At 35.6% G+C, this 72,089-nt stretch overlaps 2 protein-coding genes and 2 pseudogenes across 2 annotated transcripts; 2 read left to right on the forward strand and 2 right to left on the reverse strand.

Moving 5' to 3' along the window:
- Positions 1-15,341: 15,341 nt before the first annotated feature.
- LOC136785723 (uncharacterized) lies at positions 15,342-18,066 on the forward strand (annotated as a pseudogene).
- A 3,134-nt stretch (positions 18,067-21,200) lies between these two features.
- On the forward strand, positions 21,201-22,396 carry LOC136785731 (uncharacterized; annotated as a pseudogene).
- Positions 22,397-29,327: 6,931 nt separating this feature from the next.
- Positions 29,328-32,096, reverse strand: LOC136785739 (uncharacterized). Its single transcript, XM_066746981.1, has one exon. It carries the CDS (start codon positions 32,094-32,096, stop codon positions 29,328-29,330), a length of 2,769 nt encoding a protein of 922 aa, XP_066603078.1.
- A 30-nt stretch (positions 32,097-32,126) lies between these two features.
- Positions 32,127-34,652, reverse strand: LOC136785746 (uncharacterized). Its single transcript, XM_066746994.1, has one exon. It carries the CDS (start codon positions 34,650-34,652, stop codon positions 32,127-32,129), a length of 2,526 nt encoding a protein of 841 aa, XP_066603091.1.
- Between the last annotated feature and the right edge of the window lie 37,437 nt (positions 34,653-72,089).

The following is a 72,089-nucleotide window of genomic DNA, read 5'->3' on the forward strand; positions in this document are numbered from 1 at the left end:
TTTCTGTCTATAAAAAAATAGTTTGCTTAATTATTAAAGCATATAGTTTCTTTTAATCGGAATAGTATAGTTTTATTGAAAGCTATTATATAGTATTTCATACTATTTGCATTTAAAGAAAATAACATTCACTTACAAAAATTAGTAAATGATTCATTCAACCGTTTTATATAAAGAGTTAGCCAGATAAAATGGCTCAAACCGTGGATATAAAATGATGTTTAACATCGTAATTATAAGAGATAGCAATTTTTGTTATAAGACCTTTTTGAACGCAAAACAAAAGACGCGTCAGAAAGGTCTTGTAGAAAAAATTGCTATCTCTTATAATTACGAAATTAAACATCATTTTATGTCCATGGCCTGAGCCATTTCGTCCAGCTAACCCTGTATAATATGTTCCATTATTTTAGAAATTAAAGTAACTACCCCTTATATAATATTCACAACTACATTTTCATAGTTCTTCCACATAATATATTCAATGGTTTAAATAAAAATAATATAATTAAAAGTCTTTGTATAGTTAAGTTTACTATAATATATTAACGCGCTAACCTAAAAAGTTAATAGTTGAGGAAAGATAGTGTCCTTAAATTATAGTTTCACTTAATAAACTCTCAGTTTTATTTTATATTATTTTATTGCTTTTTCTTTATTTTAACTTTACATGAGTTCCTTTCTTCTTTCAACGCCATTAAGGAGAGTATAAAACGAACTAAAGTATATTGCGAAGAAAACGAGAAGATACAAGTGTGCGCATGCGTGCTAAGCCAATCTGTGGGCCATCTTGCGACTATCTATCAAACTAAATCTTACATTCCCCTTCAAGATGGTTCACAGATTAATCATCACAAACAATTAACCAAACAAAATCAATTTAACAATTTTCTAACAAATTTTTCAAATTTAAAACGTTCCAAAGACTTAGTAAAAACGTCCGCCGTTTGTTCCTCAGTAGGACAATATTTTATATCTATAATATTTTTCTTATATAAATCATGAATATAATGATATTTAACTTCTATGTGTTTGGAACGTTTATTTACAATTCCATTTTTGATTAAACTAATTGCACTTTGATTGTCCATATACAAGACTATTTTAAAATCTTTTCCAATTAGTGATTTTAACAACATTCTTAAATTTAACGCCTCTTTACAGCATTCTGTCGCAGCTATGAATTCTGCTTCGGTTGAAGATAATGCTACTATCGATTGTTTTTTGGAGTTCCATCCTATTAAATTTCCGAAGCAATAAATGGCGAAACCTGTGGTGGTTTTCCTAGTCTCTAAATCTCCGGCAAAATCTGCATCGCAATAAGCATGTATTTCACTTACGTTTAAATTGTTAGCAGTATATATTAACCCTAATCCTTTTGTGCCATTGAGATATTTAAAAATCCTTTTGATAGCATCAACAGTTTTGCTTGTATGTTTGTCAACGAATCTACTTTCCTTGCTTACAGCATACGTTATATCTGGTCTAGTTTTGTAACTAATATATAGGGGACTTCCAATTGCTTCTCTTACTAGGTAGTTTTCATTAGTTTTATAATTCAACACATCATTATCAATGATTGATGGAGTGGATACTGTTTTGCATGAATTCATATTAAATTGATTCAAAATTCTTTCTATATATGCAGATTGTGTCAGCATTATTGTGTCTCCTAAGTCTATAATTTCAACTCCTAAGAATGATTCTGGTTTTCTATTAACAGTCATCTTAAATCTATTCTTTAAAGCACTTACAAAATTTTCCATTTCTTCTTTGTTTGATCCCAGTAGTATCGCATCATCTACATATAGGGCTATGATAAGACTGGAATATCATTTTTAATAAATATGCAATTTTCTATTTGTAGGTGCTCAAAATTGTTCTTTATCATGAAATCTGTGAAACATTCATTCCATTTATATGAAGATTGTTTCAATCCTTAGAGTGATTTTTTAAGTTTACAGATTTAATTATCTTCTTCAAATCCTTTAGGTAAATACATGTATATTTCTTCTATATTTCCATATAAAGATGCTGTTTTGACATCTAGTGTATACATGTGGAGGTTTTTTATAATCTTTATATTCAGAAGTAATCTTATTGCATTAGTGCTTACTACTGGACTGTAACTATCTATATAATCAACACTATATTTCTACTCACATCCTCTCACAACTAATCGTGCCTTATATGTTCCATCATTTTTTAATTTAAATACCCACTTTTTTCTTAAAGGTTTTTCAGGGATATTCTTATTTTCTATTATCTCCCACGTTTAATTATCCTTTCCCAGGCAGCAAAGTATCGTCATAATGACGTTATAAAAACGCCACTTTAATGACCTAAGTGACGTCATTTTTGTATCTAATTAACGCTTTCATGACGTTTTTCTGACTTTATAAGTCAAGACAAAAGACGTCATGCGTATAACAGATATTTGACGTTATTTTTACATCCATTTCGAGACTTGTATAAAGTTTAAAATACGTCTTTTTGACTTTGATAACGTTTAAAAGACGTTTTTATGACGTTCAATATGAATATTCATCTATAGGATATGTATATTAGTTTAAAGCTAGTAGAAAATATAATTCTCTGTGAGGTGTCATATGTTTTATTAACGCTCAAATATATGTATATTTCTGACGTTGGTGTGAAAAATAGGCTTCTGTAATTTGAACTTTCAGTAAAATAAAATTAAAAAACTAGGTTAAATGAATGAGAAAATTTATTACAATCAAATATTTTTTAAAGTTTTCTCTATACGCTTAACTAAAATATATAATGATTACAATATTATTATGAGGTAGCATGAAGAAGTGGAAAACATACAAAACTATTTGATAGTCTATTAGAAGGCATTAGAAGACATTTACTATTTATATCTGATAGATACCAGATTTTCAACTCTGTTAAGTCTTTTACTATGAATATATTAAGAATACTCGACTCGATTGGATAATTATAGAAGTTATTGTATGCCATAAACTCTCTGCCGAGTATTACCGTATTATTATTTGAAGTGACAATAATATTTTCAATTTGAACAACTGTGTTAATCGTAGAAATAAAAAAACAATCTGAAGATTTATACATTTTTATGCAATAAGATACTTTTTCATATACCAATTTCTTAAATTGTTTGAAAATATCAAGTCTGTTCAAAGTAGAGCCAGCTACATGTTCAAAATAATGAATATTACCTCGATTGTTTAAAGAATCAACAGTTATAATAAATTGATTTTGTTCACTTAATCTACGATAAACCTGTGCCAATGGGTTTGTTGGAGATTTAACTAGACGTTGTAATTGACCAAGAAAGTATTCGAAAGGAAAACAGGAAAACTCATCGAGAGGTCCATAATTTTTAACGTCTTCGTGTAAATGACATAACATATGAACATTATAAACCAGAAATTCTTTACCATATATCTTTTTCGAGTGAGTAACAAATATATTCAAAAGATAGCCTGCAAAGTCAGCTCCAAACTTTAATATGTGCTTTTTTGATAAAAGAATTGTAATTGCACAGTGCAATAAAAGAAAATGTTCATATACTGATGTATCTAATTGATCTTCCAATATAACAGGACCAAGATATATTAAGAAAGTTCTTAATTCAGTTGCCTTCCAATAAGACAATTCTGATAATTGCCTTGGCCTTCTATTAAACTCTAAGGGGATGTATTGCCTTGCCTGTAATATCTTATCAGAAATGATTTTAACTATATTACTATGTAAACGAATAGTTAATTTTCCTGATATCCAATTTTCTAACAGCTTTTTCATAACACCAATACAAACGCAATGCATGTAGTCAATAGGAAACAACGAAACCATGCCTATGTTTAATCGTAATAGGGGAGAATCACTTATGTGATGTTCTGCATCAGATTTTAAACTAAATGAGTTATCAGTTCTTCGCACTGCTTTCGTTCCTAAAAATACAACCCTTCCATGGTATTCACCTACTTCTTCGCACTTGTCACACGCTGAATAACCACTAAGAGTTTTAACACATTTGATGTATGCCCTTGCAGGGGCGTCACATACAAAACTGTGCACTTTAATTTCGAAAATACTACCATTAAATGAATAACCGTTATTTAAAATATCATAAAGTTCAACTAAGAAATTATTTAAAAAATCTTCAAGAGGTTTTGGCTTAGATGTTCCAAAAAATAAGGTAACTATAAATGGAGACGAATCTTTTAAATTTTTAACTAAACATAATATAGGCCAAAATTGCAATTTGTTACTATTGAACAAAGGTAACCCATCTATATTAAAAGAAAGATGCAACATTTTGTTACTTAAATTTGAAATTTGTATACGAGTTAATACATTATTTAACCCTGTTTTTAAACCTATATGTTTATAATTTCCATTTTCCATTCTTGTTTCTTCTGTATTCGTAGAAGTTTTAAGTAAAGTGCGACAGTCTAAAGGTAAATTTTTGTGATAAGGCGATAGGATATGGAGCAAGTCAGTTACAGCAACTTGTGCTACTTTATGCTTGACACTTGCCCAATAAGCTAAAGATGAATGTAAATCAATCTTATTGTGTAAATCTCGTCGTCCTCCGAATTAAGCAAATTGGGCAAAATTGCATTTTCGGTAAGTGAAGTAATTAGCGGTATATCAGGCTATACATCACTTTGTGTTAATTTATTTTTGTCCAAATGACTAGGTAATTGACTAGTTTCTTCCTCATTAACTGATAAATGTTCATATACAGTAGGTGCAGAATATGAGATAGATCCTGAAGCAGTACTCTCATTATCGATTTCATTTACGAATTGTTTAACTGCACTTGCCTTTCTCCTATGCAATTGTCTTTTACCTACTATAGATTTCTTCCGCAACATACTTATTACACATTAGTAGTTTCTGCTTTCTTAATCTTATTTAATCTTTGTGGTGCATGCTTTAGCCATACTTTTATAGCATCTTCGATTTGTTGATTAGTGGATTGAGGATTCCCAGTTTTAACTGAAGCTAGAATTAAATTAAGTAAAAGTTACGTTTTAACAATGCAATTAAAATTAATTACTCTATTTTTATGCGATGAGAACTGACAAATTGTTGGACCCATTTACTTACATATGATAAGTTTCGATAACTTTAAGAAGTGAAAATCTCGTTTATTGCGGCCGTAAAAACTAAAAGTGGAAGCTAGATCATCTGTTAATAATTTTCGCAAAATGCGATTTGTTCGAGCTGTTATACTGCTTCTTCCCAAAGATGTAAGATAAGAACTCTGAAAAGTAAAATAGGATAAACTCCAGTCGACTACATTAACTGATTTCCTTTCTTATTGCGATCATTTAAAAAATTATTATCTTGCAACTAATTCTCTTCTATTTATGCTGAATGATGAAGGAAAAAAAACCTAGCATACATTCTATAATAATTTACCACTGAAATGAAATCTTCTTCAATTGACAAAACTTCTTCCACCTGTAAAATTTCTTCCATACTATTCAAAGGTACTTTGAAAGGTAATTTATTTGTCAATATAGGTAACAATAGAGACCTTTGAGTTCCATTATTATCTTTTATATAGCTAAATACATTCAAAATTTGCTCGTTTTGAATCTCAATTTTGACCATTTTTTCTAATATTTTTGGCAGTACTACAAAAAAATAAGAACACGTTTACCACTAAATATAAACAATTTCTATATATACTAAATTATATATACCTTGCTTGTTGCATCCACAACTGTTAGACGTTGATGTTTCTATAGCGACTTTTGGATTTATAACTGAAATACAATTATCATTTGTACCGTTTACATTAGCAACATATTTAGATTGAGTTGTTTTTCTTGTGATTTCTGTATTTTCCTGAATATTATCTACAAATAAAATTTATTTTTATAGTACCATTACATACATATGTAAACTAAACTATGCTATTACAATAAACTATTGTAATTTTATACAATCTAAAAAAGGTATATGTAGTATGCTAACATAGACGTTTCATGAGATTGCATTTAATTTTTGGTGGTCTTTCAAATTTTGAAGGAGCCTCATCATCACTACTACTGTCCAATATGCGTTTTGATCGTTTTCTTATCCTTTTAATTTCACTATCTGTATTTAAGTCACTTGTTAATTCTGCAGCTTTTAATTTTTGTCTAGCCTTGTCATAATCATCTAAAAATATGTAAATAAATATTAATATATAGAATATTAAATTAAATTTAATTTTTATTTAAAGTAATTTTAAACTTTATAGTAAATAAATAAGAATAAAGTATAGATTGGACTGGTGAATGAGTATTCAGTATTTAAGAGTACGCAAGCTTAATATTTGAGAATCAGTAACAAATTTGTACTAATATTAATTATGAAAGATCATTACGATACGTCAATTAAATATTTTGATAGTTAAAAATAACCAGAATATGTTATATATATATTTAAATACTAAGCATATATAGTTTTAGTAAATGTATGTGCTCTTTTCTACCAGTTTAATCAGAATATTTCAATAAAACACTAAAATAACCTTCTAAATCTTACATACCAGTTTCATAAAAAATTTTCCCTATTCCATACACAATCCATTCTTTACCAATACTCTGACTTGTTGCACGTACAAATTTATTGTATTGTATGGTCTTTTATGGGAGGCCAAAAAACTTCCTTTTTTCTAGGAGTTAACCATTTAGAATTAACTAATGCCAGTCCGCCTCCGTCTTTTTCAGAGAATTCTACAACAGCAAACATCTACATACATATATAACATAAGATGAAAATTAATTATTATATTGAAAATGATAAGTCTGTCTATTATATTGCATTGAATTAAAATTTACCTATTTTGATTTATATGTACTTCCACAGTTCAATAGCGCACCTGTTCATACAATTCCCACTGTTCCCTTATAGTCGCAACCAGTCGTAACAACTCAAGAAAGAATTAATATGGCGGCGGGGGTAGTGTAATCTGGTGTGTGATCCCTACTGATCATTTGAGGTTAATTCTGAAATAGTCTAACAAAAAGTGTTCTTAGAATTTACTTACCGAAAGCTATCGACTGTAACATATATATGTCTGCATTTACAAAAAGAAATTGATCTCAATGACGTCAAACACGAAATATGTATATATATGTAAACACATAATATTGGATAATTCGGCCAATAAACTATGAACGCCCTAATAAGTAACGGGAGATTAAAAAGCCGACTAACAATTTACGTCATTTTTATGACGTCTTTTTTCAGCATAATCATGGAACGTCAAATATCTGTCATTTAAGGGACAAATGACGTACATGACGCATATTGTTCTGAAAGTGACGTTATTTAGACGTCACTCTGCTACCTGGGTTTAAGGATTGCATTTCCTCATCTATGGCTTTTTTCCAATTTAACTTGTCCGGTCCCGTGATAGCCTCCTCGAATGTCACAAATACAAATTCATTCAAATGATTAGGATACTTCTTCATTCGTTGAGATCTTCTTGGGGTATTTTCTTGTTCTCGTGTTGCTAATTCTTCTTCTATTATGTCTTCATAGATTGAGTCTTCCGATTCTTGATCCAATTGCTCCTCTTTTTGTGTATTTCCCAAGCCATTACTTGTTTCATCCTCCTGTTACTTTGAATCCAAATCAAGTGCTATCGGTTCACATTTTTCAATCATTTCATTACTAGAATCTTCATTAAATATCACATCTCTGGATAGTGTTATCCCACAAAAAACAGACTTCGCCTGTAAAAAAAGGCGGCAAGTACATAAACCATTTAGCATAAATAATATAGTAAAATTATCCAATTAAAAATAGTAGTGAAATCCAAATATTAGGCAAGTGTATTTTTTCACCTTAGCAAAAGGTAAATTTTTGAAAAAAAAAAGGAACAACAAAGTTACTTGCCGGACCCGTAATGTCCATGCACAGTGGGAAATTGAATCGTGTATGAGATTCAGCTATAGCGTAGTACAGCAAATTTCATGCTAAAATACAGAGTGAAGTTAGCCGAACCACAGACGATTCTATTTCTCACTGTGAATGGACATTACGGGTCCGGCAAGTAACTTTGTTGTTCCTTTTTTTTTTTTTCAAAAATTTAACTTTTGCTAAGGTGAAAAAATACACTTGCCTAATATTTGGATTTCACTACTTTTTTTAATTGGATAATTTTACTATATTATTTATGTACTTGCCGCCTTTTTTTACAGGCGAAGTCTGTTTTTTGTGGGATTTCATAACGTTTTGTAAGAGTATAATATTAAAAAATTAAATAATTCTTTTAATTTTTCTACAGAATTTAAAGAAATTTTCCACATTTCTCATTTTTTGAAACAGCAGCGCTTAACTAATAAAATAATATATATTAATATTGAAAAAATATCACAGTCAACACATTGAATTTATTGATATTTGTAATGCATTCTGCATAAATGAACTTCATAATTAATGCCCCGGCTACTTGTTTAATGTTTTCAGTTTCACTATAATAAAAGTTTGATTAAATTTTTCATAATCAATAAACCTACTTTCAACATATAAAAATAATTAAGTAAGATGTATGTTTTAATTAATTTACATTTTCTGTTTATCAACATTTGACTTTTACCACCATCTGACCTTGCTAGACTTCACTAGTTTCATCAACTACTTGAGTTGATACTGGGGCAAGACTGTACAAGCAATTCGCAAAACTTTGAATAAGCTACAATCAAGCATATATTCAATGCTGACATTGTCGTTTTGCATACCACGTTTTTTTTAGCACGAATTACTCTCACATTTATGCTGCTAATTCTTGACAATGGTGACATAGGAGATACATTGGCGAGTCGTCCTTATAACATTTCCTGTGCCAGAGTCCTCAAATGTTCGTTTCGCTAATTTCTATACACTGTTGAAACTGGTCGGATTTCTGGTGCTGCAAAATGGAGTGGAAACCATTACTTTTTGGACTAAGTTTCAATTGAGAATAAACGTGCATTTTTTCATCCATACCAATGACCAGTATACTGCCTTTGGCCTAGAATACTAGCATAGGTGACAGAGGAAAACAATCAACAGTTATTAACTCAATTTTACAGAATTTCATCCATCGAGTCTCATCCTTAAATTATGGCTGAGCAATGGATGACGTTTTTCTGAATATTGGCTTATTCTTACTTTGCCAATCTTTCAATGCTTGCATCTCTGCCTGTTTCTAGTACCAGAATGCAGGAGTGAAAAGCCCAATTGTTGATTCAACTCCAATAGTCAGTATGTGTGCGAACCTTCCTCCTTTGATTTTTAATTCAATTGTACCAAATGTATTTAAGTCAAAGCACAAGTATTACTATTTTCTATAATACACTTGCACAGTGACTGTAAAATACTAAATGATAACATCTGAGTAAACCTAAAATCAAATTCATCATTTAAAAATCTCAATTCTTCAAAGAAAATAATATTTTAAAGAAACATGAATCATTCCATTTGTTAATCAACATTTGACTTTTTACCAACATCTGACTTTGCGAAACTTCAGTAACTCCATCAGCTGCTTGGGGTGATACAGGGGCATGACTGGACAAGCAATTCTCAAAGCTTTAAATAAACTACAATCAAGCATATAATTAAAGCTGACATTGTCGTTTTGCATACCACATTTCTTTTTAGCACCAATTACTGTCACATTTATGCTGCTAATTCTTGACAAAGGTATAACCTATCGGACAGTTGAAACCCACATCAGTTTAAAGAGAAGAAACAACTAAAACTGTATTTTGTTAATGATTTCAATACCTGGAAGTTTAGCATATGGTTTTCAAATACTTTAACAATTTCTTGCAATTAATATACTCTTGATAATCACCGATGCACATAAATGTTGAAAGTATACTTCTCCTTGGCACAGTGTTGAAAATATATAAATATTAATCTTACTTCATCCAGTCAACTCTATTCACCCCCAGTATGATAACCTATCGGACAGTTAAAATCCACATCAATTTAAAGAAAAGAAACAGTTAAATAAATATTTTGTTAATGATTTCAATACTTGGAAGTTTAGCATATGGTTTTCAAATACCTTAACAATTTCTTGCAATTTATATATACTCTGGATAATCACCGATGCACATAAATGTTGACAGTATACTTCTTCTTGGCAGTGTTAAAAATATATAAATATTAATCTTACTTCATCCAGTCAGCTCTATCCTCAGCAACTCAATCCACGTAGTTTCATCCTCAGCAATCAAGGGACACGGTGTATATTATATTTTAATCTTTCACTCCACACAGCTCGACCCTTAGCAGTCAGATAACAAACACATCACTATTTAATCTGCAATAAAATCACACAAAGTACCAGAAAATATATTACATTTTATATCATAAAATTCATTTTTATACTTATCTAATCTGTTGATTCCTTTATGTAATTAAAAATCCTTTTAATGAGTATAACCTCATCAAATTTAAATAAGAACAGCCTAATCATGTTTTTTCATTTATTTATTTCATAATTAGGTTCAAATTGTTTTAAGGTTAATACTGTCAATCTTGCAGCTTAACCCATTAACGTCCAAAATGTCAAAATTTCTTGCACGTTTTCAAAGTGATTTTTTCCTATGTAATTGGCGTTGAAAAAATTCTTGAACCACATATTCTGATGTAAAATTGCATGCTCTTTCAGAATCCGTTGCCAGAATCATGATAAAACTCACAGGAAAAGAGATATGCTCGATTAAAACATAAAAAACACCTAAATTTTCGAAAAAAAAAAAATTTTAGGATTTTTTTTCGAAGTGTGACGGTGAAGATATCACCTTGCGACCGTGATCAAAGGTGATCATGGGAGTTGAAGTTTAACAGGGAATTTTTTTGTTGACCTTGAACCATCGATTCTTTACAAAATGGCGGAAAAAACGAATTTTTTTTTTCAATCTTCATCAACCTTTTTCTCGAAATCTATGGTCTTTAGAAAAAAATTCATAAAAACAAAAATGCCTTAGAATCGCTCGAGGAACATTCTCAAATTTTTTCAGAATTTTTTGAGACAATTTTTGATTTTCCGGGAAACTTGTGAAATGGAATTTTCAAAAATGTCTCCAAAAATTCTGAAAAAATTTTAGGATGTTTCTCGAGTGCTTCTAAGACATTTTTGTTCTTATGAATTTTTTTCTAAAGTCCATAGATTTCGAGAAAAAAATTGATAAAGTTGAAAAAATAAAAATTCGTTTCGGCCGCTATGTTCTAAAAACCTATTGGTAAAAAACGATTTCTGTGCAAATTTTAGGAAGATTTTTTTACTCTTAGCGTTACCCAGAGACTAAGGCGTGGACGTGGTAAAATTCTGTCTCCTTTGGGGTGCTTTTTTCCCGTGAGTCCCCTTGCCTCTCATGTCTCGGGGTGCTTGTTTTCCGTGAGTCCCCTTGCCTCTCACTTATTCATACTTTTAGGTGTGCTTTTTTAGCCAACATTTATTGCAAATATTTAAATTACATGTTTTGCAGAAAATTCTTGTTCTTATTGGACAGTTTCCATTCGAACAAATCCTCAATTTGTCACTATTAGATCGTCCATGTGCTTTACTTTTGCGACTACTTTTTTGTAAGTAGTATTTGGCAATCGAAATAGTGAACTCTTTTATTCCAACTTTTTTCTTTCCATCGTTAGCAGCATTGAAAATTACAAGAGAATTAGTAATAGACGCCTGTATAAGTCTCATAAAAACTACCCATGTCCATTTTTTTGATCGTATACTTGGGAGTATGTCATTGCAATGTCCGTCATGCAGGTCAACACCTCCCATGAATTTGTTATATAGGTGAAAAGCTTGCGGAAAAGGTATTTCAATTTTAGATTTAGCCTCTGCGCTGTATCTTTTTGAAATAGATAGAGGATTGACACCTGCTGCAGTTGAAGCTATTGAGACGGGCTTCGAATCCATGATAGTAATGAAATTCATGCCACTGTTTACGTCGTGCTTCACCACATATGTCCCTCTTGGAGTTTTCTTATCAAGCACATTTTTTTCGTTGACTCGATTATCTCTGATAGTACCAGTGCATTTCAAACGCAATTTCTTCAAATGTAATACCAAATCCATGTTCGTGAAGAAGTTGTCAAAGTACAGATGAAATTGAGAAATTTTGTTATAACTTATTATTTGAAAAAATGGTTGTAATAAATATAATACTACTCGTGAACCTAAAGCACATTTAGATAACTTATCTCCAATTTGAGAATTCTTGCCGCAATAAAGATCCAAATTCAGTAGATAGCCGTCCGAAGTACACAAGCCCCAAAATTTCAAACCAAATCTTATCGGTTTTCCTCGAATAAATTGTTTCAAAACAGTTTTTGCATAGGATTTGGCCATCATCTCATCAACGGATAGAGCAGTTCTCCATATTCCGAATTTCATGATGTTATTTTGAAAAAGTTTCAGTAGAGAACGAACGCGCCATCCTCGATCATTTGAATCTTTGTCTTTGTTTTTTGAAAACTTCAATTTAGATTTTGTGATTTCAAATTGTTGGCGAGACATTGCAGAAGAAACTACTTCATTAGATAAATACGGATCAGATGACCAGTAATCTCTCTGTGATTTTCTGGGATTGAATGTAGAAAAAATAACTATTCCAATAAAAGTATCAAGATCTTTCAATTTCAGATCATAACCATTGTCTTTACACGCATCAATAATATATTTTTTCATTTCAATAGAAAAAAAGGTTTCAAACAATTGAAAAGGTTCGCTCCTACGTATTTTCTTTTTTTGCGATTCGGACAATAATACTTTATCTTCACAAGAATCAGGGTGTAACTTTTCACCCTCAATCCAAGTGAATTCATGACCTTTTTCAAGTTTATCTTGTTTTTCAGAATAATTTGCACGAGCTTTATTGTAAGTGATATTGGGTATTTCATGTTCGCAATCTGAATCAAAATCGGAACCAGAATCATCGGAACCTGAATAGTCAGGATCCGGAATCAATACGTTGCGTTCTGAATCACTATCTGAAGAATCTGATTCATATTCAGAAGATCTTACACGTTTCCGCGACATAATGTATGAAATTAATGATTTCGTTTATTTATCACTCATCCGTATGTACAAAAATACGAAAGAAGAGAACAAAGAAAGACGAATATTCATGAATACATGAGACCAAAAATTACGCTTATCTGCCGAAATGAAATGGAAATAAAGGATGAAATTTTTGTCGGAATCTATAAGTCTTTGAAAAAAGAATGAAAATAAGTTAGAATCATTCGAGCAATATTGTAAAATTTTTTCCGAGTTTTCGTAGACAGAACGTTTTTTTACCAATAGGTTTTCAAAACATCGGCCGAAACGAATTTTTATTTTTTCAACTTTATCAATTTTTTTATCGAAATCTATGGACTGTAGAAAAATATTCATAAGAACAAAAATGTCTTAGAAGCACTCGAGAAACATCCTAAAATTTTTTCAGAATTTTTGGAGACATTTTTGAAAATTCCATTTCACAAGTTTCCCGGAAAATCAAAAATTGTCTCAAAAAATTCTGAAAAAATTTGAGAATGTTCCTCGAGCGATTCTAAGGCATTTTTGTTTTTATGAATTTTTTTCTAAAGACCATAGATTTCGAGAAAAAAGTTGATGAAGATTGAAAAAAAAAATTCGTTTTTTCCGCCATTTTGTAAAGAAGCGATGGTTCAAGGTCAACAAAAAAATTCCCTGTTAAACTTCAACTCCCATGATCACCTTTGATCACGGTCGCAAGGTGATATCTTCACCGTAACACTTCGAAAAAAAATCCTAAAATTTTTTTTTTTCGAAAATTTAGGTGTTTTTTATGTTTCAATCGAGCATATCTCTTTTCCTGTGAGTTTTATCATGATTCTGGCAACGGATTCTGAAAGAGCATGCAATTTTACGTCAGAATATGTGGTTCAAAAATTTTTTCAACGCCAATTACATAGGAAAAAATCACTTTGAAAACGTGCAAGAAATTTTGACATTTTGGACGTTAATGGGTTAATAAAACCCTTTGTAGGAACTGTTATATGAACAATTTAGGTAACTCAAATTCTGTTTGTGGATGTTTGGTTTAATATATTATAGTCCAGGAGCCAGCGACAGTGTTTGGTCAATTATTTCTTCCCGGCTAACAATTCGTAAAATGATTAATTTATTTGTGCATTGAAGCCTGGAGATCTTCAGCTGCGGCAACGTGGGTGGATTGAGCGGCAGTAGCCTCCCACGCACATAAAAAGAAAATATATTTTTAATTATATCCTCTCGGTTGAAACTTTGCGAAATAATAGTTTTTACTGTAATATTTTGAAAAAAAAAATATCAGCTGGCTATTACGTGGTGGATTATACGTCAGCTGCGCATACGAACATGTAAAGAAAAACATAATTTTCAGCAGCTTCCTCTCGGTCGAAAATTTGGCAGTTTATAATTCATATGATACTCTAAATAGAAAAACATATCAGCTGGCTGTAAATCGGGGGAAAGATTGTCAGCTGATGCAGTGAGATTGTGGCACAGAAGGATAATGAATGGGCCGCTTGCTTCTTTAATGCACCAGCTGAAGGATTTTCCCTCGGCATAAAAACGGTCGAATGTTTTATTATTTGAAGTATTATATTAACTATTAATTGACCAATTTTTAACCGAGAAGAAAGAACGTACTCAAAGTTATTTAGCACAACGCTCCTTGAACGTGAAGAAATAATAAAGTATTTTGCTATATTAAAATTAATAAAGAAATGAATATATATTCAAACATACATATATACAGGGTGTTTCACGTAAGGCGCCCCAGCTCGAAATGAGGACTCAGAGCGCATGGTGGGGGCAGATGCATCTAATTGGCCGCGGAGGGAGAGAGAAGGATTAACGTGGAGAAGGATAGAGCTATTCTTTACTAGACGATACGCCTAGCGTATTGCTGCCCCTCCCTTCCCCGCTCACATCAGTCATCTTTGGTCAACTCTTATCCTCTTTCTCGTACTCTCTCTCCAACCGCGGCCAATAAGATGCATCTGCCCCCACCATGCGCTCTAAGTCCTCTTTTCGAGCTGGGGCGCCTTACGTGAAACACCCTGTAGATAAACTTATTTACAAAAATTTTATGGCAAGGACCCCAGGACGAAGAAAATTTTAAGACCTCTGTGTTATACAAACTAAGTGACAGCTGCGCGCCTGCCCTTTTTCTCTATACCTGTTCTGTATGGGGCCAGCCTTTTCTCTCTGTAACCTTATAGATGTTTTGAAATATATAGTCAGTCGTAACGGATCTTTCAAACGGTTCGCAAGGAACATTTGAGAATAGTCCGTGGAACTACGTTAGCCTAAGTCGAGAAATTGAAAAATGTCCAACGTGAAACCGTTTTGTGTATTTTGCCATAAATCTACTGCAAAATTAAAGTCTTTCGAAAAGCCGAATTTGAGCAAATGCAATGAAATATTAATAATAAGAAAAACTAATAATTTACCTGGTAAAGAAGTAGTATTGCCTGTTGAACCAAACACTTTTCAACTTTACCACAGTGATTGCTACGATCGCTTTACAGCTTTACCGCCAAAATATAGAAAAGCGACATCAATAAGAGAATCGTCCTCTTTGACAGCAGTATCGTCCTCGTCTACACTAGCAGAGTATGTTGAAAATATTAACGACCCAAATAAGTCTTCAACCTGTCAGAATATTGATCCTGGTCTGAATCTCGACCCTGAATCAGTCGATAGTTCAGATGTTGCTGCCGAAGTTGAAAGTGTAGATACCACTGAAAATGAAAATGTTATATGTTTCTTTTGTAAAAAAGAAAGAAAAAAGTAGAAAGGCCGAAATGAAAAACTGTCATTATTTTTAATAAGTGGACTCGAATCAGTTAAGCATGTTGCAAGAGAAACAGATGACCTCAAGATGGTACAAAATATAAATGAAATATTACACGATGAAGAATATTTCAATCACAAAAGTTGCAAGAATGCTTTTATAACTTCTCGTAAATCGGATTGTCAAAAAATAAAAAAAAAATCGGAGTGGCATTTTGCTAGAGATATCCGAGCAGCAGCTTATGATTTTGTTGAAAATTTTGTTTCGACTAATATTATCAAGAACGAGCAATCATATTTCTTCAATTTTTTAAATGATATGTTCATTAATTATTTAGAAAGTAATGGTAAAGATGTTACGAACTATACTTTAAAGCCGTATCATTTAAGAGAAAGATTGTTGAAAAAATTCACGAAAAAAATTAATATTATAAATTTGAAAGGCAAGTCTATTGTGAAACCATACAGGGGCATTAAGGTACAGAATGAAATAGAGAAATATAATATTTTAGATACTGCTGCACGTATCCTTAATGAAGAAATTAATAAGATTCAGCTAAATAAATTACGAATGAACATACACTGCCGGTCAAAAGTTTAAAACCACTTGAGAAATTTGGCTGCAAAACAGTTGCTTCTTTAAACGCGCATAGCTTGATAAAGAAGAAAGATAAAAGAAAATTCGAAACACCATTGGAAAGGTGATGAAATTCTGCATACGATGGAATTAGATTCATTTCCTAGAAGCTGATAATTACAGAATTGCAATTAAATAAAAATGCTGCTAAATTAAAAAATTTTAATTTTTCGTTATGTCAATTCAACCTGCTGCAGCACTTGTAATAATTATGGTAACTATGTGAAAATTTGGTGAGATAAAGCTCAAAGTTTTAGCTTTAATTTGAGCCATCAAACGTAACGATATTCATCGTATTTCCTTATTTTCATAACGTTTTTCTGAGTAATGTCGAGAAAAATTTTAGACCGAAAAACAACTGCCCAAGCATTTAAGACAATTTCAGATCGAAGAATCCGTCGGTATTAACGACTTATTCTACTTATTCCATATTGCACTTTTATTCAATTAAAAGAAATATGATAATTGTAAAGCTTCGAATTAATAAAATAGATTTGGTTAATTATTACTCTACATTTTTTTATTTAATTTAAAATTGAATAGTGCTTTGTGTTAATTGAATAAAAGTGCAATATGGAATAAGTAGAATAAGTCGTTAATACCGACGGATTCTTCGATCTGAAATTGTCTTAAATGCTTGGGCAGTTGTTTTTCGGTCTAAAATTTTTCTCGACATTACTCAGAAAAACGTTATGAAAATAAGGAAATACGATGAATATCGTTACGTTTGATGGCTCAAATTAAAGCTAAAACTTTGAGCTTTATCTCACCAAAGTTTCACATAGTTACCATAATTATTACAAGTGCTGCAGCAGGTTGAATTGACATAACGAAAAATTAAAATTTTTTAATTTAGCAGCATTTTTATTTAATTGCAATTCTGTAATTATCAGCTTCTAGGAAATGAATCTAATTCCATCGTATGCAGAATTTCATCACCTTTCCAATGGTGTTTCGAATTTTCTTTTATCTTTCTTCTTTATCAAGCTATGCGCGTTTAAAGAAGCAACTGTTTTGCAGCCAAATTTCTCAAGTGGTCTTAAACTTTTGACCGGCAGTGTACAAACAAAACACTTAATTGACGGTGAATGTGAAGTTCCTGAAACGTTAATTACATTTTATGAAAAATTAATTTCAGGCGTTAATTACCGTCGAAGACGACATAAAAAAACAAAAAGATTATCTTTATCTTTCTCAGAAGATCTGATTTATGCTGTGTTCGATTGGTCGAATAAAATGTTCCAAGCATAATAATCTTGGCATATCTTTGAAGAGTTTAACGAATACTCAAGAAGCTGTTAATATTATTAATAGATATGGGCATTGCTGCAGTTACAATATTTTGGAAGGATTTGAGACTGAGGCAACCTTTACTTCTTGCGAACGCTCCGATGTTTGCCCGGATGGTATCGTACGATCACCGAATTTGTGCACTGGAATTGCATTCGACAACTACGACCACTTTGTCGATACGAAAACGGGTAAAGACACACTTCATGACACTGTTGGCATAATTTTACAGATTGACAACGAATCAAATCTTGGAACCAACAATATGTACAATCCGGAAAGACAAGATGACGTTACAAGCGAGGAACCTACCAATAGTGAAAATACTTGAAGAAACCGTTCATACTATCAACTCTAACGTCTCGGAATCGCAAGCAAAAAAACATAGGCGGAGTTTCGATATAATTACTCATGAACTGCAGCCATATACGAAACGACCACGACTTATTGAAAGTATGCTGCCACTTAACTAACCATTGCGTTCAAACCTTCCGAATTTAGAATCAGTACAACACATTGATTTTGCGTGGATGCTTTCGCACTTTTTGAGGAATGCAGGTACTCCGATGTGGGTTGGTTTCAATAGTTTGTTTTATGAAGATAAATCTCCGAAACAAATTCTTTGTTATTTGACAACAATAAATGCTTCACCAACAAATAAAGCTGTCGTGGTAGAAACCATGGAGCAAAGTAAAAAAGTAGCTGATGAGTGTGATGAGTGTGGAAAAGATTACATAGAAGTAACATACGATCTTGCAATTGCAAAAATTGCTATACAGATCCAATCTACAGATAAAGGGAAGTTTGATAAATTATTCATTGACCTTGGATCATTCCATATTATGCTGGCGTATTTTAAGGCAATGGGAAAATTTATTGACAACTGCGGTTTAATGAATGTCATGGTAAATGCAGAGTTACTTGCTAATGGATCAGTGAATGGTTTTATTGCTAGCAAACATTTTAACAGGTGCAAGCGTTTACATCCATTGGTTGCGTTAGGGTTTAAAATATTACATTTTCACGAATTTGTTGAACAGCATAATATTAATATAAGCAACGAAATAAGAAGCTACTTGATAAACTTTGTAAAAAGAAAAACTTCTGAACCAGCATTCGAGCAGGTTGATTTGATACATTTATTTAAAAAAGATGAAGATTTCAAAAAAGAAACATTAGATTGCAAACACGGTAAGACAGCACAGTACTACATGTTGTATGCAAATATGGCAGATTATTATTTATTGCTGAATAGGAGTATCCGCACAGGCAATTTCGACATGTTTACATTAGTTTTACCAAAAATAACTAATTTAGTTTTTGTCTTTAATCAACCCAATTATTCGCGGTATTTAGTCAAATATCATGATAATTTACTAAAAGTAAATGAGACACATCCAAGATTACGTTTGCAATTCAAAAAGGAGTCTTTTGGCATTAAAAGAACAATAAAATCTTTTTCTAAACAACCAATAGATCTCACTCTCGAGCAGACGCTGATGCTGCGAATAAGCTAACTGGAATTTCGCACATAACCAGTTCAATATCAGCTAGACAGCGATGGTGTCGAAGCCATACGATACGATCGACAATTATTAGCCATACACTAGAGAAAACGGGGTTGACAAAGAAGCAAGATGTAATAGCAGAACTTCAAAAAAGCCGTATAAAAAGAGACACGGCACAGCTTCAGACATTTATTGATGGAGTAAAGAGCAACTGTGCGAAACAATGTCCCAAGAGAGTTCCAAACCTGTGGTCAGAAGGGAAGGTCTTATTCTAGAATAAAATTCAAAGCAAAGGTAATAGGCAAAATGAGTTTTTTATTTAAATAAATAAAAATATACAAAATTTACAATATATATTTACAAGAACCGCTAGACTAAAATTATCGACTTTCTAGGGAATTTGTTCTCGTCAATTTCTAGGGAATTTCGGTAGACGAAGATTCCCAAGAACCCCAGAAACCAGAATTCCCTAGAAAGACACGCGGACTTAGAGACTCCCGGACTGGACAATTTTCCCTGGGATACTCCCCAGTAAAATCCCCAGCCTCGGGAGGAAGCGGATGTGGAGAAGTGGTTTTAGGGAAGGGGAAGTCCCCTTACCCCTCAGCCTCCTACCCCCAGAGCTATAGTGGCTCCGAGCCACCCCAATCCCTAGGGTGAATTCTACCCCTCCCGCTACCCGACTCTTTCGAGAGTCCTGGACTTGAGGGTCGAAACACTGGGTCCGAGGTAGTCCTCGGAGGCAGGGTGGAGGGGAAGGAGAGGGTTTAATTCCTCCCGGGAAGTCCCCGGAGAAATCTCCCTTAGGAGGGAGGATATTGCCGCAGAGGGGTAGTCCCCTTTTGGTAGGCGGTGGGTGGTTGGGTGATACTTACCAAAGTAGTCGACCCGTAGAGTTCGCCGGTGGAGGCGCTCGTTTGATGGCCTGGTGGAGGCGTCAAAAAATGCCGTGGAGGCGGTGATGCCGAAAGGCGCAAAAAGTGCTGCTGTTGCTGATTAAGCGGTCGAGCAAGGCTGAGGTGCGATGGCTCCTTATCAAGGACCCATCTATATAATTCCGTGGCACGAAACTTGCCAGCGAGAGAGCTGCTCGTGGCGCTGGCCACCTAGTGGTCAGGCGCGCAAGCCGTGCCGCGGCCGCGACGCGCCAGGGCCTGTAGACGCGCAAGCGCGCCGCGGTGCGAGATAGAGAGAGACAGATGGAGCGGCTACACGCTGTTGGTCTAGCTGTCCCCTGTGAACGCAATAGAGACAGGGAGATATAGCAAATATGTGGAATCTACTTCTCATCATTTTAGCTCCTCCCGATCTCGAACAGCAACATTAATCCGTTTTCAAATGATTTGAATAAAGAATGTTTGTACAACATTTCCGCAGGCGAGGCAGCTCCCGAACATGTAACAAATTTTCTGCTTAATGTTGAAGAAACGGGAAACAAAAAACGAGAAAATTTTATTCAAGCGTGCGTAGATAACCCAAACAGATTTGAACAACCTATTTCGCAGTCAAAGTATTATACTTTTACTGATATTGTTGGCAAGAAAAAAGTCTCGATTGCCGGAAAGGAAACAGAGCTGCGAATGCAGCGTGACTTATTTGGTCAGCTGCTTTATATATCGCTTGAAAAAGAAATCAACATAGAGAAGATTCTTACGTATCCATTAACGCCAGTACCACTATGTGTCATTTAGACGGTTCAATCTGCAAAACTGACAAATCGGCGCTAATGAAATTATTAGCAATAAAAGTGAAATCTGAGCCGTCTCAAATCACGGATGTCATGATTTACGATGGATTTTTTTTGTTACATTTAATGAAAGATGTGCTAAGTAACTTTGGTAATATTTCGAAAAAGATGCTGCAAACAATATGTATGAATACAGCAAAAACCATTGTAATTGCCTTTGATCGATACATTTTTCCATCAATCAAAGATAGTGAACGCAAGCTTCGAGGTATGGAACAAGCATACTTCCGTATCGATGGTCCTGACCAAGTGCGAAAAAAAGACCACGATTGAATTAAAAAATATTAATTTTAAAGAAGCGCTTGTAACATTTTTTATTGACAATTGGGCGGAAGATTACATGGCACCGTATATTGGTAATAAAGTAATATTTTTAAATTCAGACGTATAAGTACGTTGTCAGCGATGGAAATGTTACAAGAACTATGGAGGAAGCACTCACATGCTCTGCTCATGAAGAAGCAGACACTAAAATGGTTTTTCATGTTTGTCAATTGGACTTCGATGCAAATGTAACGATTCGTTGTTCCGATACGAACGTGTTAATTATAATGCTAGCTAATATGAATAAACTTCTAAGTAATCTGCAAATATTTATGGAAGTTGGTGTTGGAAACCACCAACGTTTTATTAATGTCTCCAAATTGTATGAAACTCTAGAAAGTAATGTGAGTGCAGCACTACCAGCTTTTCACACGATCACAGGATGTGATTTTAATCCGGCTTTTTTTAGAAAAGGCAAAAAACGTCCGTTTTCTGTCATGAGTAATTGAGATGACTTTATCGAAAGCTTCATCAAGATGTCGACGCAATCCGACAACAAGGAAGATATTTTCCCCAAAATTCAAGAGTTCGTCTGTAATATTTATGGCTTTAAACAATTAAAAAGCATTGATGATGCAAGGGTAGCATTGTTTCAAAAGACGTATAAACTGCTCGATAACGATGATGTTTTCCGCTTACCTAAAAAAAGCATTGACGGCTCAGCTATACCGCCATGTAAAGCAGAATTATACCAACAATTTTGAAGAGCATGTTTCAACGGAGAAATTTGGTCGCACGCTCACCTAAAAGTTCCAACCGACAAATGTCCTTTAGACTATGGCTGGGTAGAAGTTGAGGGAAGTATGACTTTACTTGGTTCACTGGAAGCCAACTACCAACAACTATTACTGAAATTACAATTCAGCCCGAAGAAGGTAAATAATTTTATTAATTTCAATTATATCGCTTACATTATGCTCATATTTATGTACTTACCCTTTTATTTTTATTATCTTTGTACAGATAATGATAATATTGATGAGGAGCAAATGGTACCAGATATTTTCGAGAGCGACTCAGAAAATGATTCAGACGAAGATGACGAGAGTGCCACAAGCCAAAGTGAAGATGAAAGCTCATAAAAATTGTAATAAATAAAAATATTTTTAAAAACATATCACTTCATCAGCTGACAATCTATTCCCCGATTTACAGCCAGCTGATATGTTTTTCTATTTAGAGTATCATATGAATTATAAACTGCCAAATTTTCGACCGAGAGGAAGCCGCTGAAAATTATGTTTTTCTTTACATGTTCGTATGCGCAGAGCTGACGTATAATCCACCACGTTATGGCCAGCTGATAGTTTTTTTTTCAAAATATTACAGTAAAAACTATTATTTCACAAAGTTTCAACCGAGAGGATATAATTAAAAATATATTTTCTTTTTACATGCGTGGGAGGCTACTGCCGCTCAATCCACCCACGGTGCCGCAGCTGAAGTTCTCCAGGCTTCAAGGCAAAAATAACTTAATCATTTTACGAATTTTCGGTTGAGAAGATTTTCGTCGCAAAAATCTGTCGCTGGCTCCCGGACTATTTTGTATACTTTATAATATTCAAATATTTGTATGAATTGTAATAATTTTTATTTAATACATAATTAAATATTAATTAAACATTTTCATATATATTACGAATGTTTTCTGGAACCCTTTCTATAATAAAATCAGAACTTATGCGTTAAAAAGTTTAATTTCCTATTTTTAGGTGGTTAAAGTTGCTTTATGGCAACTCTTAAATCAAGTTCTTCAGTAATTTGAAATATTAATTAATATATTGAATTTTAGAATGATTTCACTTTTGTTTAACAGAAAGATATTTGAAAAATTTTTAATTTTGCTGCCAGTATGCATCATACATAATTAATTAAAAATTACAAAAATTATAAGTTCATATTAGTAAAATTAGTCCGAATGATACTGTGTTTGGTATCATTTCATCGTTGAAATATCAAAAATATACCTATAATAATTTAAAAGATATTTGATTAGAAGTTAAAAATTTTATATTTATATTAATAATTCGGGTAACAGGTATATAACGTCTTTCCGAGTTTTATGGATTTATTATCATAGCTTTATTGCACGGATCCCAATGCTAGAACAGGTAGCCGCGTAGTATGGAGACCCTAGCCGCTGCAAGAAGTCGAAACTCTTTAAGGACGTTCTCCGGTTGCAGTTGTGCTCAACTTGAGAATTACTTTCAGAAGTTTGTTAACATTGGTTAGCATACATGCTGGATGATTATATGATTGAGAACCACTTGTGCGCAACAGTTCTAAACTTTTCTATCCGCGCGGCTTTACGCAAGCTGGCAACACTGCACTCCAACCAAGCAATGCTTGTATAAATGAGTACGTCTTATATTATTTATTGAGTATTTTATAATTCGTATTGTTTATATTTAAATAACATTACTGATAAACTCATAATATTTTTTAACGTTCTCTACCTTTATCTATAAATCACAGCAATAGCAACGATGTGACGTTGCAGTGATACCAACCTCTCGATGACTGCGACTAAACGAAAATTAATCTTGATATCAGTGTCTTTAAACAACTATTTCTCAAAAACAAATACCGCCTGCTATACCAAACTTTTTTGCTACGCGTTACTAATAATAAGAGGAATCTTATACTAACTTTTTAAAATACATTCTAAGAAAACACTATTTATTATTCATTAAAAGTGTGCGTTAAGATAGCTCAGCATATGCATTCCATGTGAAAATTCAGTACTCTGAAGCTTCGTATCTGAAAATTTAGTACCGCAAGGGGTAATGAAAATTTCATCAGTGGATGAAACACGTTTAATTCAACGTATACTCAAAGTTTTAAGCAATTTCTAATAAAATAATTTTGCCGGAGAACGTGCTTTAGTTTAGCATGAAATATTTCCAATCAATATTCTAGTAGTATAAGCAAAGGCTTTGATGCTGGCAGTTAAGGGTTGAATTAAAAAATAAATATTTGTATTATTTTTAACATTACAATTTTAATTTCAGCACGGTTTTCTCCAGAAGACAAGTATTCTAGAGAAAGAATCACTTTAAAAAGAAGATTTGGCTTATTATTGACCCAACAACCAGCCATGGAGTATTAATGTTTAGTTTTAATAGTAATATTGTTGGAATTTTGGATAAATAAACGTCATAGAAAAAATATTGCATAATGATGGTTATTTAATCTCTTTGGTGTTTTATATATCTGTAATTAGGGTTGTGTGTGTGCCATTCATAATCCCGGGCATATTATATACATTGAAATAAAAAGGCTAATATTAATAAAAACAGTACGATAGATACACAACAGAATTTATTAAATATTTAATAAAATTATACATACCCCTATTAAATTTCATTAAAATTTGCTTGAAACAAAATATTATTCGCAAAAAAAAGGACGGGATGGCAAACCTATCTGAATAGACTTGGTTCAGGTAAGTAAAATTGAATTATTAAACAATGTAAATTGTGTAACACCAGTGATTTATTGTGCATTTAGAGTTTGTCACTCAAACTGCTTCAAGGGGTACTACTCATCTAACTCGTAAACAGGTCATATACAAAAATAGGGCGCTACCGAATATTAATGCACCTACAGGGTGTTTCTCTAACGGGGGCATATAGGATATTCTTGTTACTTGATTGTAGCACTTGGAATGATGAAATCTGAGAACGCTGATTGGTAAATATTGTGTAATACCAGCCTAACCCATTAACGCCCAATCGACCAAATCTGGATTTTTACTTAGAGTCGAGGTTTCTTAGTAAACCTATGATATTATGTTGTATATTAGAGTAAAAATATGTCTTTTATATGATTTTAAGGTCATTTTGGAAGTTCAACCCTTACAAGAAGCAGCAGCAAAGGTCGAAGTTCCAAAAATAAGAAAAATGGCATTGTTTCACTCATTTTTATATAATCAACCTTTGCTGCTCCTTCTTGTAAGGGTTGAACTTCCAAAATGACCTTAAACTCGTAAAGAGGGCATGTTTTTACCCTAATAAATAACTTAATATCATAGTTTTACTAAGAAATCCTGACTCTATAAGTAAAAGTCCAGATTTGCTCAATTGGGCGTGTTAATGGATTAAAATGGGCCGTTACCAATAGTTGGATATGAATAATGAGACCCATCCGCCATTTTGGTGTGTAGAAGTGTTTACATGATAATCATAGCAGAAAGAAATGTAAAATGGCAAAATGTCAAAAAGGTGACGCTACTAAATTAAAAGCTAATAATAATGAATGAAAAGTAAGAATATTCGTAGTTTCCATTCATTATTTTCAATTTTTACTTTAATAATCTTACTTTCTTGACATTTCTCCATTTTACGGTAGGTAGGTACCAGATTGTTCGAAAACATTTGTAGAAGTGTGTCGACAATCTATAAGATTAGTGAATGTAGCCGAAATCTAGTGGAATTTAGCAACAGTGTCGTAACGAATTTATTGTAGTATTTATTTTGAAATCATGGTCTGTGGAGAAACGGATAACTGAATAATCTTTAAAATAACGTCAAACTGAAGAAGCAGAAAAAAGACTACATAGCAAATGTAATTAAGAAAAAATACAGATCTTAAATTAAAAAAAGTGTTTGAATAATTTAAAGAGTTTACATATTTAAATTCCTAGTTTTTGCTTTTTGGAAATATATTTTATACCAATATGATTTATAGGTATTTAGATGATAATAAACATGTGATGTTACTGTCTATCCCGAAGGATAGAGTAGAAGGGGAGGGAGGAGTGATCCCTCACCGATCGCGTTCGCGCCCCAATACGCGACTTCCTATAAGACACGGACGCCTTCGATGTGATATTAATTATACACAAATATTTATTTTAACAGAGGAGGTTCTAACCTTCGTACGCGAATTTAGGGGATAAGGTGCTAATAATGATACGTATCCAAATTCGATGCTATTCTATTTATTATCAATTTTGTACCCAATATAGTACAATACTCTATATAACACGACCTAATTACGCTAACGCGAAGTCCCTAATATGGGCGCGGCCTAAGTTGTGCGAACGCGGTTGAAGTCCCCATGACGTAGTAGCTAGTCTCGCGCTCTCGAGCCACTAGTCGGCGTTCGCGACGGAATCTTGTGGTATTAAATAAAATCGTGTATTCACAAATGGGTTTTTTATGGTTTTTATTCATGTACCATGGTATCACCGTCAATACAACAGTTCTAGGTCTTCTCGATGCTCGTAAATATATAGGTTGCACCTCGATGCTAAATCGCCTTCATAACTCTAGCATCTAGATCCTTATCAAGTCAACCGGAAAAAGATGAGGTCTCTCGTCCTGAACGGAAGTTCCAGGCTTAGTTCAAAAGTCCTGTTATTTAATGCTTTTTTGAATTTCGCGCCTCGCGAGAGCGCATGTTTCGAGTTTGTCCCGCTACGCGGCGTCAGGGCCGCAAACCCGTGCACAAGTGTGTGTTGGAGCAGTGTCAGAGTTGCCACAATCTTGTGGGGTCAAGTGCTATTGGGAGCAAGGTTGCTAAGTCCGCCATCTTGAATAGTACTACGCTTTATAGTAAGTGAATTTTGATATAAGGAATGCAGACTGCACAAAGTATACTGCCAGCGGAAATACGTCAGTCGCCATCTTAAATGCAGAACGTAATATATCAATAATTATATACATTATATTCACAGCCTGTCACCGTGAACGGCGTGAACAAAGACAAATGTTAGTATACTGAAAAATAAAGTGTAATAAAGAAATTAGGAGTAGTGACAGCTTTGATCTATCTGACAGCTGAGGTACTTATGGTATAAGTGAATAAATAAAATAAAAATGCTTTTCCTAAATTGATTTTTAATTTTTATAAAATGGTCAAATGTAGCCATTAATTAATTAGATTTGGTAATAAATACAAAAAATGAGTTTTATTATAACAAATGAGTTGAGGTAAAATAAACTCAATGTTTTTATATTAATCTGTTAACAAATGCACTTTTTTCATTTATTATTGAGTCCAATAAGTTAATGGTTATTAAAAAAAAAATTCCTTGTAATGAAAAAAAAAAACAGAAAAAATTTTAAACTTCACCGAGACTCGAACCCGAGCCCACTGCATGACAAACGTAAACCTTACCGCCTGCGCTGCAGCACTCGCTTGCTATACAGTTTTGGCCATAAATCTTGCGTCGTGGTGAAGGGAAGCAGGAATCAGAGGGGCGAGGGGATTTCTAGGGAGTTTCTCCGAAGCTGTCAAATGGCGCGATTAACCCTCAATTTTTTATCATCAACAAAAATAATATTTTCGGAAAACGATTGTGGAAAAGAAGGAAGGATTTTAATAAATAACAGAGAAGAAAAAATATATCAGATGAGTATAAATTAATAAAAAAATGAGAATTATTGTGAATTTTTAAGAAAATATACTTTGTGGTTATTTTATTTTTGTTACAGGTGAAATCCTGTTATGATGACTTTCAATTAAGGAAAAAAGTAATTATAGACCAATAAATGAAAAAGAGTATTAATACATGAAACACTTCTCTGAATAGCCAAGTCATTTGAATAATTTTGACTTAATGTTGTAATAGTGAATGTGGAAGCGATTAGTGCATATACAACAAACTCTTATTGTAAATTTAATAATCTTGTATGACAATGTTTTAATTGTTATTATTTTAAATTAAAGCTTGTTTAGTTAATATATTATTTTTATTCCATTCCTTTCTCAAAATTCTATACATACATGGTAATTACCTATTCTTGAAGTAGTCATATATTCGTTAAATTACTTACAAAATTATAACTGTTTTATATTTTTAAAGAATAGCTGTTTGTTGCAATGATTTTTATTATTCAATGTGAGACAAATTCTATTGGGTTTAGGCAAATGTCTCATTGATCCGCTACATCCTTCCATATCTTATGTAACATTTATTTGCCTCGATTGCACTATTTTCTTCTAGTCTTTAACATATAACAATAATTCTCCAATCATTTTTACACATACGCAGATCTTATAATACTACTGACCTGCAATTATTTTTGTAATAGTTGAAATGATTGTTAAACCATTAATTTTTTTAATTTGAATAATGGACATTGGAATGATGGTATTTAATCTTAACATATGTTTGGCATTATTTCTGCAAGATATTTCTTATAATATTTTGGAAGATAAAGTTCTTTAAGAGGTATGTGTATACTGCTGAGTTCATCTTGTTTTCAGCTTCAAATAGTTTTCCAACTACACGCTTGGGTATCCACTTTGTATATAAAATACTTATTTCGTTACTCCTATTATGAAGTTGTTAGGATTGATAGAAAGATATATTAACCTTTGGAAAATGATATATTATATATCTAGTAACTGGATAAATTAAGGTTTTAGAACAGATAAATTTCACAAACAAATAGGACTAACAAAAGATGTATTATATATTGAGGAAGGATATCCAAATGTGAATTATTTGAAACTAAAAGTGTTTTATTATTGACTACAGTGATAGGAATTTTAATTGAAAGATAATCACTTATGGGAATTGACAAAATCAGGTTTATTTCCCGTTTACAAATGAGCCTAAAAAAACCTCGCTGTTAGAGGAAAAAAGCTTTGTAATTACAAAATTGGACGAAGAATAACTCACCAAATATTGTTTGTAATTTATAACAATTATAAGTATGGGGATCAGTCCCATTTATTCCGACTCACCAGAGTTCAGCTCCCGGAGAGTCTTACAAATAATCTCTCTTGAGTTCAGCTCTTTGAGATATAACACCTTTATATTTAATCTTATACAAAAGAAGGTTAACATATGTCCTTTTTTAGAACGATCGTCTACCCGCTCAGACTCTCTATTAACGAATGCCCCGTCTCACCACTCCCTCCACGAGTTTAACTCACGCCGCCGACCGTCGACCGATCTCATTGGCTTACACTAAGCGCGGGCCTTTCAAACTACTTTCCCTCGAACATACCGCCCGCCTTCTTAGGAAGTGATGACGAAGAATGCTTGTCCGGATGAAACTAGTCTACTGGGAAGGGAAGGTTAAGAGGACACAATCTTGAGATATGCCTCTTAAAGGTCGATGCAGCAGTTTTAACGGTGACCACACGAATTAGTCCATCTGGTCCTGGATGTACATCTGTGATACGACCAAGTGGCCAATGTGATGGCGGAAAACGGTCATCCTTCATAACCACCAATTGTCCCATAGCAAAGTTAGCAGTGATTCCTCTCCACTTGCTTCGTTCTTGAAGAGTTTGTAAATATTCAGTTGACCATCGCTGCCAAAAGTGATCTCGGATTCGCTGCAGGAGTTGGAATCGGTTTAATCTATTTTCAGAAATAGAGGTCAAATCTCCAGATGGTATAACTCCTAATGGTCCATTTATTAAAAAATGACCTGGCGTTAAAGCATGCAGATCATCAATAGAATCACTCAACGCACATAAAGGACGTGAGTTGAGACATGATTCAATTTCCACCAAAATTGTAGAAAGCTCCTCAAAAGTTAATGTAGTCTCACCAACAACTCGACGCAGGTGAATCTTGGTGGATTTTACTCCTGCTTCCCAAATGCCACCGCAATGAGGAGCATGTGGTGGAATGAATACCCATTCAGTTCCCTCATTTGCTAATACTGCAGCTACTTGTTGGTAAAATTTGGAGGCCTGATCAAACAATTCCCTTAGCTCTCTGGCAGCACCTTGGAAGGTCGTACCGTTGTCGCTGTACATCTTTCGGCAGATTCCCCGTCGTCCCACGAAGCGACGAAAAGCAGACAGGAACGAATCCGTGGTTAAATCACTTACAACTTCTAAGTGAATAGCGCGTGTGACCATACAGACAAATAGCGCAATATATCCCTTGTACGATTTATGACCTCTTCCCTTAGTCGTACGCAATTGTAAAGGACCCGCATAGTCGATCCCCGACACTTCAAAAGGTCGACTAGTAGCAGTTACGCGATCGGATGGTAAATCTCCCATTAATTGATGAGCAAGCTTTGGCTTTGTTCTTTGACATGTAATACAGAATCTTAATTCTCGCTTAATCAAAATATTATTACCTAAGATCCATACGTGTTGCAATAACCTAGCTTTGGTTAAAGTAAAACCTCCATGTAAACAAGATACATGAGCATAATGTATAAACAATCTGCTAACTGCGGAGTCTCTAGGTAAAATGGGAGGATGCTTAGAGTCTCGATTCAAGCTGGAATGGCACAATCTTCCACCTACTCGTAATAACCCATCAATTGAACAAATGAAAGGATTAAGCTTTCTTAAAGGACTATTTCTATCTAATGTCGTGGGATTCGTAGAGTTTGATAATATTTTAATTTTATTAGCAAAATAAACTTGTTGAACAATGCGTATTATAACTACTTTAGCACCTACAATTTCTGTGCTTGTTAAAAATAATTTATTCATTGCTTGACCGCTCCTTCGCAATCGAAGGTTCTTTAAAGGTCGAAGGCAAAAAGCTATGACGCGTATCAGCCGTGTCAAGCTGGAGAATCGTCTCAGAAACTCTGGTTCTCCTTCTACACTTCGTTTTTGTGTACTATGAACACGTACAGGCGGTGTAGGCCAGAGATCAGGTGACTCTTTAATCCAAGTGGGTCCATACCACCACAACTTTGATTTTGCTAATTCCGAAGGAGTCGCTCCCCGAGAAGCCAGATCAGCTGGATTTTCGGAAGTTTTTACATATTTCCACTCAGCTGAGGGCAGCTCAGTCTGAATATATGAAACTCTATTAGCCACATAAGTTTTCCAATTACAAGGATGCTTACGTAGCCATGAAAGTACAACCTGGCTATCAGACCAGGCTACAACAGGTACATCGCGTAATCTACTGTTTTTTTTAATATAGCATAAAAGTCTCACCAACAATGCTGCCCCATTTAATTCCAAGTTTGGAATACTAACTGTTTTGATAGGGCTAACCTTGGTCTTGGAGATCAACAAACTAATGTTTACACCTCCCAAGTCATTGAGAGCTCTCAAATAAATTACCGCACCATAGGCTCGTTTCGATGCATCTGCAAAACCATGCAATTCTAACTTGGAGGTTGGCAATACTCCTAACCATCTCGGTATGGAGATAGCACCCAGATCTTTCAATGAATCACAATAATTTATCCATCTCTGATTAACATCAGGAGGTAAAACATCATCCAGGTTGCATTTTAAGATCCATAAATCTTGTAACAATATCTTAGCAATAATTGCTATTGGTGAAATCCACCCTAGTGGGTCGAAAAGTCGTGCCACCCCTGACATAATAGATCGCATTGTGATTACTTCATTCAACGGATTGAGTTGAATTTTGAAGAAAAAGGAATCTTCCCTAGGTTGCCAACTTATCCCCAAAGTTTTTACTGTATCATCAATTGATACTAACTTATGATCAATACCTTGTTTGTCAAAATAGTCAGGAAGCAAAGTAGGCTCATTGGCTGCCCATTTATCTAGCATAATGCCCGCAGTGCGCAATAATTCACATAACTCGTCTCTTTTATCTTTTGCGATTGACAAATCGTGAGATCCAACGAAAAGATCATCAACATAAATATTATTTAACAAACAATCTGCACCCAGTGGAAACCTATCTCTTTCATCAATCGCCAGTTGACGCAGAGTACGAATTGCCAAGTAAGGGGCACAGACCGTTCCATAAGTTACGGTAGTTAATCTATAGTCGTGCACTTGGTCACCGTCATTTTCGGTCCAAACAATTCTTTGATAATCCTGATGCTCATCATGTACCTTTATTTGTCTAAACATCTTAATCACGTCCGCCGTAAAGACAAACCGTTAAAACCTCCATTCCAACAAAATTTGAACCAAATCACTCTGTAACACCGGTCCGGCACATAAATAACGGTTTAGACACTGCTGATCTTGCACACACCTTGATGCGTCGAAAACTACTCGTAGTTTCCAGTGTTCTAACGAATTCTGAATCACAGCATGATGAGGTATATACCAAGCTTCGGGATTATCAAGGTCATTGTCTGAAATTCGAGTCATATGACCTAATTCTTGGTATACACGCATAAACTCTTTGTATGCATTAGCTAATGTAGGATCCTTATTAAATCGACGATGTAAACTCTTCAAAGAACTGACCGCCATGGAACGCGTTTCTGATGCTAAACGCGGCATAGGCTCTTTTATAGGTAACTTAACCTCATAACGTCCATTTGAATCTCGTCGATGACTTTCTCTGAATTGTGCTTCACACATCTCTTCTTCAGGTGAGAGAATGTAAGGAGGAGTAGCAAAGTCTTCAATTACCCAAAATTTCTCTAAAGACGCCTTTAATTCATCCGCCTTTTGACAATGAAAGGAATTCAAAGGTGCATCGCCGACTACTATCCCCGCTCGCCGTGGAAGGTTATATTCAATCGGTCCTGATACTATCCAACCTAATTGTGTGTGCTGTGCGATTAATTGGGTGTTAGGAAAACGATGTAGTCCTGGGAGTAAAATCTGACCCAACACATCTGCACCCAAAATCATATCAATCGTAGCTGATTTAAGGAATGAAGGATCCGCTATTTGTAAACCGTCAAAAATCGATTGATCCACATTTATTATGCTCGGAGATGGTAATCGAGAAGTAAGGTGTGGTAAAACTAAAACTTGCAATTTAACTTCAAACTTTTGATTATAGATTGATCCAACATATACACTAGTCGAAAACTTAGCTGAACCCGTTTTTGTAGCTCCTAAGCCTGATAATGGAACATCAGTTCCTCTTTTATGTAATTTCAACAATTGTACAACTGACTCTGTTAAAAATGAAGCTTCGGATCCTTGATCTATAAGTGTCCTAGCCTGATATTGTCTACCCTGTGCACCATACAGAATAACCTGTGCATTTGCCAGTAACACAGTACTACAAGGCCTAATTATCGAAGCAGTTAACGTATTAACAGTAGCAGTGTTCTCATTAGGCTTAAAATCTGATTCCTTTGAAGTCTTTGTCGAACCCGTTGTGTTACCTACAGTCTTTCCTTCTCCTTTTGAATGAAGTAACGTGTGGTGTTTTTCTTGACAAACAGCACAACGTTTAGGTGAATCGCACACTGCATACATATGTGATCGAAAGCAGTTAAAACATAACCGGTAGCGTCTCAGAATCGAGCGTCGATCCCTCACCTCTTTCTTCTGAAACCGATGACACTTGGCCAAATAATGCGCGCCCGAACATAACGGACATTCTTTAGCATTTGCTTGACTGTTTTGTACAAGATGAGAAGAAAACCCCCTTTTTTGTCGATTCGATCGTTTCGGGTCGCCCGATGCATTTTTTGTTAGTTCTCCAGTAGAAGAAGTACCTATCTCTAAGTGGACACCAGTGTTAGCAGCAATCATGCTAAGAGATAACGCCCTACGCTCAAGGAAATTATTGAACTCTATTAAAGTAGGAAACCTTTCCATAATATTGGGTTCAAGTTCCGTTTCTCTAGCCCGAGCAACCACGCCGTGATCCTTACTGCTGAGTTCACTCTCCCATAATTTTTTTGATTCGAAGTCTAACAATCCTGATGCTATATGTATTATTAAAATGCCCCATTGATCTACCGGTAGTCCTAATTTAATCAACGCGCGACAAATGCGTTGTAATTTGTCGATAAACGCACGAAATTCATCAGGAGATTCGCCTTTTAACGGTATTATCTGCATCAATTCATTGAGATACGTTTTGACTGTAAGTCGAGGATTGCAATACCTCAGCTTAAGGGCTCTCCAAGTAGAACTATAGTTGGCCTCTGTAACAGTTACACCTTTCACGAAATCAGCGGCACTTTCTATAAGGCACGATTTCAGATATTGTAACTTCGCTACATCCGGTAGATTAGAACGATTATGGACCAAAGATGAAAATAGGTCACAGAAATTATCCCAATCTTCGTATTTTCCTGCAAATGTGGGCAAATCTAATTTGGGTAACTTTGCCACCCTATTGTCGCCACGCATTTCGTCAGCTACACTTCCCATACCAATCGAATTTCTCATGTTAGTGTTTATTTCAGGAATGCTATCGTGCAATATTAAAAATTCATCCTGTGTCTCCTCAAACAATAATTGCAACTGTGCAAAAACATCATTTTCGATGTATTCAATGGCTTCCGGCTCTTCCCGACCCACGATCTCAGTGTGGGTTTGCCTAATTTCTGACCAAATTGATCTTAATGAATCAATTCTCGATTGAATAATACTACGTGTCAACGATGCACGATCTTTATTTCGAAAGCTGGCTACACTATTCTTTATTTCTGATTCTCGGATCTTTTGTTGATTTACTAATCTTTTTATACCCAATGGTGCCATGTTTACTAATATACTCTATGCCTACTTGTTTTCCGCGCACTGTTTATAGCTCCCTGCCGACCCTATCACTACGCGGAACACAAGCCCGATCAAAGGCGCTAAGCATTAGTCGTTCCCATACAGTTCAAGCAAAAAGTGTAAGCCCCGCTATCTGGTTATCACAACACGTTGTAACTAATTATTATTTCATGTGATATATCACGCACTACACTAATTTTATTGATTACGGGGAAACAAATCCAGAATCTGTCAATCCGGCTCGAAGGACCAAATGTTTTATTATTGACTACAGTGATAGGAATTTTAATTGAAAGATAATCACTTATGGGAATTGACAAAATCAGGTTTATTTCCCGTTTACAAATGAGCCTAAAAAAACCTCGCTGTTAGAGGAAAAAAGCTTTGTAATTACAAAATTGGACGAAGAATAACTCACCAAATATTGTTTGTAATTTATAACAATTATAAGTATGGGGATCAGTCCCATTTATTCCGACTCACCAGAGTTCAGCTCCCAGAGAGTCTTACAAATAATCTCTCTTGAGTTCAGCTCTTTGAGATATAACACCTTTATATTTAATCTTATACAAAAGAAGGTTAACATATGTCCTTTTTTAGAACGATCGTCTACCCGCTCAGACTCTCTATTAACGAATGCCCCGTCTCACCACTCCCTCCACGAGTTTAACTCACGCCGCCGACCGTCGACCGATCTCATTGGCTTACACTAAGCGCGGGCCTTTCAAACTACTTTCCCTCGAACAAAAAGCAAGATGAATTCAGCAGTATGCTTAAATATATTGGAGAACAATATCCTCTCAAATGTAAAGAGAAGATATCCTATGGAAGAGATGCGAAACATTATAAGTAAAATAATTCAAGTGTCCATCTTTCAAATGTAATGGAACAATGGTTTACCAATCATCTTAACATTTATAAGAATAATTAGTCAATAGAATAGCCGTATCTGAATGTATATAAAAATAGCAAAAAATATTGGTATATTTTGAAAACTAAAAGAAAGAACTAACAAGGCAAATAAATGTTACATAAGATATGGAAGGATGTGGCGGATCAATAAGACATTTGCCTAAACCCAATGCAATTTGTCTCACATTGAATAATACAAATCATTGCAACAAACAGCTATGCTTTACAAATATAAAACAGTTGTAATTTTGTAAGTAATTTAACAAATATATGACTACTTCAAGAATAGGTAATTACCATGTGTGTAAAGAATTTTGTGAAAGGGATGAAATAAAAATAATATATTAACTAACCTAGCTTTAATTTAAAATAATAGCAATTAAAACATTGTCATAGAAGATTATTAAATTTACAATAAGAGTTTGTTGTATATGCACTAATCGCTTACACATTCACTATTATAACATTAAGTCACAATTATTGAAATGACTGGGCCATACAGAGAAGTGCTTCATGTATTAATACTTTTTCATTTATTGGTGTATAATTACTTTTTTCCTTAACTGAAAGTCATCATAACAGGATTTCATCTGTAACAAAAATAAAATAACCACAAAGTATATTTTCTTAAAAATTCACAATAATTTTCATCTTTTTTATTAATTTATACTCATCTGATATATTTTTCTTCTCTGTTATTTATTAAAATCCTTCCTTCTTTTCCACAATCGTTTTCCGAAAATATTATTTTTGTTGATGATACAAAATTGAGGGTTAATCACGCCATTTGACAGCTACGGACAAACTCCCTAGCAATCCCCTCGCTCCTATGATTCCTACTTCCCCTCACCACGACGCAAGATTTATGGCCACAACTGTACCAAGAGCAAAACAGCCTTTTAAAGACTGTATACAATTCTTTCATTAACTCGTCATAAACGATCAAGAATTGGCTGTAATAATAAATACATTTATATACACAGCATTATTGCACTAAATTTATTATGTTTTTAATTTGCAGCATACATTTTGAATGCAGATACGATAGTTTAACGGGATCCCTCAAGCCCTCTGTAGCCAACATTACGGAACGAAAAACGAGGGAGAATTTTCCAGCGCTATTTTTCAACAAATTTCAATGTTTTTGGGCTTGTTGGAATCGTTAGGACTCGCCTTTTGTTTAAAATAAAGCCGTATTTTCCGAGAAACGTAAAAAAATAAAATTATTTAAAAATTCGCATTAATAATATTTAAACGCAAAACAAATCGAAAAATCGGGCTTCTTTATGACGAGGTGCCGGACCTAACGATTCCAACAAGCCCAAAAACATTGAAATCGGTTGAGAAATAGAGCCGTACTATTGTCCCGCGTTTCTGAGGTGGACGAAAACCAAAAATTTGTAGGAAGGCAGCTAGGCTTCCGCCCCTCTCGTGGCTCACGCTAACGTGTTCCCCCACTCCAGCATCCAAACTTACTGCGAAGCTTTCCTCGTATTTACGCTATTCCCCTATCTGTAGCTATACACATATAAATACCGCTAAAATAATGTCGAGAACATTTCATTTCGCCGATATAATGAAATTGCTAAAAATGCAATTATCATTTTGAAATAATATTGTAGAAAAGGAGATTTCGTAATGCTTGAAATATAGGGCATACGTCGAAACGCGGGACAATGGTACAGTCGTATTTTTCAAAAGAATTTGATGAGACTAATAATAATTAAAGCCATTCTTCATGTAGATTGTCCTAAAGAGCTCGCATTTTCGATAAAGCTTATAGTTTTTCAGCTATGAACGATTGAAGTTGCACGGCGCACAAATACATATTTCTTCTCTCGCGTAGATCAGCTGTTGTGCACGTCCATCTTCAATCGTTCATAATTAGAAAACTATAAGCTTTATCGAAAATGCGAGCTCTTTAGGACAATCTACATGAAGAATGGTTTTAGTTATGACTAGTCTCATCAAATTCTATTGAGAAATACGCCTGTACCATTGTCCGCGTTTTAACGTAATTTCTGGTCTTCAAGCGTCCTGACTCGTTCATGCTGCAATTTATTTCGAGCAAAGTAAAAATGCATCAACAAGTTGGGTGGCATCATTGAATAGAGCGTGAAAAGGGGAGACGCTTTTATATTTTCATAATTTTGCAACGCTTCTTTTGGTCATTACAACGCGAACTGTAAAAAGATGCATACTCGAAGTAAATAAAATTAGCTTCCCCTCTCCCCTCTGCAGCTTGTTGCCTCGTCCAGCGTATGTACACCAGCATAGTAGGCCTACTTACATACGGGTGCGACTGTGTTAGTGACTCGTGAGTGTACTGTAAACAAACACACATAGCGTTTACCATGTATGTATGTGCGTCTTATTTTCAATCGCGAAATTGCCCTTCTAAATTTATTGCATTGCACCTTCTACGACAAGCTTTATAAGATTAAGAAATACTCATAGCAGCATGTACATTATCGAGAACTTTTAATGTAATTTTTCAATGTGCAATCGTACTTTTATTTGTTCCGAAATAAATTGCAGAATGAACGAGTCAGGACGCTTGAAGACCAGAAATTACGTTAAAACGCGGGACAATGGTACAGGCGTATTTCTCAATAGAATTTGATGAGACTAGTCATAGCTAAAGCCATTCTTCATGTAGATTGTCCTAAAGAGCTCGCATTTTCGATAAAGCTTATAGTTTTTCAGCTATGAACGATTGAAGTTGCACGGCGCACAAATACATATTTCTTCTCTCGCGTAGATCAGCTGTTGTGCACGTCCATCTTCAATCGTTCATAATTAGAAAACTATAAGCTTTATCGAAAATGCGAGCTCTTTAGGACAATCTACATGAAGAATGGTTTTAGTTATGACTAGTCTCATCAAATTCTATTGAGAAATACGCCTGTACCATTGTCCCGCGTTTTAACGTAATTTCTGGTCTTCAAGCGTCCTGACTCGTTCATTCTGCAATTTATTTCGGAACAAATAAAAGTACGATTGCACATTGAAAAATTACATTAAAGTTCTCGATAATGTACATGCTGCTATGAGTATTTCTTAATCTTATAAAGCTTGTCGTAGAAGGTGCAATGCAATAAATTTAGAAGGGCAATTTCGCGATTGAAAATAAGACGCACATACATACATGGTAAACGCTATGTGTGTTTGTTTACAGTACACTCACGAGTCACTAACACAGTCGCACTCGTATGTAAGTAGGCCTACTATGCTGGTGTACATACGCTGGACGAGGCAACAAGCTGCAGAGGGGAGAGGGGAAGCTAATTTTATTTACTTCGAGTATGCATCTTTTTACAGTTCGCGTTGTAATGACCAAAAGAAGCGTTGCAAAATTATGAAAATATAAAAGCGTCTCCCCTTTTCACGCTCTATTCAATGATGCCACCCAACTTGTTGATGCATTTTTACTTTGCTCGAAATAAATTGCAGCATGAACGAGTCAGGACGCTTGAAGACCAGAAATTACGTTAAAACGCGGACAATGGTACAGGCGTATTTCTCAATAGAATTTGATGAGACTAGTCATAACTAAAACCATTCTTCATGTAGATTGTCCTAAAGAGCTCGCATTTTCGATAAAGCTTATAGTTTTCTAATTATGAACGATTGAAGATGGACGTGCACAACAGCTGATCTACGCGAGAGAAGAAATATGTATTTGTGCGCCGTGCAACTTCAATCGTTCATAGCTGAAAAACTATAAGCTTTATCGAAAATGCGAGCTCTTTAGGACAATCTACATGAAGAATGGCTTTAATTATTATTAGTCTCATCAAATTCTTTTGAAAAATACGACTGTACCATTGTCCCGCGTTTCGCCGTATGCCCTATATTTAAGCATTACGAAATCTCCTTTTCTACAATTTTATTTCAAAATGATAATTGCATTTTTAGCAATTTCATTATATCGGCGAAACGAAATGTTCTCAACATTATTTTAGCGGTATTTATATGTGTATAGCTACAGATAGGGGAATAGCGTAAATATGAGGAAAGCTTCGCAGTAAGTTTGGATGCTGGAGTGGGGGAACACGTTAGCGTGAGCCACGAGAGGGGCGGAAGCCTAGCTGCCTTCCTACAAATTTTTGGTTTTCGTCCACCTCAGAAACGCGGGACAATGGTACGGCTCTATTTCTCAACCGATTTCAATGTTTTTGGGCTTGTTGGAATCGTTAGGTCTGGCACCTCGTCATAAAGAAGCCCGATTTTTCGATTTGTTTTGCGTTTAAATATTATTAATGCGAATTTTTAAATAATTTTATTTTTTTACGTTTCTCGGAAAATACGGCTTTATTTTAAACAAAAGGCGAGTCCTAACGATTCCAACAAGCCCAAAAACATTGAAATTTGTTGAAAAATAGCGCTGGAAAATTCTCCCTCGTTTTTCGTTCCGTAATGTTGGCTACAGAGGGCTTGAGGGATCCCGTTAAGGGAAACCATTCAGTACTCTAAATACATTAAACTATTGATATGCTTATCTATCATAAATTATACCATTACACATGTAACATATATTATAATATTATTTAATTAATTTATGACAATGGAGCATATGAACAACTTAATGTATTTAGAGTACTGAATGGTTACCCTTAAACTATCGTATCTGTATGCAAAATGTATGCTTCAAATTAAAAACATAATAAATTTAGTGCAATAATTCTGTGTATATAAATGTATTTATTATTATAGCCAATTCTTGATCGTTTATGACGAGTTAATGAAAGAATTGTATTTAGTCTTTAAAAGGCTGTTTTGCTCTTGGTATAGCAAGCGAGCGCTGTAGCGCAGGCGGTAAGGTTTCCGTTTGTCATACGGTGGGGTCGGGTTCGAGTCTCGGTGAAGTTTAAAATTTTTTCGTTTTTTTTTTCATTGCAAGGAATTTTATTTTAATAACCATTAACTTATTGGATTAAATAATAAATAAAAAAATGCATTTGTTAACAGATTAATATAAAAACATTGAGTTTATTGTACCTCAACTCATTTGTTATAATAAAACGCATTTTTTGTATTTATTACCAAATGTAATTAATTAATGACTACATTTGACCATTTTATAAAAATTAAAAATTATTTTAGGAAAAGCATTTTTATTTGCTTTGAGTTTTTGGGTAAACGCAGCACCACTTCACACGAATGACACGTAAAAATGTCACGGTTAGCGGTAGTCGCTCTTCTTCTAAAGCCAATGTTTCCTGAAGTCCAAATCACACCTATGCTGACCAGGCATAGCTGTGTTTTGTACCGCTTCCCTTCAAATTTTCTATACTACTGCTGGCTAGCGCTGATCTTCATTTTTGTTGCTAAGAGCTTGATTCTGGCATCACTGCCGTGTGGAACTATTAGTTTGCTAATAAAAGCAGAGGCTTAATTTTAAGAGATTGCAACAATTAGTAATTAATATAGATACAATTGTAAAAAGAAAAAAAAAATTATTTTACATTTATTAATTTTAAATGAAATCCCACAAAGTACTGTAATATATCTTACATGTTATATTATATATCTAATCTGTCAGCTTCTTTATTTTAATATTCATCTCAATTATCACAGTTTGATCCTCAGCGATGACACAGTAACCACATTATGGTGAATCTATTCTTTTTGCTTTAATGTTCAATCCACATAGCTCCATTCTCAGTATTGACATAGTAAACACCACTATAATTTAATCTAAAACAAAATCCCAAAAATTACTATAAAAAATCTTACATTTTATATTATATATCTAATTTGTCAGCTTCTTTATTTATTATTGTATTTACCCAGTTTTTTGACTTGTTTATTTTATTATCCGTCTCAATTAACATAGTTTGAATCTCAACGATGACACAATAACCATATTATGTTTAGTCTATTCCTTTATTTTAATTTTGATAATCTCATAGCTCCATCCTCAGCACAGTGACATAGTAAACACATTACTATAATTTAATCTGAAATAAAATCCCACAAAGTACCACAAAATATATATATCTTAGATTTTATATTATAAAATGTATTGTTATACTTATCTAAAATGTTAAGTCCTTTATATACTTTTAAAAATTATTTTTATGTACATTTTACAAATTTCGTCACTTTATTTATTCACTTATACCATCAGTATATCAGCTGTCAATAAGATTAAAACTGTCACTTACTCTTTATTTATTTACAATACTTTATAACTTGTGGTACGATGCAATAATACTAACATTTGTCTTGACTCACGGACCATGCATTATGTATTTTGACATATTATGTGCTGCCATTTTTCATAGGGCCAATGTATTCACTCAAAACAGGTGTTATGTACACAGAATAAACGTACATAACCCTTACTACCATAAACATTACATTATTAATAACATCATCATTTAAAAACATAGTCAATAAATACAAAACCCATTATAAATATTTTAAAATATCGTTAGCCCTATTGTAAAGGAGAAGTACTCCTAAAGCGATAAATTCCTAAAGTGTAACACGAATCGCTTGACGCACTTCGTTCACATAGTCGCCAAGGCTAAGTCCCGACACGTGGCCAAAGCACTTCGAAAGCAGTCGAACGTTCTAGAACAATGACGCATTTGACCATCGGGACCCACAAATGTTACCATATAAGGTAATGTTTGACGCTGCACTTTGAGGGTAAGAGCCCCAAATGTGCAGACCCAAAAATCAGTTCGAGTCTATAGCTAAGAGGAACCAGTCGAATCTTTTAGGACCTTCAGTCCTCCTACCTCTTAGACTTTTCTAGGCAATCCTTTGCCTCTTAAGTACACTACTAACTAGCTCATAGCTCTTGGATAACGAATTGTATAGAAAAAGACATTGTAATAATTCTTAATAAATCTTTATTATACAAAAATTTCTTAAGTTTGTCGTGAATTTGCGAACGAACCACAACACAGGCAAGCCTCATGTACAACATGGCGGGCAAAAATCTGAGCTCAGAAATTTGTGTTGGCAGCATCGAAATCTATCCGAAAAATTACGTCACTTGTAGATAAAATGGCTTCAGACAGATAATTCATGCTAAGTATTATCTTTTGAGCATTTTAATTTGACAGCTAGTCTTTTTATATAAAATATTTATGAGTTAATGTATATTTCATTATATACATATAGTATTATTGAAAATGATATTAATTAATCTAGAGGAATTAATATATATAAATTATTCAATTAATGTAAATTTGGAAAGCAATAAAAGCTGAAATATTAATAAACTTTAGATGAGCATTTCTGTTCAATCTTTGAATTATAATGAATAATATATTTACAATGAAGGAATACAACTGTATAATATAAATACTGATAATTTAACATTTGATGGATTGAATTCCTAGAATGTGTAGTTGCGACAAACAAGGCAAGTTAACACCCTTTGAAATATAAATGGAGCTAGTGAGCTCATTGATGTTTTTGAGCGTACATTGAATACTAGGCCACAATTCAACAGACAAGAAGGCTTTCCTGTTTTGATCACTGGTTTCCTTTCGAACCTATCATAAGTAAATAAGTTTTGCGTTATGTTAAGAGTTTTTAAACGAGATTGTCTCATAATAACCAAAAATATATTATTTCTTAAATGGTAGCCATATGACCAAAGCCAATAATCTGTCATACTAGTTCATAATAACCTACTCGTACCAGCTTGTATATGGTTGAACCAGACATCTTTTCTGCTGTAACAACTGAAATAAAAAATAAAATATTACTATAATGATAGATTTTAAGAAATTATTGTATTAATATAAGAATTAAAATGTAATTAACTAACCAGATTCAGAAACTGCATAGACATATTGAAACTTTTCTTCTCTCTCCTCATTTTCAATTTTTGACAAACCGCAGCTCATTATTGTGAAATATTAACAGAAAATACACAAGCTAGATAAGCATAATTCTTTATGAAAATTGTCCTAAACAGTAATGAAAAAAATATATACTCTCTTTGGTCCTTTTGATGCATAGGTTTTAAAATAACTTCAATCCAGCTTACTCACATGTATTCTTAACAGCTTGTCATAATCCATCATACATATCGAGTAAACTGACATGTAACAATAACAAAGTTCCATCACATTAGCAATATTTAGGAACTATTGTATCTTCTTGGATCTCTTAATACCAAGTCTTCCATTAAAAATGCAGAAAGCAATCTGTAACATAAATAACACAAAGAATCAATCTCTTTTAAAGTAAAATAGTAATATACTTTCATGTATGACATACGAAATACTCATCTGATATTTGTTTATCATAACTTACATATGATTACATTACACATCACATTGGCACGTGCACTTGTATGCAAACAAAGTGGAGCTTTTCTTCCTTCACAGCTCATTTTATCAGAAATTTATTAACACCACTTGAGCTGTCAAAATAAAATGCTCAAAAGATAATACTCAGCATGAATTATCTGTGTGAAGCCATTTTATCTTCAAGTGACGTCATTTTTCGGATGGATATCGATGCTGCCTACACAAATTTCTGCGCTCAGATATTTGCCCGCCGAGTTGTACAATGACCGCCACTAATGGCCTGCAAGATTTTTTTGATGCGTTTAGGAACCATACATCCCCATGGATTATTCCCCGTCTGGAGCAGTTTCTACATTGAGTGACTGGAAAGAGTAGTGGGGGGCATATGACGTATATTCATATATAACTGGTGTTGTTGAACAATTTGTATATCTAATACGAATACGAAGCTTTACGTTTCGTTTTCATAGTTTTTGGCCGATTCTTTTGATTGACGAAATATTATTATTGGAGGCAGAAGACGTTCTTCTTTCGTCTAATGATATGTTTAAGCTTTACGCTGCATATTGTTAAATGGTAATCATTTAAATAAAATTCGAGGAGGAGGCAGATATTTTCAGATTAGTGGCAGCTAGAAATTTGACGCAAGCATGAAACCTGGAAGGATATCAAGAACAGTAAAAAATTATTTCTGAGTATGTTTAAATATATATTAGTTTTTTACAATGACTCCATTCGCGAGCCTTAATTATTTTATAAATACTGCTACTTGTATAAATAAAAAGAATATATTATGTGCCTTCGCATATAAAGTATATATACCCATTACGATATATCTTTTATAATTCACAGTATAATATATAAACGTAATCTAAATAAAGAAAAGAAAAGTAGTTTGAAAGATTAATTCATTATCCTGTACTCTACTTTCTATATACCAGATTTTCTTCCATCTTCATTTAAAATGCAGGACAGTTATTCAAACCAAATACTGACAGCCAAATCTATTAATATTTACTGGACCTAAAACAGCAAAGAAAATAATTTTAGATATAACAAGCTTGAAAAATTACTACCATTAATTGTCGTATTGATACATTCAGATAATATTTAAATAATACCTGAATAACAAATCTTTTTTTAATATTTTCAATTTCGTTTCTGCATGGAGATTCCAAATTCGAAGCAGCAGAATTGACCCATAGCCTGGCCTCATTTTTATTCATCAATTGGATGTAGCTCATCAGCTTTGTTAGAAATTTTGACCTACGAAACATAAGAGAAACCACAAAGGATCATGTTTGAATACATTTTATATATGGTTATCAATAATATTACTTATCTAAAAAAATAAGGTTCGCTTATTATAGATGTGGAGAGCATGCTGCGTAATCTGAATTTGTGTTCCATTCCTTAGCGTTGCTTAATTCCTCTGGTTGAAATCAGCATGACATATGCACTTTACTCTTGGTAGGACCTTCGGTAGAACCTTTACACCTGGGAAAAAGAGATATTATAATTAGCAGTAATTTTACCAATTACCTATATATGATTATAAATACGCAAGGATCTGCATTTTATTTAAAAAATTATAATAATATTTTTTATTATGTATTTCTTATTTAAATTCATGAATGTATTTGTTTGATACATTTATATATTAAGTTAATAATGACAAGAATTATATTACATTTTTTCTTAATACGTAATGTATGTTTTTAGAAGTATACAAAATTTATTATACCTGTTTTCTTCGCTAATCCAGAAAAGTCATTAAAAATTGTATAACTTCACTATAACTGATTAATATTTTCAAACAAATTAAAACTCTTTAACAATTTATACTAACACTCGTGTTTGATTAAAAATACGCGCTGTCAGGCTGACATTTCTGCAATTTTCACTACTCTTACAAGTCTCACAGATAGGTCCAGTGGTATAGACTCAACAAAAAATCATCCAGTTGCTTAGAATTATTTTAGACAAAGACACAGATAGAAATCTATGAGTTAGAGAGAGAGAGAGAGAGAGAAGAGCAATGGCGACGTTCGAGATAGGACAATAAGAAACGAAGGCCTGGAAAAACCACGTCGAACGCGGTATAAGGCTCTCTCTTTCTCTTTAAGGCATTTAAAAAAGGATAGCCTATCATACACTTCCTCTACTCTTTCCAGTCACTCAATGTCGAAACTAGTCTGGGCGGGGAAAAATCCATGGGGAGGTATGGTTCCTAAACGCATAAAAAAAATCTTGCAGGCCATTAGTGGCGGTAATTGTACAATGACCGGCATATATGGCGTCCTTTGATGCATTTAGGAACCACATTATAAAGTCCCTCCTCATCAGTAGCTCAAGACGGATAGCTCGAGTAAGCATACATTTTAATTAAAAAAACTTTAAATTTTATTGTTCAAATATTATTTAATCTAAATTGTATGCTAACTCGCGCTTTCCGTTTCGAGTTACTGATGGTGAGGGGCCCTAATACGCGGTTTCTAAATGCATCAAGCGACGCCATATTTGCCGGCCATTGTACACTCTGGGAAATCGAATCGTTCCAAAATGTAAACACAAGTTAAAGGTGCCTTAGTTAGCTAGTGGACAAGACTTTTCTACGTCGCGCGGCTTACCTGCTATTGTACCGAGTCCCAAGCAATAAACAGAGGGCAATAAACCGACCGAAAATGACTAATCCTTCTATACCTGTCCTGCCATGATTAATAAAAAATTCTAATTTTAATATTATTAATTAAACATTTTTAAGATTATTATCAATACATTGCTTATATTTTTAAGATGAAAATGAGCCCAAACACGAGGCTAATCACGCGATTATTTCTATATTAGTTGTATCTTATATTTCTCATTTTCATAAATTTTAATAACACTTTTTTTTGAGTAATTTAGATAGGAATTTAAAGTATTTGCACATTTTTTAATTATATATTTAAATTAAATAAATTTTTATTTATCATTTAATATAATTTTTGCTACACAATCCATTTATTACTGTCTTAAAATATACGGACTCTTAAGATTACACAAGTATCAATAAATACATATATCAAAATAAAAAATATTGCGTTAATACATAAATAATTAAAATATATCTCTTAACGCATACATACATTATAAAATTATAAATTTGTTGACTATATAATCAACAAATATAAGAAAGAACATTGTTTATATAGCAGCTGTAAAGGGGTCTTGTCATGTAATAAAAGTATTGAACTTACAATAAATAAATAAATAAATAAATAAATATTTATAAATAAGCTCAATTTTGTCAAAGATTAAAAAAAACGTTGTTCCTTTCGCAGCTGTATAAAGGCTTTGTCATATAATAAAGTTAGTCATGTTTTGTATAAATAAATACAAAAATATAAATATGTTCACTTTTTTGTCATAATATAAGAAAAATACATTATATATATAGCGGCTGTATAGAGGCCTTGTCATATTTTAAATTTAGTGAACTTCAATATTATAATTTTTATACTGCAATGGATATACAACCGTTTGAACCATCAGATAGAGTTTTAGTTTCAGTGGATAATTTAAATACTTGTTTCAAGAACTCGAAGAAATAAATTGCAAAACGCTATAATATTCTACCATCGTTTTATGAAAAAAATTAAACTAACAGCCAATCATAGAGAAAAAAGGATTTCATTCGCATCGAAATAATATTAAAAGTGTAGCATACATTTTGAGATAATGTTATATGGGCTGACAGAAAGTTTTTGTTTCAACGATGGATAACAGAGTGCATGTGTGTCGCGACAAATATGTTACCAAAAGATAGAAACAGTAGAATATGACAAAAGATAGAGTAAAGGAAAAGTCCATAAAATTGAAACAAAAATAAATTTAAAAGTTTACTGCAACATTTTGGAAATACTCATGCTTCCACAGTGATCACAGGATATCCTGAAGATGATGTCCCAAAATTAAAACTCGTGCAAGATGATCGAACTCCAAAAGAATGATTTGCCAAATCCCCGAAGTAGATTCAATAAACTGGCAACGTCAACCCATTTGAATACTTTGAAAATAGCTGGGCCATGATGACACTATGGCAAGGTCCAAGCAAGAAACATAGCTGATCTATAGTCAACAAAAATGAAAAAAAGGTTGAGCTATACAATTTTTAAACTGTATAATTTAATTAGAAAATGAAAGAAATTACCTTAATAGCCAATGGAATGACCATTGCTATTTACGACAGCATTAAGACGTCGAGTGAGCGAATCGACTAAGTTTTTACAAATGCATGGGTCGTTTCGCAAATCGTCCCATGTTTGTAAAACATGTTTTCTTAATGCTGCCGTCGATCGCTCTTGCTCAGGCCTCCACCGCTTTGTCATTATGCCCCAAATATTTTCAATGACATTCAAATCGGGCGACTTAGCTGGCCAGTCGATTAATTCCACTTCCGGATGTTCGGCGAACCATTCCTTTGTCATGTTCGAAGTGTGAACACTGGAATTGTCTTGCACGAATTTAATTTTGGGAACATCTTCCTCGGGATATACTGCTCTCACTGTAGGAAGCATAACAGTTTCCAAAACGTTGCAGTAAACTTCTGAATTCATTTTTGTCTCAATTTCATGTAACTCTCCTACTCCATCTTTGGTCATCCATCCCCAGAATGCTATAGAGATTCTGCTGCTTCTGTCTCTCGATAACATATATTTATCTTCGAATCTTTTGTCGTCTGGACGCCACTCATGCATTCTGCCATCCATCGTTGAAACAAAAACTTTTTCGTCAGTCCACACAACATTGTCCCAAAATGTTGGTGCCACTCTTAAATATTCTGTTGCAAATGAAATCCTTTTTTCTCTGTGATTGGCTGTTAGTTTAATTTTTGTTGCTGGACGATGGCAATGTATTCCAGCCTTATGCAATTTATTTCCCACCGTTCTTGGACAAATATTTAAATTATCCACTGAATCTAAAACTCTAGCTGATGGTTCAAACGGTTGTATATCCACTGCTGCTACAATTTCTGCGTCCTGTTGCGCTGTTGTTTTACTTAATCCAAAATTGTCTTTACGTTTGTCTCGCAAGCCGTCGAGTCCACTTTCTTCATATCTTTTTATCCATTTTGTCACTATTTTCTCACTCATTTCTGTCTTTTCGGATATTTCCCACTTGCTTGCACCACACAATAACATGCCAACTATCATTCCTTTTTTTACTAATAACATTTCTTGGTCGTTCATTTTATTTTCAACCGTTTCTATATATGGTGACACTTAATAAGTTAACGCACGACTGACAGCTGTTAATATTATTGTCCTGCTTCATCGTGAAACGTAAACAGTCAAATTTTATCAAACCGAATCACTTCATATTATTTCAAATATACTGTATAATCCGTGTTATGATTATATTACGTACGAGTTAAATGGTATTTTAAATAAGGTGAGCTGTGCTATTTCTGTTTATGTCTTAAGAATATCAACAACAATAATATTAGCAGCTGATCACATTTTTTTTACGTTCAAAGCGTTGGAAAGTTGCTGTAAGCAGTTGTCAACAAAGAAAGTAATACCTTTCGCTTATCGCTTTAAAAGATATTAAGCTGGGAAATTTGATAAAGAGTGAAAGATTCCTACTTTGTTAGACATCGTATTAATCCTGATATTTATTAATGAATTCTTCTTGCTGTGTGTGTGTTTTGGATTTATTTTAATTTACTATGTAATAGAGATAAAATATAAAATAGAGTTTCATAAGAATTTATGAAAATGAGAAATATAAGATACAACTAATATAGAAATAATCGCGTGATTAGCCTCGTGTTTGGGCTCATTTTCATCTTAAAAATATAAGCAATGTATTGATAATAATCTTAAAAATGTTTAATTAATAATATTAAAATTAGAATTTTTTATTAATCATTGCAGGACAGGTATAGAAGGATTAGTCATTTTCGGTCGGTTTATTGCCCTCTGTTTATTGCTTGGGACTCGGTACAATAGCAGGTAAGCCGCGCGACGTGGAAAAGTCTTGTCCACTAGCTAACTAAGGCACCTTTAACTTGTGTTTACATTTTGGAACGATTCGATTTCCCAGAGTGTACATGAGGCTTATCTGTTTTGAGTGAATACATTGGCCCATAGTAATTAGAAATATCTATATTGCGGCCCCTCTACAGTCTCTACCCTCTGACGTATTTCTGCCGACCAGTAGTATCAGCAGCGACTATAGCGTAGTACCCAAAATAGTACTACCAGAGATGAAACGGGAGATTGCTCATGCGAGGTCCCGAGGCAATCTCTACCGGCAGGCGGCGCTGGTGTTGGCAAACGCGTGTCTCAGGTCCATCTAACCCCTAACGCCATCTATCGGAAGAGACCACGAAGCACGAGCGTTAAGCTTAGAATAGGGTAAAACATATATGCATTGTTGCCAGAAAGCGGAATAAAGAGAGAGCGGAGATATTTTCTCGGACCTCTCTGTCTTTCTCGCTGTTAGCTTCTAGCAGAAGAGTCGAGGCAAAATCTTCCCGTTTCGCTTTGCCGAAAATCTACCAATATTCGATGTCATTTATATTTGCAGGCCAATGCCTTTATACATGATTTTTTCAGCATATTTATTTATCAGCATTGACTTATTTAAATCAATAATAAATTAAGGAAATGCGTATTTGATATATAATAATTATTTTAACTATAATTTCATCGTTATATTTCGCTTATTTCCGTAAAATCTGCATTTCTTTAGTTTATTATTGATTATTGTAAGTCAATGGCAATTTAAAAAAATTTAATCTTAAAAAAAAAAGAAAAGTACCGATCAGGAATCGAACCCGGACCCACGAATCGCCACGTGATTACCTTACCGCTTAGACCACGAGGCTTCTTCAGTGCAACGTAAACAGATAGTCTTTTTAAGGGCTTGAAATCTTCTATTGAACCATATAAATAAACGAAGAACCGACATCTTTATTCATTATTATTCTATCATAATGGTACACAAATTAAAAAATAATTATATAATGTAGATTTTCAAAAGCTTTTCCAATAACCAAGAACGGAAACTGCGAGCGTTGATTATTTATCTTCGTTCTTGGCTATTGGAAAAGCTTTTGAAAACTATTCAAAATATAATTATTCCTTAATTTGTGTACCATTATGACAGGATAATAATGAATAAAGCTGTCGGTTGCTCGTTTATTTATATGGTTTAAAAGAAGATTTCAAGCCCTTAAAAAAACTATCTGTTTACGGTGCACTGAAGAAGCCTCGTGGTCTAGGCGGTAAGGTAATCGCGTGGCGATTTGTGGGTCCGGGTTCGATTCCTGAACGGTACTTTTCTTTTTTTTTTTAAGATTAAATTTTTTTTAATGGCCATTGACTTACAATAATCAATAATAAACTAAAGATATTCAGATTTTACGGAAATAAGCGAAATATAACGATGAAATTATAGTTAAAATAATTATTATATATCAAATACGCATTTCCTTAATTTATTATTGATTTAAATAAGTCAATGCTGATAAATAAATATGCTGAAAAAATCATGTATAAAGGCATTGGCCTGCAAATGTAAATGACATCGAATATTGGTAGATTTTCGGCAAAGCGAAACGGAAAGATTTTGCCTCGACTCTTCTGCTAGACACTAACAGCGAGAAAGACAGAGAGGTCCGAGAAAATATCTCCGCTCTCTCTTTAGTCTGCTTTCTGGCAACAATGCATATCTGTTTTACCCTATTCTAAGCTTAACGCTCGTGCTTCGTGGTCTCTTCCGATAGATGGCGTTAAGGGTTAGATGGACCTGAGACAGGCGTTTGCCAACACCTGCGCCGCCTACCGGTAGGGATTGCCTAAGGACCTCGCATGAGCAATCTCCCGTTTCATCTCTGGTACTACGCTATAGGATATGTCGGTCTTGGGTACATACTGCCTTAGTACCGAAAGTACTACACTGGCAACTCTGATTGGGAGTTTAAAATTGCATGCGCCACTGGTGGTTACTCCACAAACTAATAATCATGACCGTTCGCAGTATAAGTTTATATATGAGAGTAGACGATATCAAAATGGCTACCTACAACCACTCCATCACAAAACATCAAATGGACAAGATCCATAACCCTAATTTATCCCCGATGGAACCGACTGACCGACCATACCATCAATATAATACAAAATTTGTTCAAAACGCTAAAGAACAAATGGATAACAGGTACAAGTGCCATCATACAGGTCCATACATAGTATACCTTATATCAACAAGAGAAACCGAAAATCTTGGAAACTACCATCTCATAAAGGTAAGCCAAATTATCAAATCATTCTTCAAAGACGATTTCAGCATTTCAAAGGCAAACTACAACACAATAAAAATAAAATTAAACAACCATAAAGAAGCCAACAAGCTAATTGAATCCCAATACAAGGTCGAAAATCGTGGTTGGATTTTCTACATCCCAAATAACAGTATAGCTAGAACTGGAATAGCCAGGTACGTTTTAACTGACTTAAACCTAGAAGATATTAAAAATGATATAAACTCTAACAAAAACAATTCCCACGCCATTTCAATTGAATGCATGACTAGATGGAATCACACTAACAAAGTTCCAATCCCCACAAACACAATAAAAATTACCTTCCTTACCAACATCCTTCCCTCTCACATATACATTTGAATGTTAAACTAAGAATAAAACCATACATAGAAAAGATTAAAAAGTGTAAAAAATGTCAAAGATTTGGCCATTCCAAAATACAATGTCGAGGTCATGAAATATGACAGAAGTGTGCAGGGGATCACTCCCATAAACAAAGCACTAATACAATTAGATGTGGAAACTGCCACTCAATAAATGAACATGAAAGCCTTAGTAATCTCTGCCCTACTCTGAGATATCTTAGACTTATAAAACAGGTAAGAGCCTACAATAACTGCAGCAATAAAGAAGCGAAGAAGTTCATAAATTTCCACAAATTTACAACAGAATTTGAAATAGACAACTATTTTGAGAAATCTAACAATGATAAAAACAACTACTTATATGAATGGATCAAAATATATAGAGAGAAAATAAATAATAATATAGAATTAATAAGCAATGATAACCCAGATAACATTTTGCCTGCTGATTGCTGACAGAGTGCGCGCAAAAAAATCAAATTTTGTAAGCAAATTCGCACGCAACTGTGTCCACAATAGTCGACTAATCTGACATCATAACTTGCGCAACATAATCTGTAACGTTGCGTTCCCGCAGCGTTACAATAGCTGCCATCTAGGGCTTTGCTAATCTCAAGCGCTATATAGGCGGGTTGTATGCGAACTAGGAAGTTATCAACCGATGAGTTATTGATCGGGGATCGATAACTTGTCGGCTTCCTAGTGTCGCGCGATGGGTGTAACGGGGCAGCGGCGGGACAGGCGCAGGGCCTTACCTGCTCCCGCGGACTGCCCCGACACACGTAGTTTAGATGTCAAAGGTGACACACAGTGCCCAGGATTTTCACCGCCGCCGATACTGATTCTGCGACAGAGCAGCAGCCGCCGCATACGTGAATAAAAAGAAAACGTGCGATTAAGTGCGACGACTGCCACCCTGCCGTCAACCCATACCGGACAGCGGAGCCTACCAGCCCTTCGGGCCATTGTCAAGGGCGAGAAATAGAGAGAGAGAGGAAAGAGCGAGAGAGAGACGAGAGAGATAGAGAAGAGAGCCAGCCCTTGAAAGCAGAAGTAAGGGTGATTATTCGTTTAGTGTTAAAGTCCAGTGACGTCCCGGGGTGTGCTAGGGCTTTAGGGCTCGTAGCACCGAACGGTTTTATAGGGAACCGCTGGTCCTGCTCACCTGTCACGGGTAAGCGGGCACCTAGCGGAGTGGTCATTCCGTCGGACCTGTAACGAACATCATATTGTATAAAAGCGCGAATTAGTAAAAGTGTTCGCGATTACATCGATTTGTTGTGAGTTTGACCGTTGACAGGAACGTTCCCTTCAGTCGGTTCAAGGCCGCGGACTTAGTACAATTATCGTGAGGACTCGCGACCTTAGACTCCCAAACGTAAACAATCCGGGTCGTTGTTGTGTTTGAGTACGCGGGAACGGAGTGAGTGCGAATAAAAAACCGTCGAGTGACGCGCACGCGCGGAAATAGGGACTTATCCGCGTAGAGTCGCGTAGTGGTTAGCCTAGTAATCCGCCGGTGGCGCGCGAGTACCGCGCGACTCGGTGGGGACCGCCGCGAACGCCAACTAGTGACTTGAGCGCGAGGCTAGCTAGTACGTCATCGGGAATTCAGCCGCGTTCGCACGACTTAGGCCGTGTCCACATTTAGGGCCTCGCGTAACACACCAATACCGTGTAAAGAGAACCGGGTATTGTATTGAGCCCGGAAGTTATAGTAAAGAGAGTATAACCGAAATTGAGAAATCATTGTATTAGCACCCCTCCTTTATATTTGCGTACCAGGGTTAGAACCCCCTCTGTATAAATAAATATTCGGGTATTGTTAATATTACATCGAAGGCGCCCGGGTCTTGTAGGAAGTCGCCTATTGGGACGCGAGAGCGATCGGTGAGGGATCACTCCTCCCTCACCTTCTATACTATCCCTCGAGATAGACAGTAGCGTCACAATTTGGCGCCCAACGTGGGGCCCGCGGAGTAAGATCTCGTACGCGTGGTAGAGTGCTAATTTTTTTTTGGGATTTGAGAATAGTTTTTTTTGTGAGAATAAGATTGTTTTTTTTGGGGGAATTGAGAACAATTTTTTTTATAGTAGGTCGAGTGGCGGAAAAAGTTTTTTTCCCGCACTCCTACCGCGGACAGAATTTTTGTTGTGGTTTTTTTTGCGGAAATAGAAATAATTTTTTTTTGGTGATTAGTATCGGGAATAGAAAATTATGTCGGATTCCGATAAATCGAGTGGAATGTCGGTATGCGATCGTGAGATATTAACGGAACGTAACGAATTACGACGGTACGCGAAAAATATGTCGCGCAGTAAACCAATCATTGCTTTAACGGACGCAGAGCTAAATACACGCGATTGCTCAGAAGATCAACTACGCGATCGATTTGTGCGTCATAGGTTACGCGAGAGTTTCGGACCGGAAGTAGCTCAGTGGAATTCGCGAGTGGATGAATTGGAACCATTCCACCCCGCCGTCCCACCTCAGCCGCTTCCAACACCTTCGGCGATAAGAACCAACGATGACGAATTAGCGACACCGAAAATGAACCTGAAATTAAGTCGGCAATCGGAATATGCGCTTCGCGAATTATTTGAGACCCCGCGTGGAGGGGAAACGTCGCGACAGATAAACATGTCAGAGGAGAGTAGCGACTCGAATTTGACATGTATTGATAAAAATCGCAAACTAACGCCGAAACCGAAACGAGGGGTTACGTTTGAATCTGATTCAGACAGGTCGGGCTTCCGGAGGCGTGATCTTGATGAGCGGTCTTCGGAACCACACGACCAAACCCCAGCGAACCCGGAGTATTCGAGGGAAAGAAATACGCCGGTAGGAGCGGAAAATCCCGCAATAGGAGCGATCCCGCCCGAATTACCAGCTAGCATTGTGCAGTTAGTAATTGCGTATCAGTCAGCAGGAGCGCAAAGGGCACCGGAGATGCCTCAACCCCGCGAAATTAATAGAGATTCGCCGGGAACAAACCGGGGTGCGACTAGCCGCCGTCGACAACCCTCAGAATACCGATCACGAAATAGATCATCGAGTTCGGAAAGATCGAGCGAGTCTAGCTCACGATACTCCAGCCGGAGAGGGACACGGGTAATAGATGCTTTCCGGAAGTGGGGTATCCGGTTTAAGAATCACGATGCTGACGACGCCGAAGACTTTATAGAGAACTTAGAACATTGCCGCAATGTTTCCGACCTAACGTTTAGCGAGATTAGGGAAATCCTCCCAGTCGTGTTGAGCGGGGAAGCCAAAGCCTGGTTTAAGGTCGAAGGCAGCTCCTGCTCAACATGGCGTGACTTCCGCGAGGCCTTCCTCAGCCAATTCGGGGATGAGGAAGATAACGACGCGAAATGGGAGAAAGCGCGACAACAGACACAAAGGGAGGGTGAGTCAATTAAGGCGTATTTAGTACGTATTCGGTCGATTCTAAAAGAAATTAGGCCGACCCCTTCCGTCTCGGTTCAATTGGACCTGGTTTATCGAAACCTACGTCCCAATTACTGCCGTAGAATGTTTCGTAAGGATTTTGATTCATTCACGGGTTTGCGCGAAATAGGTCGGGAAATAGAGAAGAACGCGGAGATAGATAAGGCGTTCAAACCACCGCCTGGAGCTACAAAAACGCGCGAAGAGGATAAATTGTAACGAAGTTCCCCGTTACGTATACGAGATACCGAATAAAAAGTATAAAAGCTACCGAACAGTGGATATTATTAATCCCTACGTTACCGACTCGTGAGATAGGCTCACGAGTGGATTATAGCTAACGTCAAGAATAGACCCCGTTGGCAGGCAGAGGCCCGGATGAAAAGACCGGCGCTCCAGTAAACGATGTCCAGGTTGTCCTGAGAAGTAAGGCAGGGCCATGCCAAACAACCCAGGCAACCTGAGATAAGGAGAAGCGGCCTCGGGGAGTCCTAAAGGAATGACAGTGTCTATAAGTCCCCACGAGGAGGGGAAATAGAACATCGAGTCTGGCTTGAACGCTGGTTACGCGCGTCAAGCAGGCTGCGCGAATGTCGTGCGCAGACTGCCATAGCAGTCAGTCGGAACACGACCATGGGACTGTGCTGATGTGTCCGTGCGTGCTGGTGAGCGAGTGACGCGGCACTCAGACAGCCATGGGTCGGTTCGCGTACGTGAGGCGTGTGCTATAGGCCAGCCTGCACGTACGTCACGACTGGATACCGGCCAATGCATAGTGGGTTGTGCAGGGGCGTAGTTAGCCCGTTGGAATGTGTCCCGGTGCCCTCCGTAATCCCATAGGCTTGCGCTATGGCTGGACGGGCCGCGAACATTGCCTCCGTGGTGGTCCCCTCCTGGCAGGCTCTATGCTTGGCAAATGATACCGCATGTTCCCGCACTCCTCACCACCACCTGGGTGTGGGTGGTGAGGAATGAATGTATGCCCCTCAGCAGGTAGGTCTGCGAGGCTCGGACTTCCGTAAGGAACCCTCCCCTCTCTCCACGACCTAGCATACTGAGCGACCCTGGCTACCGCTACCGTCCGAATGCATGGCCGCAGGGCCGTATGAGATGCATAACGAATGGGGTCGAAGGACCCAACTGATAACGTAGGGTTGTTGGCCACCCAACTGACCAACTGGCGCCCTGATACCGATGAATAAGGACGGGCGAAGGTAATGGGAAAACCCGTAATGTGAGTGGCCCCTCGCACTGACGAGAATAACCTTACAAATTCGTCGCGTAAAAATCGTGAAGCTCTCTCTGCTGTTTCCGAGAAAGCGAGAAGAAGTTAGAGACACCGAAGAAGAACGACGCAACCGGCAAGAACGCGAAGAAATCGGACGATGAGAAGCCGAAGAAGAAGGAGTCGCGTTCAAGGAGAGGAAAACGCGGTAAATCCAAACGACGCTCGTCTGGATCGATCAGCGACAATAGTGTGGCTAGGAGGATTCTGGGACGGGGGGATGAGGGGGTCGGGGTTCCGTCGGGGGAGGGTTGGTAGGGGAAATGCCCCCACTCCTTAGCGGAGGGTGGAGGGGGGATTTCCCCCACTCCAGGGTGGTGGGGGAAAATTAAGCACGTGACTGCCCTGGCGGAGGGGGAAAATCGTGACACCCCTGGTGGAGGGGGGAAAATTGAGCAAGTGACAGCCTCTCGATCCCCCCCCCCCCCACCCCCCCAAACGTCCCAGCCCTTTACGCGAGAGATATAAGAGAGAGAACACATATTTTAAAATTAATTTATTATGAAAGGAATTGAGGGAACGTATAAATACACGTAGATTTTGGGAAAAAGCCTTGCGGCATACAAAACCCACTTTATTATTATTTAAAATACATATTTTTCACAATCTTCATTTTTTTTGAATATTTGTTTTTTCTAACAATCTGCAGCGAGATAGCTGGGCTCTGCGTGTTGTTATTCTCGTTGCTGCTAATCGTACCATTTTGATTCATTCTTCCATCTAGAATAAAAATGGTCCACTTTGCCTCGTCGAAGTAAGGTCTACCTCAGGCTCCATTTGCGCAGCTTGTGTTCCCGTGACGAAAGTCTCCGATTGCGTAGCCAATATTTCTCACCTCAGACATAATTGAAATCATGTTGTTACTTTTCTTTTTCGCATAGTAATAGCTCTATTTTTTTCCTTTTTTTTAACAAAGCAAGTATACTTACAAAAATCACAACGCGATTTTTAGGGTTCCGCCGCCTCTCCATCTCCTTCCTCTCGTTCGTTTTCTTTCTCTTCTTCCTCCATTTGTTCCTCCATTTCATTCGTTATCTCCATAAGTTGCTCAACTAAGGCGGCAAAATCTGGATCATCCTCAATGCCTTGCACCACTTCCGCATTCTCCCACAAATCGTCGTCTTGCTTCTTCGGTATATCACACAACATTGTTCTTTTCACTACCATTGCTAGCGTTAAAATGATCTTCAGATTTTTCGTCACTAGTCGCTCAAATGCAAAACGATCTTCCAATGAAATATGAACTGACCGATTACGCACGTATTTTTTAGTTAATCTGATGCCTTTCTTTCCTCTTTATCAATACATATTAGTCTTCTCTTAATAAAAACGTATTAGCTTTCTTCCGAGAAGTGGAACGCAGTTAAAGACAATGTCAATAGAGACCTACTAGCATCTTCGTATATTTTTTTACCTCTAAAAGCAAATTCTAATTTGTAAGGTTGAAAAAAAAGGAAGTATAATTTTTTATTTTGAAGGTTTTATTTATACAATAAATAAATACTGGGAAAAAATGTTGACATCATTTTTGATTGGTTATTCTAAGTAAATAGCGGAAGATGGTAGTGGCAGTAGCAGTAGGAGCGGTATCATCTACGAGAAAAAAGTAAGGAAAATTATTTATTATACTACTTATCCAAGCACTCGATGCCAAAAAATTGTTTTTTTTCATCGATTCTTACCGATTGTGGGTGGTCTCCGTAGATGAATCAGACAGTAGCTGGAGAACGTCAGCATCCTCGTCGAACCGTATTATATTTTCTGGAGAAATTTCTTGTTCCATATCAATACCCTCCCACTCCATTTCACTAATAAAATCTGATAGACGATCATCATTATCTTCATTATCCCCATCGGACTGGATATTTGATGGGGATCGTTGCCGCTGAAGCTTCTTCCTCAACATTCTCACAATTGCGGTCAACACGTTGTTATCCTCGTCTTCAATTTCACCCCAATCTCCTTCCAAATCAACTACTTCTTCTTCTTCCTCCACTGATTCATCCATATTTAGAATATTATCAATATTTTGTTCAGTAAATAAACTGTACAATTTAATTACACCCATTTTTTTTTTTTAGAAACTATCACGTTAAGCAAACTCGGTAGACTGAGAATGGAAGAGATGTAAGCTCAGTACGAAATATATTAACAATACGTATGACGCTGAAGTTAGCAGCGACTTTCCAGCAGCGAGTTTCGGCGTCACATAACCCAAAACTAGCGTGTCACCCGGTACACAACACATATAGAAAACCTATATAAAATGCTTTAATATCAAATTAAAAGCAAGATAAAAATTGTATTTTTTTTTAAATAACATCAATTATGAATTAAAATAGAAAATAACAATTAATACACAGAAAAAATAGTCAAAGGAAAGATATAAGTTTAAACTCTTTATCATCATATTTGACAGACAGGGAAATTTTTGTAATTTTTTAGAATTGCACAGTCCTCTAGCCTATTAAATTCTGCGTAGGCTGGTATGATTTTTGTTAGGGATCTCGGCTTATACAATGGTTTTTTTTACGGAGAAACGGATACAGAGAGCGATAACCATGTTTTCCAACTTTCGGCAATGATTCTCAACTAGTAAGAAATTTTTGTAATTTTTTTGAATTGCACAGTCCTCTAGCCTATTAAATTCTCCGTACGCTGGTATGACTTTTGTTAGGGATCTCGGCTTGCACGATGTTTTTTTTTACAGAGAAGCAGCTATACACAGCGACAACCGTGTTTTCCAACTTTCGGCAATGATTCTCAACTAGCAAGAAATTTTTGTAATTTTTTAGAATTGCATAGTCCTCTAGCCTATTAAATTTTCCGTACGCTGGTATGACGTTTGTTAGGGATCTCGGCTTGCACGATGTTTTTTTTTTTTACAGAGAAGCAGCTATACACAGCGACAACCGTGTTTTCCAACTTTCGGCAATGATTCTCAACTAGCAAGAAATTTTTGTAATTTTTTCGAATTGCACAGTCCTCTAGCCTATTAAATTCTGCGTAGGCTGGTATGACTTTTGTTAGGAATCTCGGCTTGTACAATGGTTTTTTTTTACGGAGAAACGGATACAGAGAGCGATAACCATGTTTTCAAAACTTCGGCTATGATTTTCAACCAGCTGAAAATTCTTTTAATTTTTTGTATGCATATGCTCGTATACACGATAAAATGATGAATATATTGGTAATATATTCTTATGAGTGATCTTGACGTCCTTGATATTTTTATTAAAAAGATATGAAACTGCTTATCCGCAAAGACACTTTTCTTCGCTTTTTGGTAAGCCTTTTACAAATCGCGACATATATTTGATTGTTAGAAATATTAAGTTTTTAGCGAATTTAATGTAGAGTTTAATGGTAGTATTGTAAAGGGTGATCTCCATTCTCCTAACAGTATTATTAAGAAAATAACAAGCAAAGAAAATGCGCTAATATTGTGTTTTCCTATGTCCATGCTAGTGAACCTAATGGAGGAATTAAGAACATATTAACCTTTCTGGCAGAAATTTAACTCTGTTAATGATAATTACAGAATTCCTTAATAAAATGTTCTATATTTATGCTCGAATTTGTAATGATTATTCTATTTTAATTTTTAGCTCGATTTTACATTAACCTTGTTCAGTTGTGTATTTTCCTATTCTTTTTTTGACAAATAGATAAGAAACCTGTAGTTCCAATACTATATAATAGAAGTAAAAGAGAGTGAAAAGCTTACGCTTTTACATTTCTTCCAACTATCGTTAAAATAGGCTTAACATTTAATTTCATAACATAGTTCCACTGTAATGGAGATCATGTACCTCTCAAATAAAGAATTAAAGTTATATTTAAATTAACAGCTTCAATATAAGAATTATATAATTCATATTTGCGAAAAGTTTCGAATATAAATCAGTTGTGTATGCAACGAAGATTAAGTAGTACTCTTTCGAATGAGTAGAAAGGTTTTACACATACGAGCTGAAATGAAGTATGCCTAATCGTACAAGCAAGAAACTGTTACTTTACGCTCGAATTGTATAGAAAGTTTTTCCTAATTTTGTAAAAATTTGAGTCAATTATAAGAAGTTATTTTACTCACTTTTAAATTAGACAATATTTTTATTATAAATTAACTTTATTTAACATATTATTATATATTCGATGCTATAACATTTTTCTTTATTGAAATAAACGCTTTTATAAAGAACAATTGGAAAATTTAACAAGATGTTCGGTTTGTTAAGGTAGATTGAATAATCTCTTTTTCAGGGATGCACAATATAATGAAGTGCTGGGCCAACCATTTGGTGGCTTCTTTATTCCCTTTAAATTATATGCCCTTTGTTTCTCTCTTCCGTGAAGATCGGCAATTTCTTGTATTATTTTTATTCGTGTTTCATGTATTAGTGGTTTATCGTCTTGTCCCATAATTAAGTTGGCTAAGTTTTTGCGGAAATTATCCATATCATGGTCATTGACGATTACATGATTTCCGGAACATATAATGTACATGTACCAACATAAATGTACACCGCAATTTGCACTAATTGTACCATTTTTTCTAATTTGCCTTGGTATATCTTTAGGTAGGTAGTAAGACCAGTTATTCCAATGTATATCTTTTGATTTTTGTATTTTAAATACTTGCTCGGTAAATGAACATATATTGTTTATTAAATTTTTCGGCGGAGCGGAATGCAGAGAATCTAGGAAAAGGATTAACTCATCTTTAAAATTTATTAATAACAAAGACCAATGCTGTCTATTCTGGTCATATACAGGTGCTATCCATAGTAACGCGTTGCTTATAACTTGAGTTGTTGCCCATTTTTCATAACCTTTAGATATATTGCCCACCATAATTTTTGATACTAAGAAAGTGTCAAAAATTATGAATTTGTCATTATCCTTGAGCATATCTTGACATATTACGCCAAAACAATTTACAATAGCATCATCCACGTAAGCGTTTTCTTCTAGTGACCGAAAGCTGTCTTCGTTAACAACAACGTTGTTTAGATTTTTATACAATCTAGGAAACCCTTCTGGATACGAGCTATCTGATGATATTAGTTGAAGAGCTGCTGCTATATCAGGATTGATTTCTTCTAACGATATGTTTGTAATATTATTGTATGCTAAATCAGAGTTTAATTCTATTTGTACACTTGATGGATCATCTACTAGTTCATGGTTCAAATCTTCCTCCATGTTAATTTGTTTGCTAGTCTTAAAATATTTGTTCTTATATGATCTTTTTCTACACCATTTTTCTTCTACTAAAGATAGATCCTGAACAGCTGGCTTTCTTCTTCTTGCTCTGTGCAATTTATATTTCCGATCCAACAATTTTCCTTTCAACAATTTTCCCATTTTTTGCACAAAACGTGGTAACAAAATATTTTTTTTGTTCAACAATAAATCGTGTTTTACAGAGCGGAAATAATTTTCTACAGGAGCATTTGATTCTCTTTTTAGATAAAAGGATTTTAAGGTAAGTGCCGACCATAATGGGTAATAAGGCATTAAATAATTTAAGACGTAATCCATTAAATTTGCATTGTAAAATTGATTATCTTGTACATTTGCACTATTAGTTGCAAATATACATCGGTATGAATTAAATTGTTCTTTAAAAAGAATAGTAAAAGGCGAAGAATTACGACGAGATCTTCTTTTTTCCTGCTCTTTATTTTCAATTTCACAATTTTCAGTGTCTAATGATTCAATCTGTATTGAGTCTGGATTATCCACTAATTCAGAATTGATTAAATTATAATCGTCATTTGTATTATTTTCATTTTCAAAAAATATAATATGTTCATCTATATGGCCCTCGTGGTGTTTTAGCCCAAATATTTTGGCAAAATGTTCGAAGCATTCTACAGCTTCCTTTAATTCAGTGCAGTGTATAAGTTTAACTATTGCCTGAGTAGCGAGTTTTCTGTGTGATTGAATTTGGCAGATCGTCGAAACTTTTTTTAAAAAATTCTTCAAAAAATGAGATGAACATATATGAATTTTTGTTAATTGAGAAAATGACGCTGATTCTTTTCCATTGACATGTTGGAAACATAGTTCAAGGTATTCCCACACATGAATCTTATTAAATGCCTCCGTAATTGCTTGGATTAGTGCGAGACTGAAATCGGTTTCAATTTTCATTATAGTAGGTGTACGTTTGGATAATTTTTTTAACTGGTAATTGAAAGATGACAGAAAATATACAATTGTTGGAATATCATGATTACTACTGATCAGTTCCGCTACAGGCAAAGGACTTAAGTCGTTTTCTTTATCAGGTAAAATTAGGGCATAATAATAAATCCTTTTAATACAATTAATAGGCTGACCGATTATTGATCCCGTAGCATCTAAATGAAGAGTTGAAGCTTCTTTGGGTAAAGATAACAAATATTCAATTTGTTTCTCCGTAAAGAGAACTGTGTACACTGGGTGCATAGAATAATGTTGGATGTACCCAGAAAACTGTTTGCCCGGAAATGTTTTTGTGAACTCTTCTATCAGTTTACACATAAATATAATTGGATTTGAATCTAAATCATCCGCTTTGTTGCACTCAGAAGAAATTTTCTGCATAACTGTTAGAGTTGGACCTGTTGTTAAATCCCCTTCTTCAAAATAGCGTTCATTACTATCTGCAATTAATTTCAACCGTTCAAGGCTAGGCGTGCTATTGATTGTTTTCTGCGCTATTCGTTTCCTTTCTTCTCCTTTCAGATGTCTTCTATAAACTTCATCACTGTTGTGATTGACTTGCTTATTTTGTGTAACACGCATAATTATGTTATCAAAAGGCTCTTTAATAGGCGTGGTTACTCTAAAGAAATAAGAAGAGCAATTTTCAAATTTACAGGTTGCTTTGGCATAAAAATAAATTTTCGTACGGCCACCAGGATTGCTGCACCTGCTACAATCAAAATTTATGACACACGAATATTTTTCCTTAAAAATGGCATATAAATCGTTTGTCCAACCCGGTTTCATTTTTTTTGAGTTTCGCCAATATTTTCTCCAAAAATTACTCGGAATCAGAAGTAAATTTTCAATTTCTGTTTTATCTGAGGCATTTGGAAGCATATTGTCTTCAGGTTCATATTCCGAATTCCAAGATACAGTAGTATCAGTAATGCCAGATGTGGTGCTTACATTTAAATTGGACTTAATATCTTGCATTTCTGTGTTTAATAATGAATCTTTTTCATTGAAAAAGCTTTCTTTAACACACACATTTTTTTGATTATCTAAAGTTTGTACGATCTTCTTTTCTATCAGAATTTTTTTTATCAAGTATGCGTGTCGGCTAAATGTCAAGTAGCACCTTCTGGTATGATTTTTAACCGTTTTATCGCTGTAACCAATTAATATTTTTTTGCAAATACATTCGTACAAGTTGTTAGGAGTTTTGTAGGATGCTTTATATAAGGTATTCATGATATAGTTAATATCAGTTACACTACCAAAAACAGCTGTAATAGCTTCTGCTATCATATCAGGGGTTAAAAGCATGATAATCGGTACTTTGATTAATTCATAAAACCTGTAACAAATTAATCAAATATAACTTCAAATAACAAGTAAACTACCGTAAGAACGTATTTGTCATCATACAATCAAAATGTACTAAACTAAAAACTGCCGTATTTTTAACGAAAATTACCGCAATTTAAACATAAAAACAATGGGTTGAACACTAATTTGAAATATTTCTATCAAGTACTTATCCAAATCATACATTTATTTGGAAATTTTAATCAAACACTATTAGTTAATTTAATTGTTTTATAAATAAATAATACTAGAAAGAATTCAAATGTTTAAGTAGATTGTTTCTTTGTGCTACGAGGGGCCACAGTAAATTTTTCACACCTCATCGAAATCAAGATGGCCAGTCTTACAAGAAATCATTATTTTATACAATCGCTTATATCTGTAGTAGAAAAGCATCATGAAATCTGACGATTAATTATATGAATCAAGACGAACATCCTTATCAATTAACCATTTCTTTGTTTCATCACATCTTGTACATTTTGAGTTGATAGTAAAAAATAATTCCTTGCGATAGTTTATAGTTACTTCAAATATTTTAGTGCAAATAATAAACCAAATAGTTTTTCACTTACTGTAGTACCTGCAGTTCTCTGTAGATATAATTGCCAATTCTGATTAGCAAGCAATATTAACACAATAGTCATATATTAAAATACTACAATGATGAGGAGACAACTCATTTGTTCAAAATGAATTAATACAACAAAAGCTATCGTCTCTTGCTAACTCGAATGCCGCTCATTAAACATACACATATAAAACACGTATTGCTTATACCGTTTCTTGTTAAGTTCGTTACGCATAGTTTAAGGAAAACTGCAAATTGCATCCAGATCTCATATGAAAATGGTACCATTAAATTCGTCGTTACATTCTCTATAAGAGCATGTGCATACAAAAAAATGAAAAAATGTCCTATTATTGAATTATCTAGCAAAATCCCCAATAGCGCAAATTTTCTATATCATATTCTCCAAAATTTGTAAGAAAACAGTGTTAAGGGCGTCAAGATCCCTAATGAAAGTCAAACCAGGCTACGCAGCATTTAATGGTCTAGAAGACTGTGCAATTCGAAAAAATTACAAAAATTTCTTGCTAGTTGAGAATCATTGCCAAAAGTTGGAAAACATGGTTATCGCTCTCTGTATCCGTTTCTCCGTAAAAAAAACCATTGTACAAGCCGAGATCCCTAACAAAAGTCATACCAGCCTACGCAGAATTTAATAGGCTAGAGGACTGTGCAATTCGAAAAAATTACAAAAATTTCTTGCTAGTTGAGAATCATTGCCGAAAGTTGGAAAACACGGTTGTCGCTGTGTATAGCTGCTTCTCTGTAAAAAAAAAAAACATCGTGCAAGCCGAGATCCCTAACAAACGTCATACCAGCGTACGGAAAATTTAATAGGCTAGAGGACTATGCAATTCTAAAAAATTACAAAAATTTCTTGCTAGTTGAGAATCATTGCCGAAAGTTGGAAAACACGGTTGTCGCTGTGTATAGCTGCTTCTCTGTAAAAAAAAACATCGTGCAAGCCGAGATCCCTAACAAAAGTCATACCAGCGTACGGAGAATTTAATAGGCTAGAGGACTGTGCAATTCAAAAAAATTACAAAAATTTCTTACTAGTTGAGAATCATTGCCGAAAGTTGGAAAACACGGTTGTCGCTGTGTATAGCTGCTTCTCTGTAAAAAAAAAAAACATCGTGCAAGCCGAGATCCCTAACAAACGTCATACCAGCGTACGGAAAATTTAATAGGCTAGAGGACTGTGCAATTCGAAAAAATTACAAAAATTTCTTGCTAGTTGAGAATCATTGCCGAAAGTTGGAAAACACGGTTGTCGCTGTGTATAGCTGCTTCTCTGTAAAAAAAAAACATCGTGCAAGCCGAGATCCCTAACAAAAGTCATACCAGCGTACGGAAAATTTAATAGGCTAGAGGACTATGCAATTCTAAAAAATTACAAAAATTTCTTGCTAGTTGAGAATCATTGCCGAAAGTTGGAAAACACGGTTGTCGCTGTGTATAGCTGCTTCTCTGTAAAAAAAAACATCGTGCAAGCCGAGATCCCTAACAAAAGTCATACCAGCGTGCGGAGAATTTAATAGGCTAGAGGACTGTGCAATTCAAAAAAATTACAAAAATTTCTTACTAGTTGAGAATCATTGCCGAAAGTTGGAAAACATGGTTATCGCTCTCTGTATCCGTTTCTCCGTAAAAAAAACCATTGTACAACCGAGATCCCTAACAAAAGTCATACCAGCCTACGCAGCATTTAATAGGCTAGAGGACTGTGCAATTCGAAAAAATTACAAAAATTTCTTGCTAGTTGAGAATCATTGCCGAAAGTTGGAAAACACGGTTGTCGCTGTGTATAGCTGCTTCTCTGTAAAAAAAAACATCGTGCAAGCCGAGATCCCTAACAAAAGTCATACCAGCGTACGGAGAATTTAATAGGCTAGAGGACTGTGCAATTCAAAAAAATTACAAAAATTTCTTACTAGTTGAGAATCATTGCCGAAAGTTGGAAAACATGGTTATCGCTCTCTGTATCCGTTTCTCCGTAAAAAAAACCATTGTATAAGCCGAGATCCCTAACAAAAATCATACCAGCCTACGCAGAATTTAATAGGCTAGAGGACTGTGCAATTCTAAAAAATTACAAAAATTTCCCTGTCTGTCAAATATGATGATAAAGAGTTTAAACTTATATCTTTCCTTTGACTATTTTTTCTGTGTATTAATTGTTATTTTCTATTTTAATTCATAATTGATGTTATTTAAAAAAAAATACAATTTTTATTTTGCTTTTAATTTGATATTAAAGCATTTTATATAGGTTTTCTATATGTGTTGTGTACCGGGTGACACGCTAGTTTTGGGTTATGTGACGCCGAAACTCGCTGCTGGAAAGTCGCTGCTAACTTCAGCGTCATACAATACGTATTATTATTTTCTCTATCAATACGTATTAGCTTTCGCCATCTAACAATAGCTACCAACACGTTATTATCCTCCTCTTCCATCTCACTACTATCTTCCACTACCTCGTCCATACTTTGGATGATCTCAATATTTTAACTAGCATCCTGATACGACGAACGTTAATAATATTTTTTTATCATTTTTCGCGTGATTTCAAGAGTGAGGAGCAGGGAGATGGGGGTTGCGAGTTGAACGATCGTTGGAGTTTTTAATTAAAATTTATATATTTTTAATAATAATAATAATAATGTTCGAGATCGGGAGGAGTAGAAATGCTGAGAAGTAGATTCCACATTTCTGCTATATCTCCCTTTCTCTCTTGCGCTCACAGTAGACGGCTAGACCGACAGCGTCTAGCCGCTCTATCTGTTATTATTTCTCCGCGGCGCGCTTGCGCGTCTTCTGGCCCTGGCGCGTCGCGGCCGCGACAGCGACACTACTTGCGCGCTTGGCCACTAGGTGGCCAGCGCCCGCAGCAGCTCTCTCGCTGGCAAGATTAATGTCGCGCAATTACTTAGATGGGTCCTTGATAAGGACCCATCGCACCGCAAACTGGCTCGACAGCTGTTTAGCAGCAGCAACCGCAGCATTTTGACGCCTCATCGGCAACTTTTGACGCCTCTACGGCAGCGCCTCCACGGCCATCCAACGAGCGCCTCCACCGGCGAACTCTTCTGGTGAATCACTTTGGTAAGTAACACCAACCACCCACCGCGTACCAAGAGGGGACTTCCCCTCTGCGGCAATCTCCTCCCTCCTAAGGGAGATTTCTCCGGAGACTTCCCGGGAGGAATTAAACCCTCTCCTTCCCCTCCACACTGCCTCCGAGGACTACCTTGGACCCAGTGTTCCGAACCTCAATCCAGTGCTCACGAAAGAGTCGGGTAGTGGGAGGGGTAGACTCACCCTAGGGGTTGGGGTGGTTCGGAGTCAATAGAGCTCTTGGAGAAGGAGGCTGAGGGGTAAGGGGACTTCCCCTTCCCTAAAACCACTTCTCCACATCCGCTTCCTCCCGAGGCTGGGGATTTTACTGGGGAATACCCCAGGGAAAATTGTCCAGTCCGGGATTTTTAAGTTCGCGTTCCTTTCTGGGAAATTTAGTCTCTAGGGTTCTTGGGAATCTTCGCCTACCGAAATTCCCTAGAATTTGACGACAACAAATTCCCTAGGAAGTCTATAATTAAGTATAGCGGTTCTTTTGTATATATTTTTGTAAATTTTCTACAATATTATTTATTGAATAAATCTCCTTTTTCCCGTTGAACTGTGTTTTGAGAATGTTATTTCAAGAACAAAAGGCCTTCCCGTCTGACCACAGGTTCGGAGCCGACTTGGGACATTGTTTCGCACAAATTTTTGGTCCTTCGAGCCGGATATCCAGCAAAAAACGTTCGAAGTGCATCAGTGTTCCTGAGTGGGTGTTCCGGGCTGTGTTTAGTTTGTGGTTTTATTCTGGAATAAAATTTCAAAATGGCTAGCTCAGAGGAATTATTAGAAGCAATCAGTTACGTGCCCATGATTCGGGATGAATTCGTTCGGTTGGTCGTTAACATCAAGAAGCGTGGAGTCAACAACTTCACCCTTCCCTTCTTGGAGGATAGGCTTACCGCCGTAGAGAAGTGGCTTAAGGTGTTGCATAAAACTCACGTTAAGATCACTGTTCACAATAAACCGGCCGAATTAGCTAAAATGGAGTACGTAACGGAAAACTGGTTTCAAGCAGCCCTTGATGCCCATAGTGACGCTGAAGAATTTATTCTGGGACATCTAGGTGGATTTCGATCCAGTGGTGCAATGTCGGCATCAGGTCCCACTGCGCCTCCAGGGGAAATAAACCACATTAGGCTTCCAGTTATCGATTTACTGAAGTTTTCCGGTGATTACTTAGAATGGAATAACTTTTATGAAACGTTCAGTTCCATTGTTCACAACAAAGTATACGTCTCCGGGCGGGACAAGTTCCATTACCTAAAATCCTGTTTGCAAGGAGAAGCGGCAACGGTGATTAAATCTTTAGCGATTACCACCGAGAATTATGAGATAGCATGGGACACTCTAGTAGCTAGGTATACGGACAAACGAATGATCACGGATACGTTCTTAGATCAGATTTCTCAAATACCAACGTTACGGGGTGACAACTTTAAGGTTCTGAAAGAAGTTAGGGACTCTGTTACGGTTGCTCTCAACGCCCTCAAAACTATGGGTTACGGCGTCGATCATTGGGATCCCATCATTGTTCATTCGCTAAACAACAAACTGGATGACACCCTTCGCTTGGCCTGGGAGATGTATTTGGGAAACAGCAATGATTATCCCACTTTCCTTTAATTTTCTGAGTTTTTAACGCGTCACATTAACTCATTGCAATCCTTAGGTAACAAACCTAAGACTTCCAAAAAGGATTCTGGGAAATCCTTGAAGTCACACGCTACGAGTGTGAATAGTACTGGTTGTGCCCATGCGGTAGTAACCATCTCTTGTATCAGTGCAAGGACTACCTTGCATTGACCCCTCAGGCCCGTTTAAAGTTCGCATTTTCACAGAATCTTTGCATCAACTGTCTGAGGCCCGGGCATAGTTGCTCCAATTGTTCTTCTTCGTCACGATGCAGGAAATGTAGTAAAATGCATCATACTTTATTGCATTTTGACAAATCTGGCACTGGGGGGAGCAAGGCACGGGGGACTAACCCCGCGACCCACTCCGCTTCCGAGCCCGAACCCTCTAGCTCGAATTCTAAAACGCATCTCAGCGTTACCGATACACGGTCGGTTCTATTGGCTACGTTCTCTGCCCGGATTGATGCTCCTGACGGTTCTCGTGTTATAGTCCGCGGTTTAGTTGACACGGACTCAGAAACTTCCTTTATCTTAGAAAATCTAGCTCAGCAATTACGAGTATCGTGAAAACGTGTCAACGCGACCATTCATGGCGTCTCTCTGAATTCGGCTCAAAACGTTCGAGCAGAGGTACAGATTACGCTTCACTCTCTATCACGACACGGTGTTTCGTTGGATGTAAGTGCATTGATCTTACCTAGGATTACTCAATATATGCCTCCGACTTATTCTCCGTCGTCTTTTCTAGCACTTAGCGAAATTGATCTGGCTGATAACTTCGCTTCAACCAGGGCTCCAATTGATGTGCTCATTGGTGCAGACTATCTTGCAGCATTGATGGAAGGCCCGTACATGCATTCTCCTGATCATACGTTGCTTGCCCAGCGGACTATTTTCGGGTGGATCGTAGCTGGGGTCGTACTCAAGACGGGTCACTCTCATAGTGTCACGATGCATCATTGCTTTGAGGTAGAAAAAACTCTTCGCGACTTCTAGGAACTGGAAGAAGTTCCGGAAGTCAAACCCATGTCCACAGAGGACTCCCTCTGTGAACAATATTTTGTGAATACGGTATCACGCACCTCCTCAGGTCGTTTTGTCGTTGCTTTACCTTTTCGATCCGAGATCGAGAAGCATAGCTTAGGTTCTTCCTCTCGGGTAGCAGAGAAAACCCTATCACGAATACTTCGGCGATTGGAAACCTCTCCAGAACAAGCTGAAAGTTATTCTCAATTATTACAGGAGTATCTATTGTTGGGACATATGTCTCCTGTGCCTATGAACTCTGATTTTCGCGTCTTCCTGCCTCATCATGCAGTTTTTAAGACCGAGAATCAGAAGACAAAGATTCGTGTTGTATTCAACGCATCTTCTAAAACCTCTACTGGCGTCTCGCTTAATGATACGTTATTCATTGGACCCAAGCTCCAACAGGACATCACGCGGATCCTAATGAATTGGCGTGCCTTTCGATATGTAGGCGTGACGGATATTGTTAAAATGTTTATACAGATTCTTGTGCGTCTTGAGGACCGCAAGTATCAGAACATTTTATGGAAGACTGATTCCGGTGAGCTTCAGGCTTTCGAACTCAACACGGTGACCTACGGTACGGGACCGGCACCTTTTTTATCCTCGCGAGTTTTGCGCGAATTAGCTTCCACGGACGGGGCTGACTTCCCTCTCGCGCAGGATGTTTTGTTAAATTCTACATACGTAGATGATATACTTTTCGGGGCCCATGACTTAAAGCAACTCAGTTCGGTCAGGGAACAACTCATCGCTCTATTAGCGAAAGGGGGCTTCTCCTTGAGCAAATGGGCATTCAATCAACCGGGGACTTCCCCGCTTGAACCTACAGAGCCGCACTCTTTCTTTGAGGATCCTGCTGGATCAAGTAAAGTCTTGGGCATATA

This window comes from Prorops nasuta, unplaced genomic scaffold (assembly GCF_024137725.1).
Source record: "Prorops nasuta isolate Cenicafe-Biocafe unplaced genomic scaffold, Cenicafe_Pnas_1.2 PNAS00001, whole genome shotgun sequence".
NCBI classification, from domain to species: Eukaryota; Metazoa; Arthropoda; class Insecta; order Hymenoptera; family Bethylidae; genus Prorops; species Prorops nasuta.

Bases quoted from the DNA above. Each gene is read 5' to 3' on its own strand.
- LOC136785739 (XM_066746981.1), bottom strand. From the start codon at position 32,096: ATGTTTAGACAAATAAAGGTACATGATGAGCATCAGGATTATCAAAGA.
- LOC136785746 (XM_066746994.1), bottom strand. From the start codon at position 34,652: ATGGCACCATTGGGTATAAAAAGATTAGTAAATCAACAAAAGATCCGA.